Here is a 71589-nt window from a genome sequence, read left to right as displayed (position 1 = left end):
CTTTATCAAGTACATGGTTTTTAAAATTAGCACTTATTTAATTGTATGGCATTTTCATAATGCCATAACAAATTAACGCTGAAACAGACTGTTCGAGGGTCCTTTACGTCCCCTTTATATCTTTCAATGTAAGTGACCATAGTTGAATTTCATCAGAAACTTTATAGCTTTTTGATGAGAGGAACTAATACTCTTTATTTTAGGAAATGGAGAATTAACAGAAATAAGGAACTTGTGGCTACCTTTCTCTTTACCCGGAACATTAGAAATAGCTTAGTTTGCATGACTTTGTGGACTTTCATATATACGTCAAAGATTGGACTTTTCATTGGAAAAATGTGGCTTATTAATGTTTTCCTTTTATAACAATCAAAAACCAAGTCCACCTTCTCTAGTATTAGGCAGAGGCCTGTGGTAGTAAATACAAAGTCTTCTACTCAGTAGTTCTTGATTTGTGAAGGAGGTGGTCTTTGTCTTCTCCATTGAGTTCATGTTGCAGCAGAACTACATATTTGTTGAATTAATGAACCAAGCATATGTAATACTGTCGCTTCCATCTGAAAGGGCAGAAACTAAGTCTTGCTCTTTTTCCTTCTCTCAGCCCATGAGTGGTGTTTTTTTGTTGTTGTTGTTTGTTTTTTTAATTAATTTTTTTTAGTTTTGGCTGTGTTGGGTCTTTGTTCCTGTGCATGGGCTTTCTCTAGTTGCAGCAAGCCGGGGCTACTTTTCATTGCGGTGCGCAGGCTTCTCATTGCGGTGGCTCCTCTTGTTGCGGAGCATGGGCTCTAGGTGCGTGGGCTTCACTAGTTGCAGCACTCAGGCTCAGTAGTTGTGGCTTGCGGGCTCTAGAGCACAAGTTCAGTAGTTTTGGCACATGGGTTTAGTTGCTCCACGGCATGTGGGATCTTCCCGGACCAGGGCTCGAACCCGTGTCCCCTGCATTGTCAGGTGGATTCTTAATCACTGCGCCACCAGGGAAGTCCCCCAAGAGTGGTTTTGATTGTCATTCAGGAACTGAAAAATAAAAGCCCAGAGAGAAAGAGGGTCTGTAAGCTCTAGAGGTCATCAGACTCTGACTTTACTTGTAGCTACATTAAGGCTGCTAATCTCTCTACTGACACTTCTTTCCTTTTTTTTACCTGATCTTCTCTTTCTGTTACCTTCTTTCCTGAGGATGAGGTGTTTCTTTTTCTTTCTCTCCCATCTCTGGCTGAGATGGAAAGTCTATACTTATCACTCCTTGGGAAGAAAAGTGTCCTTACAGAGATTGTTCTCCTTGGTCTGACTTCAGAAGCCCAAAGAATATGATCAGACTTGTCCACAGCCTTCTCAGGGCTCTCTGGCCACAGCTTGGTTTTTCCTGATAGGCAGACACTTCACTTAAACTGTCCTGTGTACCCTGGCTCAGTCTCTCCCTTGTAAAGGCAGTAGAGAGTGTTTTACTTTTCTTAAATGAAACTGATAGCACTGTTGGATAGTCTTACTAAAATTTTAGAATTATATTGCATGGTTGTTTTTTTTTTTGAATTTTATTTAATTTATTTTTTTATATAGCAGGTTCCTATTAGTTATCTGTTTTATACATATCAGTGTATATATGTCAATCCCAATCTCCCAATTATGTTGCATGTTTTTAAGGCAAAATGTTATCTGTACAGAATATAAATGTCTATTTTATGTTGAGTAACTTTTAATCAATCTGAACTGAATCAGGTATTCTCAAAAGCCTACTAGTGGTTTAAATTAAATTTGAATCTTGGAATTAAAATATGGAGATAATTAGATCTTCAAAAATTTTGACAAATTTAGGCAGAATGAACTGTAATTTAGGTATTGATTTATTTATCCATTTCGATATTTCAGTCTGTTTTAAATTGACTTTTAAATTTACTTTTCCATCTTAAGTTCACTGAAGCTAAACACTATCATGCCAAGTTGGTGAATATAAGAAAGGAGATGCTGATGCTTCATGAAAAGACATCAAAGTTAAAAGTGAGTTGAAAATTCTTTCACAGTCTTTATAGAAGTAGAGGTTTAACTGTCTGTTTTTCTTCAGTATTCATTTTCTGACTTCTTATATATTCATATACAATAGGTTACTTAATTCATGGTACATTGTTTTCTTTTAAAACACATTCTTATTAACCCCACTCTGGGCTTTTCTACTAATAGCTGGGCTGGTGGGCTCACATTCTCTGAATATGTCACTGTATTTGTCATTTAATAATAAGAGTTTTGAGTAATAGAATTTTTTTATCAAGGAGACCTTAAATTACCCAGAACATTTAAAAACTGTGAATCACTATATTGTACACCTGTAACTTATACTATATAGCAACTATACTTCAATAAAAAAAAGTTACCCTGAACAAATTTAAAAGTTAAACATGAAATTTATTATTATGTATTGATTACCTTAAATCAAAGCATTATTACTTAAAAATTTTTTTAAATTTTTTATTTTTAATTTAATGTTTAAAGGCTACTTTTCAGTTACAGTTATTACAAAATATTGGCTATATTCCCCATGTTGTACAATACATCCTTGAGCCTGTCTTACACCCAGTAGTTTGAAACTCCCACTCCCCCACCCCTATATTGCACTCCCCCATAAATCACTAGTTTGTTCTCTAAAAGCACTACTACTTTTAAATTAGGCCATAACCTATAAGCCTTTTGCTCTCTTGGTTTTTAAATTTTTTTTGACTTAGAAAAGAGCACTTAAACTGCAGCAGAAGAGGCAAAAAGAAGAGTTGGAAAGGGAGCAGCAACGAGAGAAGGAATTTGAAAGAGAAAAGCAGTTAACTGCCAAACCAGCTAAAAGGATGTGAGAAGTTGGATGTTTGTGTCCTTCCTTCCCCTGTTGATGTTCTGGATTTAAGATGACCCAGTGTAGACTGAAGTTAAGGTAGTGCCTTATACCATTGTGTTATGCTTTGAAATCCTTTTCCCACGAGTGCTGTCTCTCTATCTTCATTTCAGCCATTCAAGAAGCTTTTTTTCCTGAATAGAAGACATAATATCACTTGGTTTGGATATTTTGTATGTAATTTTTCAACTTTGTTTTGCTTTTTAAAATTCATTATTTTGGCCTTAAGTCATTTATAAACTGGAAAATGGTTTGTTTTAATAGTCTAGACTATATGTGGTTAAAAATTAGTATGAATTATTTAGCTTCTTAATAAGTGTGGATTTAAAAGTTTCAGTTTCTTATTTTATGAAATGAATTGCCTTTCTGGCAATACAGCTCTGGGTTTTGGCAGTTGCCTTTTTATTGTTTGGTTAAGAAGAATTGCCAGCTGTTTAATCTCATATGCCACTGGAAAAGAGGTGGTATAAGCCTTTGTGAAGAACATGATAGAAAAGTGTGTACACAGGAAATAGTAGCATCTTAGACATAGGATAGGTGAGCAAGATGCCATGTAGATTCCACTAACCATATACTATACCTGCTTCCTAGCTTTGTTGTTGCTGTTTTTTCCTTATGTTGCTTCTGGGTTCAAAGTAGATTATATCTATTCCTAAAGTTTGGCGGGGGTGGTGTAGCTTTCACACACTCAAATGTGTTTAAATATTTATAATTCTTAGTAACAGTCATCACACACTGTGAGATACAGTTGTCAAGCTGATAAGATAATGAACCCAGCTTTCCAAGTGGAAAGTCTTACTGCTAGTTCTAGCTATCCTCTGATTTGCTGTGTGGTCTTAACATGTGGTTACTTTTTCTGTGCTTTTATAAAAAATTCTTAAAGTAGAATGATACATACCAACTACCCATTTTATAGATAATGACAAGAATGGTGGAAAATTAGTAAATAGCTTCTTCACAAAAGAGGCAGCATGATACCTTTAGTGTTTTCTAGATCCCCCCTCCCCCAGTATTACATGTAGAAATTTATTATGTGAGGGAAATATTATGAAGTTTCATTGTTTTAAATTGAGAGTGTATTATTCACTGTTTTAGTATTATTTAACATCCATGATGTCCAATCTCTATTACATAGAGACTGTACAGATTAGATTACAGATTATGATTAGAATGTGTATCTTTTATAATCTACGTTACATTTGGTAAGCTGGAATCACTCACTACCTCTGATCACATATCAGGCTAACCAATGATGGAGAAGGCATTAGATTTACGTCGAGTGCTAAGAACTGGTTTGTTTAAAGGTTTAAAAAATTTGTTTGAAAACCTTTCCCTTCTTTAGTGAGTGAATTATGATCTCACAGTTCTCTTGGTTTTGACCTTATGTTTAAGAGTATAAATATATTTTATTTTTAAAGGCTATGTGTTGCCCTCAAACACTGGCTAAAACTCCTAGGGCAGGATCATTAGTACTGGCAGGACAGTGTCATCTAAACTGCTGAATGTACTCACTTATAACCTGACAAAGGCTGTGCATTGTTTCTTAGAGTGATTTGTGGTGGCCAGCCGCAATGACTGTTTAAAATGCTGGTTCCTGGACACCACTCTCAATCTACTGAAGCAAATCTGTTTGTTTTTCTCTTTTTTTCCTTTTAAAAAAGTTTCCTCAAGTGATTCTGATGTACCTTATAAGTTGAGAACCGCTGGTCTAGTGATCTAGGTCAGAGGTTTCCACACTGGGCTGCATATTAGCACCTGGAAACTTAAAAAATATATACTCTTGAAGATTTTTACTCATTAGTTCTTAGGTAGGGCCCATCCACATTTTAAAGAGCCCCCCAGATAAGTCCAATGCAAGGAACCACTGGTCTAGACTTTCTAGTGATTTCTATTTATAAGGAGCGAAATAGTTTGAAAGCTACCCAGTAACTCTTGGGATTAATCTTATGAAATAAATTCTTAAACTGCTGCTTTTGATATAAAGTCAGATTTAAGACTGAAATAAATAGCAGGCCAGAAATAGGTATAGAATTCTGGTTAATTGAACTTTTGTGACCTATATTTAAATAAATCATGTTTATTGAATGAATGGCAAGGCACATGTACTTTTAGAAATGTATTACTTACATTTTGAAGATTTTTTAAAGTGTCAAGAATATATATTAGGATCCACTATTTTTAGGTCAATTGTAAATCAGAAGTACTGTTACTTTGGTAATTAAAATCTAAAACTTTAGCTGTATCTCAGTAGCGTACAAACATATCGTACTGACTAAAACTGAACAGAACCCTTATAATTAGTCTTGCTGTATTTTTGCACAAAATTATGAATTGGTACTTGAGTTGAAAAAAATTGCCTATGGTGTTTTGGTTGAAAAAAATTGCCTTTGTCTTGAAACTATATCATATATATACTGAACTAAAGTGATGGGAGTTAATTTTGTATTTACTTTGTAGGAGGTATCATGTAAATATGCAGACGTTGAATGTAGTATGGATTGTGTCCACAGTGAATTTTTGGGTGGATACAGTTTATAAATATGCCAATTATATACCCTCATATACTTGTCTGATTTTGAGCTTGTAAAATGAGGACTCCTTTTTACACATTTAATAAAGAAAAGAAAGGTCTATGAATTATCCAGTATCATTTATCAAGCACTGGTGTGCACACAGCACTGTACACTTCCCTTTATGTACTTTATTTCAGACATTCCTTTCCTTTGCTTTCCTCTCCTGTCATCTTCCTCTTAATGTTCTCTGTAGGTTGTGTCACAAAATGACTGGTCGGCTCATTAAATCCTTTTCGGAAAGGTGATAGAAAGTGTTATGAAAAGATTCTACCTGAAATAACCCAACTTCATAAAGTTCTTCACTATTTGAGAATAAGAATAATAGCTACTACTTTTGTTTTTTTAAATTTATTTTTATTTTATTTATTTTATTTTTGGCTGTGTTAGGTCTTTGTTACTATGCACGGGCTTTTCTCTAGTTGTGGCAAGCAGGGGCTACTCTTTGTTGCGGTGCTTGGGCTTCTCATGTTGCGGAGCACGGGCTCTAGGCACGCGGGCTTCAGTAGTTGTGGTTCCTGGACTCTAGAGTGCAGGCTCAGTAGCTGTGGCGCATGGGCCCAGATGCTCTGCAGCATGTGGGATCTTCCTGGACCAGGGCTCGAACTCGTGTCCCCTGCATAGGCAGGCGGATTCTTAACCACTGCGCCACCAGGGAAGTCCCTAAAACAATGATTCTTAATCATTAAACCTTCAGACCTCACTGTGCACATATTTTTAAAAGTTACTTAGTTTCTAGGCTTTCCTTTTGGATCAAGATAGTTCCTATTTTACCTATTTGTTCAGATATTATGCTTGTACAGATGAATCAGATATTTAAGATTTGTTCCATTGATAGCTTATTCACATTGTTTCAGCTCTGCTTGCATGTATGAGGCCAGGTGCCATCTAGTCTTCAGGTTAACATTTGGGTGAAGCTAGGTGTATTTTCAAAACCATTAAGAGTGAAGGGGAGTAGTCAAGGGAGATGGTTCTAATGACTTAAAGCAGAAATTCCAAAGAAATACAGTGTGAAGGAAGGGCAGTCAAAGAGAAGATCGGTGAAATTTGGGGTGGGTTGGGGATGGTAATAGAGGAAGAGAAAAGGAAAGGCCAAGTCTGAGGTAGAAGGGAAAGGTGATGTGTCTTTTACGTACCTTTAATAAAGGAGGCTTATAGGCTTGTGAAGAATAATAAATTAATAATATCCACCTGTTTTAAGATGAGGTCGCCCCCTACTGTCACTTCATCGTAAACTGAAGAAAAGGTTGTAGCCTGCTGTTCATTCTGGTTTAGATAATGTATATTCCTAAAGTGCTTCAGGAGGCCTGCAGTGCTCAAATTTGGGTAATTGTGTATGGGTGCTGCTCACTCCTATTCCAGGTTTGACTTTTATTAGGACTTTGGAAAAGAGAGTCAAAAAGTATATTGAACACTTAGTACAAGAGAATAAATACTAAGAAATAAAAACATGTATATAGACCTGAAGTTTCCTGGCCTCTGCTTTGATCATAAACCTTTAAATTTTAAAGTATATAGAACCTTTGTAATATAGTGGTTAGGATTGTGGACCTGAAGTCAGACTGCTGTGGTTTATATTCCTGCTTGATTTTTAGGGCCTTGGACTTGCTTAAACCCTGTGTACCTTTCAGTTTTTAAACTGTAAAGTTGGGATAAGTGTTTCTGGCTTCATGAGGTTATGAGGTTTTATGATATCCATATAAAAGCCCGTAACAAAATAGGAAGAGCTCAAGAAATGTTGGGTGTTATATCATGGTATCTTGAAGTTACATATTCACATGTGGGGATGGTGCCTATTTTGCCCCTTTGTGCATGCCTGTTTTTGTTCACAGGATTTCCACTAGGATCCTTGGTTCTTTAATGTCTTCCTGTTAGACACCTATTTGTTCTTTGCAACTCAAATGTCTCTTCTTTATGGTTTTTCAAACCACTTCACAAAGAATTTTTTTCTTGTGTTCTATAGTACTTAATACATTTGCCTTAGCATTTACAGTATTGTTATGTGTTGACATGTCTCTCAAGATCGAGGATATTTCTTAGTCATTTCTGTTCCATGGTGCAGTAGTGCCTGGCCTATAGTTATTAATCAGGGTTCTCCAGAGAAACAGAATGAATCTCTGTGTGTGTGTCTGTGTGGGGAGAGAGAGAGAGAGAGAGAGAGAGAGAGAGAGAGGGAGGTAGAGAGAGAGGTAGAGACAGAGATATTTATTTTAAGGAATTGGCTTATATGATCGTGGGAGCTGGCAATTGCAAAATCTGCAGGGCAGGCCAGCAGGCTGGGGATGCAGGGAAGAGTTGATGTTGCAGCTTGAGTTCAAAGGCAGTATGGAGGCAGAATTCCCTCTTTCTCAGGGGGAATTTTCTTAGTCTTTTTCTTAAGACTTTCAATTCATTGGTTGAGGTCCACTCACATTATGGAGGGTAATCTTAAAGTCTGCTGATTTAAATGTTAGTCTCATCTAAAAAATGCCTTCACAGCAACATCTAGACTGATATTTGCCTGATATTTGCCCAAAAATCTAGGTACCATGGTCTAGCCAAGTTGTCACATAAAATTAGCCATCATGATTGAGACTGAATTGAATCTAGTAAGAGAAATAAACAGATATTAAAAATAGCTATAATAAAAACCTGGATTACGTAAATGCCAAATAGGGACTATTAAAATAAAAAGATTAAGTTCCTGAAATTGAAACATGGCTTGGGAGTCTGTAATCCTTGGATAAACAGAGCCACTGCTTCCATCCCGGATTACATACTCAATTAGACTAAAAAACAAAAAAAAAATGATAGCAAGTCCCAAGATCTTGGGAATAAAATGAGCTCAGAGATAATATGTGTACGGGACTGTAGAAAAATAGATGCTACATCAATTGTAGCTTTATACCTTCTATATTAATTAGGGGCTGTTCAGTTTTCTTAAAAATGACTTTTAGGAAGAGGTGGGCAGTTTTAGAGCAGGCTCAACAGATGAGCACATCTTAAAATTAAAACCTGATGAAGCACAGAAGGGACAATGCTGCCATCTTGTGGTACTCTGCTCTCCTAGTCAACAAATTCTGTATTGTCTCACTAGTTTGATGAAATTTGGCCTAAGCGTTTTCAACTATAGTGTTTTTGGTAAGTTAGGGTTTTCTGTATGGTCTGAACTTTTGTTTAAACAATGAGATGTTTGAAAGTGATCTGTGAAGCATCAGGTTTAAAACTATATTTTTCTAACTTTTTGAATCTTTTAGTTTGATGTTAGGCTTGAGGGTCGTTCCCCCCCCCCCCGCCCCGCCCTTCTCCAATCATCTATCATCATCCACCATGCTCAGAATACTGTTCTAAGAAAAACATTCCAGGCCAAATATCTTGCTGTGGGCAAAGGTCTCAGGAGTTCTGTGCTTTTATTCACCTGACTGTCCCCATTGGACCTTTGCTGATAGGATCTGGGGTTAACACCTGGCCCAAGGGCAGCCAACCCATGGGCTCAGTGGTGGAATAATTAGCCTGGCAGGAAAAACTCTGCCTAGATGGGGACATAGAGTATCTCATTGGCCTAGTCGGTTACTGTCTTGGGAGTATGTATTAGAATACTCGGAGAGAGTCAGCCCTTTAGTAATTGAAGGAGAAACCAGAAGACACACGGAAGCAGACAGAACAGCTGAGTGTTATGTGGGGAGGAGTAGGGATCCATGAACTTCTACTTCTGAAGGGGGACAAGGTCATAGACCCCTCAAAATATCTTGGATCCCGAGCTATTTTCCTGTATAAGGCTCTGTGTGACCTGGGTGCTGGGCTTTTCTTAGGTCCCTATGGGATTTAATTACTGGGCTAAGATTCCTGTTTTCCACAGTACCACCCTCCCTTCCCCTACTTCCCTTATTTATGAGATAACCTTAGCAATTCTTTATTTATTGCAACTTTAAGCATCTAGCGTTGTCATTGTCTTTTAGATTCCTTAGCATGTTATATCTTTCAAAGTGTTTCAGTGTGCACTATCTAATTTAATAATAAGGATGCTATTTAGGAGATTATGTGTTTCCATGCCTGCTAATCCAGGAGTTCAAGGAAGAAGATAACACTGACCAGCACACTGACCAGCACCCAGGTAGGAGCAGTGCTGCTGCCAGCCACACACTTACTCTCATTGCTTGCTGGGGGTTTTCTCTTGTATTATCCAGTTTCTTAGAGTGTTCTCATCTCTGGCTGGATTTCTAATCCCACATCTACTTCCAGCTCATTCCCAAGCCTAAAGTTCAGAGCCCTAGCTCTGTTGAGCATCTGTTATATGCCAGGTGCTTTATACACATCATCTCATAACAACAACTTTAGGAGTTACCACCCTAACACCATATATCCTTATCAGCATTTTATAGATGAGGACATTTTACACATGAGGACAGCTGAGACACATTGAGTCTGAGTAGCTGCCCAGATCACACAGCTGCAAGTGGTGGAGCTGAATTTGATTCTGGGAGAAACCCAAAACTACCACGTTGCTGGGGAATTTTCTTGGGCTAGAGACCCTAGGACCAGAGATAGAAATAGGCTTGGGAGTTTTACTTTAAATTTTTCTCTAAAGCTATACCAATGATAGGGAATTATGTGGACGAACCATCTGCTAATTTGTTTAATCCAGTCTGATAATATTGGAAGAAGTGGAGGAAGCATGGGTTTCCCTGTTAGGAGAGAGCCTGGTAGGAAGAATGCACAGAACTCTTCTTTGATTTTCCTGCAAGACTGTTTTAATTTTAGACTGACTCTGAAGCTCCACATTTCTGCAATAGAAACAAGCAACAGTGAGACTGCACCTGGGTGAGATGCGGCTCAGGAGCCTTCCCTTGAGATGCTGCTACTGCTGAAGTAGACGGAAGAAGGGCAGAGCTGCTGGGAGAAGTGAGCGACTCCAGAAGGGCCAGGACATTCCCATTACAGCTGTTTTGAGACATTCACCACCACCACTGCCTCAAGAAAGCTATCATGGATGTTGCCTTGCTCGGCCTGCATTTCTGGGTCTTCAGCTGACCACTCAGCTCCATCTCTTTTTGCACTTTTATGGCTTTGGGGGAAGAACACAGGAGGAGAAGCCAGATTTCCTCACTGGAGGCCCCCGAGCAGTTCAGTTTCCCTTAGGGGTAAACATGCAGACAGGAGGTGATCCCTAAGACTCTTCCGGCATTAACATTATGAGACCCTTGTATCCCATGGCTCTCAAGGAATGTTGGCTTATGGGCTGCTGCTTCACCAGTCCATCTGCTTGGTGCAGTGGCAGCATCCAGGCAAAAGCACTCATCTCAGATGAGATTTTTGTAGCCTTTAACTACCTCACAGCCTGGGCCTCAGAAGAATCCCAAGGTCCGTGAATTTACCCTCCCACAATGAGGGAGCTGGGAAGAGATCGCTTCTGAATGAGGGCAGATGTACCTTTCCTGTCTGGATTGAAAGAATAATGGCGAGGAGAGAGGAGGAGAGGCACACATGAGACACCTTGCCTCTCTGCAGTCCATCCCGGAGCCTCTTACTCTACTGATTCACCCTCCTTTCCCAAGAGAGGTGTCGTTCTGAGCAGCAGCTTGTGCCCCCTTAGAAGTTAGACCTGTTATTAAGGATGCAGACTGGCATGTAAATCAGGCTTTGACACACCCACCCTAATCTTCATTCTGTGCTCCTGTCGTCACCGTGAGACTATTTCTCACACACCTCTAACTAGAGGGACCATAGCTGACCAAGGGCTCTGGCCACCGTGCTCTGAGGCCCCCCTTGCATTTGTACTGAGGCACGCTTTCTCCAGGCTGCCTCCAGCCAATGGTCTGCTCCCTGGGAGACATGGGACTTCTGTGATGTCAGCTTTGGCTCAGGGACTGCCCATTGGCTTTGATGAAATTCTGCTTAGCAGTTTAGGATGCTTCTCCCCAACCTCTGCTTCTCTCCTTCACTCCAGCACACAGTCCAGGAAGGAATAAAGAGGCTGAGGAAAGTGGACATGCTGGAAGGGCTCTATTATGTAAGCCAAAAGACCCACCAGAGGATGCATCCCATGAGAGGACACACCAGTCACCAAGCAATCAAAGTGTACTGATGAGAGGGGCACCAACATCACTAAGAAGTTCTGGAGGCTGGGGATGATGGAAGGACAGGCGGTTACGAACTGAGCTTGTTAGCATCTACGGGGTTCATAGAGGCCAAGAGGTGGCACTTAGCTGCCAGAAGCCAGGAGGCCATAATTACCTCCCTCACCAAAAGGCAAGGCTGGAGGGCAGTCAGTGGGCTTTGCCAGTAGGGGGTTGTGGAGATGGCTAATGGGACACGGTGTCGATTTTGCACCTAGGGGCAAAATAGGCAGACAGTTGACAAGGCTGCTGCTTAGCATCTGTAACGGGGTCAGCAAACTTTTTAGGTAAAGGGCCAGAGAGTAAATATTTTAGGCTTTGAAGGTCACATGGTCTGTGTCACAGCTGCTCCACTCAGCTGTTATAGCACAAAAGCAGTCATAAATAATATGTAAACAAATGTATGTAGCTGTCTTTCCATAAAACTTTGTTTACAAGAACAGGTGGTTGTCTGGATTTGGCCCATGGGGCCATGTTTGCTGATTTTTTTGCGGTACGCGGGCCTCTCACTGTTGTGGCCTCTCCCATTGTGGAGCACAGGCTCCGGACACGCAGGCCCAGCGGCCATGGCTCACGGGCCCAGCCACTCCGCGGCATGTGGGATCCTCCCAGACCAGGGCACGAATCTGCGTCCCCTGCACCGGCAGGCAGACTCCCAACCACTGCGCCACCAGGGAAGCCCTATGTTTACTGATCTTTTATCTATTAAAAGAAAAACCCCGGGGCTTCCCTGGTGGCGCAGTGGTTGAGAGTCTGCCTGCTAATGCAGGGGACACGGGTTCGAGCCCTGGTCTGGGAGGATCCCGCATGCCGCGGAGCAACTAGGCCCGTGAGCCACAACTACTGAGCCTGTGCGTCTGGAGCCTGTGCTCCACAACAAGAGGCCGCGATAGTGAGAGGCCCGCACACTGCGATGAAGAGTGGCCCCCGCTTGCCACAATTAGAGAAAGTCCTTGCACAGAAATGAAGACCCAACACAGCCAAAAATAAATAAATAAACAAATGTGGGGTTTAAAGAAAAAAATATAAAAAAAAAAAAAAAAAAAAAAGAAAAACCCCAAAACACGGGAGTTCCCTGGTGTTCTACTGGTTAGGATTTGGTGCTTTCACTGCTGTGGCCTAGGTTCAGTCCCTGGTTGGGGAACTGAGATTCCACAAGCCGTGTGGTGTGCCCCCCGCAAACAAAAACAAAAACAAAACAAAATTGGAGGAAGAGGCTGAGAGCAGTCACTGTAAGAAAAAGTCATGATCTCTTGCTCAGTTCTCAGACTTTAGTCAGTTTTCAGATCTGGAACCCATTGACTGAAGAAGTGGCTGGAGGACGGACCCTGCAACACTGTGGCAAGTATATACTGTGGCGATTCCTCCAGTCTTTCCTCAGAAGAATCTACCTATGGCCATTTACTTGGGTGACTATACATTAGGACTATTGGGCAAAGGTTCTGAGCTGACACTGATACCTAGAGACCCAAAGGAGCATCCTGGCCCCTCTGTTGGATTGGGGGCCTATGAGGACCAGGTGAAAAGTGAGGTCCTGGATAAAGTCCAGCTTACAGTGGGCCCACTGGATCCACAGATCCATGTAGTGGTCACACTGTATCTTTTCCCACCACTGACCCCTCCAACACCGTGGGGGTCAGCTGGCAGGGCTGCCTGCACTGCGCTTGGACCTGTTGCAACACCCTTTCCTGCTCTGGCCCCACTCAACGCTGTGTCGCTCAGTATGTGGGCCAGAGAAATATCCCTGGGGAACACAAAGAGGTCTGTAAGACAGTGTGCTTCCTCCTTTGTGACATGGTTGTAAGGTGCAGCAATTTGTCTTCTGCTTTAGAAAGGGCTATCCCAGAATACCCTTGACCAGTAGACTTCTAAAAACGTCATTGAAATGGCCTGTTTCTGACTCTCCATAGGGTTTATTTCCCATCCTCTGAAGCACAAGCATCTTACTGACTGTAGCATTCTAGCCTCTTCTTGCTTGTCCTGTCCAATCAGGGAAGTCATCAGTGTAATGGATCAGTGTGATGTTCTCTTGGATATTTAAGAGGTCCAGAGTTCTCAGACTATAATATGATAGGAGGTGGGAGAATTAACATAACCCCGAGGCAAACTGTAAATGAATATTGTCTGTTTTTGCTGCCTACAGAGCCTCAACCAGCATTTCTGTCAGGAGGCTTAAGGAATGTCTGATCCACAGGTATGGAATCTCATATAGCAGAGTATCCATTCAGGGGATATACTTTCAAATGGAGGGGGTGTGGGAGAGGGTCATGACCAGGGGTCCTCTGGTTGTGTTGTGTACTGCTCCACTCAGAGGTAACTGGCCCAATGGATTGGGAGGGCCTTCCCGACTCACAACTGAAGCGCCAGCTCTGAGGAAGCACTCTGAAAGGATGGAGTGCCGTCATTCAGAACAAGGTGTCTTTATAAATCAGAGACCTCTATATGGTGCTGTGTCCTCAGTAGGAAGGATATAAGGATCTGGAAACCAAGCGGTGGAAGCAGGGATGGCCTTGTTTGCTGTCATTCCTAATGACCCACTATGGGATTTTGTGCTTCCTTTCCCTGCAACTCTGGGCTCTGCATGATTGGAGTTTCTGGCCCCCAAAGAGAACACACTATTGACAGGGGCACAATAAAAGTCCCATTGAACTATATGGTAAAGCTGCTGCTACGGGGTAAAAAGTTTAAAGGGCACTTTGAACTTTTTGTGTCCAGGGACCAGCAGGCAAGAGAGGAGTTGCCGTGGTAGCAGGCGTAACTGACCCTGGTCATCGGGAGGAGGAAGGCTGCTTTTACACAAGGGAGGCGAGGAGGAATATGGGTGAGACTCAGGTGCTTCAGGTGGGCATCTCCTGGACTCCTTTGCTCCGTTATAACTGTGAATAGACACATGCAGCAACCCAGCCTGCGGAGGGTTTGATTAGCAAGTGTTCAGACCCCTCAGGAATAAAGGTTTGGGTCACACCACCAGGTAAGCCACCAGGACCTGCCTGCGTGAGAGCTGAGGGTAAAGGGGATGTAGAATGGATAGGGGAGGGGGGAAAGGGGAGACGGTGAGTAAAAATGTGGCCTTGGGATCAACTCTAGTGATCTCAGGGGATGGTAATTTACCCAGTTTCTCCCTCTTCTGAGTTGCCCCTCAGGAGGGAAGGCCCACAGGCCCATGAGGAGCTGCTCCCTGCACCTGCATGGAGAAGTAGATCTATAGGACACAAGGGGTGACTGCGGGGACAGGAGACATGGTTCCCAGCCCCTCCAGGGAAATGCTTGCTGCCCAGAGCCTCAGCTGCACAACTTCAGATCCTCCCAGTGCTCCCTTATAGGTGGACTTTTCCTGTGTTGTTCAAACGTGCATAGAAAAGAGATAGATGAACTAGTAGATTTGCTACCTGCTCCAGGGGTCGGGAAGGCCTTAGGTCCTCATACTCTCTGCCAACTCCTGAGTTTTTCATTGACTACTATTCTCCAGGTGCTTATCAAATGCGAGTCACAAGCTTACTGGGCCTTTAACAGCCCTTAGAGGCAGCCTGTTTTAGCTTCTTTTGACACTTCTACCTGGGAACCATTCCATGGAACCCAGCACACTTTTATTGGGAAAAAGACATTGCTAAGTCCTGGGGACGAGAAGATGTAGAAGACACAGTTCCTGCCCTCAGTGGCTTTATGTTTTTCATGGAGAGATGCAGTTTGTCACATTATGCATAAATTTATTAAAGCGGGTAATAAGTAACCATGACACGAAGTACCAAAGGAACAGAAACTGGTAATGACGGGACTCACTGCTGGCACGAAGGCAGGTTTGGGAAGAAGCATCTTGAAGGAACTGATGCTGACAGGGAGCCAGCCCTCAGCTACAATGGAGCCCCTCCTACACACCAGCTCTTGATCTTGAGGCAAAAGGAACACCCACAAGCATTTATTTGCCCTGGAGGATACATTGAGACTTCCCCCACTTTTTGCTTCATCTCTTGGGAATATCAGTTCCACTCTCAGATTCGATTTTATGTCTAAGGGGCACTTTGCAGTGCAGTATATCTGTACTGTAAATAGTTAGCTTTTGTACATTTCCGATTACTCCCATCTTTGAGAAATGAGGTCTAATATTCTTATGTTAGACTCAATACTATACCGTTTCATTTGCCTTAGGGCACACCTGTAGAACTTTCTCTTCAGTACCTTGTATAACGCCTGCCTGAACACTGGATAGCAATAATTCCTATAATACTATAGTTACTTTAGTAACTACAATTTACTGAATACTTATTCTATGCCAGGTATGGTACCAATCACTTTATATATATTAACTCATTTAATTTTCATAAGGATACTATGAGGTAGGTACTCATAAAAATACCCATTTTATCGATACAGTTAACCGAGGCACGTCAGTTCATTCTTTCTGAGAGTGGTGGTGTATGAACACAAGGGTAACCTTTGGTCTTCATAGTCCCACATACTCTGAGGTATTTGTGGCCCAAAAGTCATAGTGTTTATTCCTCCAGCATATCCTTGAGGTAGGAGGACATATTTATTCCTATCATGTAGATGAGGAAATTTAGGCAAAAGGAATTTCCCAAAACTGAGTTTATGAAGCTAAGTTTCTGAGAAAGACTTGATTCCAGTCTTAGGTCCTCAGAGACCCCTTTGGATGGAGAGTCTGAGTCTGCTTGAGCCACACCGTCATTCTCCAGCACTCTAATGTACATGGTTTTTTTTTTTCCTTAAATTTTTGACTGCATTAGGTCTTAGTTGCGGCACGCAGGCTCTTCCTTTAGGCAGACGGGCTTCTCTCTAGTTGTGGTGCATGGGCTCCAGAGCGTGTGGGCTCTGTAGTTGTGGCATACGGGCTCTCTAGTTGTGGCTCGAGTGCTCAGTAGTTGCGGCGCACGGGCTTAGTTGCCCTGCAGCATGTGTGATCTTAGTTCCCTGACCAGGGATCGAACCTGCATCCCCTGAATTGGAAGGCAGATTCTTAACCACTGGACCACCAGGAAAGTCCCTCTACTGCACTTGTATTCAGCAGAAGTCTTTGTTGTTCTAGGGCTGAGGGTTTTCACTATCATACCACCTTGCTTATATAAGTAGAAAACAATATATAATAAGATCTAATATGTAAGGAGCCTATAGTTGCCATTTTCCTTTTTTCTTTTTTTTCTCTTGGCCGCCTAGTATTCAGTCCCTTTCCCAATTTGGGGGAAATACTCATCATAAGAATCCTGGTGGAAGTCAGAGGGGCCATGTACACTCTCTCCTTCCTCTGACAGCTGTGGCGCTGGCCTTTGACATCAATTTGGTCAGTGGACACTTCTGTGAGGACTTGAATTCTCGTTCCCTTTATATTTGTGTCACTTACTCTGGAGTCATTTGCCAAGGCAGGGGGAGTATTCTGAGGGCTGCCAGGCTGTTCGTGCTGAAAGGTGGTGTTGCGTTTTCTGCTTTTTGATTTTGCAGAGCTGCTGATTCCTGTGCACTTTTCCTGCCATCATTACTTTGTCATTTTGAGGGTACTGTGAACCCCTGAAAGCCTTAATACATTCCTTTTCTGTATAAGTTATCCAGAGCTGCTTTTTTGCCTTCAACCAAGAGTGCTGATTGAGTTAGAGCTCTTTGTAGTTTGTGAAGCACCTCCATATGCATTAGTGCTTCTGGTCTGAAAAACAGCTTCATCTTCTATGTAACAGATGAGAAAACTCCAGCCACCCTGTAGCCTGATAGCAATTCTAGTTTTTATTTGACATGCAGAATGACTGTGATGAAAACAGTACATTCAGGAGGTGCTGGGGCTGCCTTTAAAAAACACCTGGCATAATACACACAATCGTTATGCTCTGTCTGCCCACCCCCTTCCGCTTCTGAGAGCGCCTGGTGGTCTGGCAGGATGAACACTGTGTGCTGGCGGGTCCCTGCACTAGGAACTCACCCCAGCTCACACACATCTTGCTGCAGCTCCTCAGAAGATTTTTGTCAGCTGCACTGCTCTCTCAGCCAGGGAGGGTTTGCTGGGGCCAGGGGCTGAGGCTGCTTCTCTAGCTACTCAGGGAGGGGAGAATTTGCTACGGGGAAGGGACGAGGGTGGAGCGTGCTGATCCGGCTAAAGCAGGGGGTACTATTTAAAGCTTCATGCCTGTAGGAACAGCCTCTTCACAATGCTTCCTCCTGCACCTTCCTTTTCCTGTTCTCCAGAGAGCACTTTCCTCTGTTCCGTTCCCCATGCCCACCCATTCCTGTTGCCAGCCCTTCCTGCTCACTAGCCTGTGTGTCTTCCCAGAGCCCGGTCAGTTTACTACTCTGTCTCCTGGATGTTCTTGAATTGGGGTGTGTTCCTCTTCGTGTCCGCCCCGCCTATCACTTCCTCTTCCCACTCTTTAACAGTGCGTCTCCTAGTTTCCCTTCTCCCCAGGTGCACTTGCTCTACTTGGCAGACCCCACATGGGTAGGAACCGAGTCTGAGTTTTTCAGGGCTTGCTTGATGCATAGCAGGCGGGGACCCAGGGATCATCCATCATATGGAAGAATGACTGTGTGAGTGAGCGAGCGTGTGAGTGAACTCTCAGCCCCCCTTCCTGGCTGTCTCATGTTACAGTCCCAGCTCTTCTTCAAAGGCTAAAGAGAGGGCTTAGGTGAGATAATAGGATGAATACAGGTAGAAGCCCCCAGCATGTGGGATCTGCTCAGGACACCTTTCTTAACTCTGAATCTGATTCCACACCACCAACCTCAAACCACCCAGCAAGCAGCACATCTCTTGTGATTCTTTCCTGCCTGCTTCCCATCTAAACCAGGGCTGCTGCTGCTGCTTTTTTTGTTGTTGTTAAAACCAGGACTGCTGATGCTTTTTTTAAAAAAATTTTTTATATTGGAGTACAGTTGATTTACAATGTTGTGTTAGTTTCAGGTGTACAGCTAAGTGATTCAGTCTTACATATACATATATCCATTTTTTTTTCAGATTCCCTTCCCATATAGCTCATTACAGAGTATTGAGTAGAGTTCCCTGTGCTATACAGTAGGTCCTTGTTGACTATCTATCTTATATATAGTAGTGTATATACCAATCCCAAACTCCTAATTTATCCCTCCTCCCCGTTTCCCCTTTGGTAGCCATAAGTTTGTTTTCAAAGTCTGTGAGTCTGTTTCTGTTTTATAAATAAGTTCATCTGTATAATTTTTTTTTAGATTCTACATATAAGTGATATCATATGATATTTGTCTTTCTCTGACTTACTTCACTTAGTATAATATCTAGGTCCATCCACGTTGCTGCAAACAACATAAGCCATTCTTTCTTATGGCTGACTAATATTCCACTGTATGTATGTACCACATCTTCTTTATCCATTCCTCTGTCAGTGGACATTTAGGTTACTTCCATGCCTTGGCTATTGTAAATAGTGCTGCAATGAACATTGGGGTGCATGTATCTTTTTGAATTAGGATTTTCTCTGGATATATGTCCAGGAGTGGGATTGCTGGATCATTTGGTAGTTCTATTTTTAGTTTTTTAAGGAACCTCCATACTCTTATGCATAGTGGTTGTACCAATTTACATTCCCACCAACAGTGTAGGAGGGTTCTGTTTTCTCCACACCCTCTCCAGCATTTATTGTTTGTAGACTTTTTTGATGATGGCCATTCTGACCAGTGTGAGGTGATACCTCATTGTAGTGTTGATTTGCATTTGTCTAATAATTAGTGATGTTGAGCATCTTTTCATGTGCTTTTTGGCCATCTGTATGTCTTCTTTGGAGAAATGCCTATTTAGCTCTTCTGCCCATTTTTTTTATTGGGTTGTTTGTTTTTTTGATATCGAGATCCAGGAGCTGTTTGTATATTTTGGAGATTAATCCCTTGGTCACTTGGTTTGCAAATATTTTCTCCCATTTTGTGGGTTGTCTTTTTGTTTTGTTTATGGTTTCCTTTGCTGTGCAAAAGCTTTTAAGTTTAGTTAGGTCCCATTTGTTTGTTTTTATCTTCATGACTCTAGGAGGTGATCCAAAAAGATATTGCTGCGATTTTTGTCAGAGAGTGTTCTGCTTATGTTTTCCTCTAAGAGTTTTATAGTATCTGGCCTTACATTTAGGTCTTTAATACATTTTATTTTTGTGTATGGTGTTAGAAAATGTTCTAATTTCATTCAGGCGGTGGAACTGGGAGGTGAGGTGGGGCATTTTGGAAATACACAGGGGCATTTTTATTTGTCAAGGTGATTAGGACACGATCTCTTGGCACTTAGAGGGTGGGAGCCGGGAATACCAACATCCTGTACTCTGTGGATAGTGCCATATACAATTAATTGTCCCGAGTCCTGCGTGATTTCTGGTGCCCCCTCTTGCCGCAACATTTAAGTATGAAAAAAAAAAAGAAAGAAAGAAAAACAGGTGGGTTGATTGGAACATAGAGAAGAGGCAGAACCAAGGGAACAGTGGAGGTGGTGCCTGTAATCCCGGCCTTCCCCACCATGGCAGCTGAGCCTGCAGCCCCAGAGAACCCCGGAGTAGCAGGGGAGGCAGTACACATGACTCTGGCTTCCTGGCCACGGCAGTGCCTGCAGCCACAGGTAGCTGGGCAGCAGTGGCAGTGGTACCTAGGATACCGGCCCACCAGCTGCTGAGGTGCCTGTGACTCTAGCCCCGTGGTCTACCACCTGCAGTGGTGGACCCTGCAAACCTGACAACACTGGACACGGCAGAGGCAACTGCATGACCCCAGCCGGCCTCCCCCCTCCCTCCCAGTGGTAATGGAGCCTGTGACTCAGGGGATCTTTGACGCAACAGAAGAGCCCACCATCCTGGTGCACAAAGCAGCCACATCAGCAACACTGACCCCAGAGGAGCAGAAATGATAAGGAGGGCCACACCTGTGACAGAGGTGGTAGAGGGTGGAAAGTACTGATTCTCAAACATAATTTATCAAAGGCAGTGCAGGGAAGAGAAACTCAAAACTTGTGCTATAGTGCCACCTACTGGAAAAACAAAAGAAAAGCCTCTAATTTCTAAGCTGTTGAATTGTTAGAATCATGCAGAAAGTTGTTGGCTACTTCAAATGCATGGCAGAGGAACAATTCATCAAACACCATGAAGAACCACAGTAACACCATACCACAAAAAGAAAATGACAATTCTCCAGGAACCAAACTTAAAGTCACAGAATATTGCGATCTCACTGGTAAGAGAATTCAAAATAGCTCTCATGAAGAAACTCAATGAGCTACAAGAAGACTCAGAAAGGCAGTTCAGTGAGCTCAGGAATAAAATCAGTGAACAGAAGGAATACTTTACCAAATATGTTGAAACTCTAAAAAAGAACCAAACAAATTCTCGAGCTGAATAAGTCAATAAATGAGATGAAGAATGCATTAGAAAGCACTGAAAATAAAGCAGACCATATGGAAGAGAGAATTAGTGAGCTTGAAGATAGAAATCTAGAAACGATACAACTAGAAGAGGAAAGAGAAATGAGATATTAAAAAAAGTGAGGAAATTCTATGAGAGTTATCTCTTTTAGGAAGGGTGATATTAGGGTAATGGGTATCCCAGAAGGAAGAAAGTGAGAAGGGAGCAGAGAATTTATTTAAATAATATCTGAGAATTTCCCAAACCTGGGGAAGGAACTGGTTATAGAAGTCCATGAAGCTAAGAGAACATCTCATTACCTAAATACAAAAAGACCTTCTTCAAGACACATTATATTAAGATTGTCAGAAGTCAATGACAAAAAAATGAATTTTAAAGGCAACTGGGCAAAAAAGGATGGTAACCTACAAAGGAACCCCCATTAGGCTTTCAGCAGATTTCTTAGCAGAAACCCTACAGGCCAGGAGGAAGTGGAACGGCATTCTTAAAATACTGAGAGATAAAAACTGTTGCCCAAGAATACTCTATCCAGCAAAATTATAGTTCATATTATAAAGGAGAAATAAACACTTTCCCAGACAAACAAAAGCTGAGAGAGTTCATCATCACTAGACCTTTCTTATAAGAAGTGTTGAAAGGAGCTCTTTACCAGAAACAAAAAGGCAAAAGTACATAAAACTTTGAGCAAGGTGATAAACAGAACCAGAAAATTGCAACTCTCAATCAGAATAGGTTTTAAATACTTTATTATAGCATAAAGGTTAAAGGGGGGAGCAGAAAAAAATAACTAACTACAAATTATAAAAATAATTAAAATATAAAACTAAATTAAACTAAAAATATAAAACTATTTTTATAGTTATATAAAAATAACTATAACTATAACTTTGTAACAAGCTCACAACATAAAGAGATAATTTGAGACAAGAAAAACAAAAAGGGGGAAAAGGAAGAAACCCATATAGGTAAATGAAGATAAGATGCTATCAGCAGAAAAAGGATTATTTTACCTACGAGACATTGTGTACAAATCTCATGGTGACCACAAAACAAAAATCTAGAGCAGAGACACGAAACAAAAAAAGAGGAAACTGAGAAAAATATCATAGAAAACCCCCAAACTAAAATAGCAGACAGAAACACAAGGAAAAAGAAACAATGGAGATATAGAGCAACCAGAAAACAAAAGGTAAAATGGCAGTACTAAGTCCTCATCTATTAATAATCACCCTAAATGTAAATGGATTGAATTCACAAATCAAAAGACACAGAGTGCCTGGATGGATTAAAAAACAAGACCCAACTATATGCTGCCTCTAGGAGACAAACCTCAGCTCCAAGGACAAGCATAAGCTAAAAATGAAGGGATGGCAGATGATACTCCAAGCAAATGGCAGACAAAAGTGGATGTAGCCATACTCATATCAGACAAAATAGACTTCAAGCCAAAAAAGATAACAAGTGACAAAAATAGACAATACATAGGGACTTCCCTGGCAGTCCAGCAGTTAAGACTCTGTGCGCCCAATGCAGGGGGACAACTTTATTAGGTTGCTTTTCCGAGCTCTTACCTCTGTGATTGCCTCAATTTGAAGTTTGCTAGGGTTCCTCTTTAAAAAGAAAAAAAGTTGACTGAAACAAAAAATTCAAAAAGAATTATTCAAAATTCACAGAACGAAATAAATGTAAAAGAAACGTAATTATACTTTCAAGGCACTTTAAAGTCTAACACATCTGAAGTTATAAAAGCTTAAAATTGCAGTAAGACTTCTGGACACCCTATATATGTTATAAAAAGGTGCTCTAGATCTGATGTGGTCGAGGACCACTCACCTACACTTCGCACCTACTTAGAGCAGCCAACTGAAAACATCCAGTCATCAAAGTAGGACGCAACGTGGTGTGGAGACCAGTGTCTGAAAGCCAGCTGACCCTGACCTCCACCCTGAGAGAAGAGCGCTGCTCCGGCGCTTACCAAGGCAAGTTTTGGGGCTTCTCTGAGCCCCGGTTACTTTATCTGTGAAATGAACGCGGGAACAGCTGTCTCTCTGGACAGTTTTGGGAACCAGATGAGAAGCCCAGCAGGGCTCACTGGACGACCCGAAGCAAACCGCCAGGGCCTCTATCCACAGCCCAGCCTTCACATTTGTTCCTCCCAGTTACGCAACAGTGTAGGCACCCGGGAATGGGGGGAGCGACAGGTGGCCTCCGTGCCCTCCTATGTCGCGCCAAGGGCGCCCGGCCGCGCTCCAGTGTGCGCTGCGGGTAGGGGCGTCTGCCCTGCCAGCAGCGCCCCGGGCCCTGTGGATTCGCGTCCCTGGCTGTATCCTGTGCGCGCTCGAAGCCCGGGTGCAGCTTGCACTTGGCCTTGGTTCCCCGGCCCGTGGCGCCGGGCGGGGCAGCGTCGGGACCTATCCGGAACTTTCCTGGGGTGGGGGTGGGCTCGCTTTCCCCGCCTCCAGCTTCCGCCCAGGGCCGGGCGGGCCCCAGCAGAGGCGAGAGCCCTCGCAGTGAGCGGCTGCTTTTGCTGCGCCAACGCTGTGGCCGGAGGCTCTGCGCACCCCGGGGTAAGAGGCATCCCGCGGCCTCTATCGGGCACTTGGCTGGGGGAGGGGGACCGGGCGGGGACAGAGATCACCCCTAAAGCCGATTGTTAACCCAACTCTGTCCCAGCAGCTGGGACTGCGCGGCCCCTGTGTGTCGGGTTACATCCCTCTTCACACTTTTCTTCCCCACCCCCCCGGCATCTACAGCTAGTGCTGCCCTTCCTGGAACCCGGGTCTTGGGACTCCTTCCGGCAGTGTCGGGCCTCGGGGTCGCGGAGAGGCTGACCTGCGAGGGGTGGTTAAAAACCCGAAGTATCCGTCGTCTTGTGTATGGGAATTTCCTGGTATCTTAGTGTGTGGGAATTTCTGGCACCTTCCGCCTGTTGACACTCAGCATGGTTCCCAGGGCGCGAGGGGTGCTCAGCCCCCGGGGGTAGGAAGTGACGTCTGCTTGCCCACAGTGGGGCACATTTACCTACACAGCTCGTGGCACGGAGGGGCGCTCAAGGAGTCAGCTTCAGCTGCGGCTGGAACCAGCAGAGGAGAGCATTTAGGGCACGTGCTGAGCAGGAACTGGTGGAAAGGGTAGAAAGGGTCCTCTCGTGGAATTGGGGTCCTTTCCTTTCCTTTTCGCTTCTCTCTTTTAGTTATAAAAGAATCCCAACCTAGCTTCTTACTCAAAGACACAGTGAGCAGAGCCTCTGGATTTGCCTGGGCTGCCCATTGCTGTAATGTAGGGTTCTGACCCATTTTTCTGCCAATGGCACTTTGGCATTTCTGGGAAGACTAAGGACCACTTCTTGGTGCAGTACTTTTGAAGGTGTAAAATAAAAGGCCTAGTATTATAAAGGAAACCTATTCCAAAACACTTGTCAACATATTAAAAGAATTTATGCAGTAGTATATGTGCCTTTAGAAAAAAACGAATGCATTAAGTAACGTGATCTAGCAGTGGATCTAATAGCTTTCATAATTTTGAAATAGTAATGAACATAAATAATATTTCAAGATTTGGGCAATGCTTGTAATATAAGAAAATATCTGTGATTTCTCTTGGTGACAAAGTCATAGGTACTGCTAGTACTGCTGGGGTTTCTTGCATAAATATATGAAGAAAGTGCTAAAGTTCAGTTAGAGGTTAGCGAAAATAAAGATATAAATTTTTATCTTCCACCCAAGTTCAGGAAGTCAGGTCACGTGGCTTCTGGTCTTGACACTTCCACTGACTAGCAACACGAGCTTGTCTTTTGGACTTCTTTTCACCTTGGCTTCTTCATTGTATGGTGGAGGCCATCACCATTATGTCCCCAATCCTGGTACATGGAATGTAGTCAATAAATATTGTTTGAATGAATAAGTGCATTGGAGAGGGTTGCTTATAACCACATCTAAAAAACCCAGAATTTATCCAGGAGACAGCTGGTGGTTTGCGAAATGACTCTGCTTAAAATTCGAGCTGCTTTTTCCTACTGGCTGAACAATGGTAGAAACACATCTGGAGCTGGAGGGCTTGAAATGTCAGTCGGGGCCTATGGGTCTGTGCGTGTGGGTCTGTGTGGCTGGTGTTTTGCCAGAGAAAATGAAATTGAGTGTTGATAGGAAACTAGAACTCCTTTGCACAGCAGTTTCTTCTCCATCTTGCGTGTGTCTAGGCCTGTTAATCTGATGTGATGTAACGCAGGAAATTGTCTTATAGGGAGTGGAGACCCATGATGAGGCATTTCTGGGCACATAAGGACATTTCTCTTTCCTCTTTTTTCTTCACATTTCCCTGCTCCGTCACCCATTACATAACTCCCCTATGACCCTTGAAGATTTGGTAAATAGGAGCAGAATGTGAAAGTTGCTATAAGCTGCCTAGACTAGACTTAAAGCCAACTAGTTGCTTCTTAATTCCAGCCTTAAAAGTCCATGTAATCCAATAAATGTGGAATGTAATAGGAAGAAGAAAAGTAGATCCAGCCAGTGAACCCTGTGGTTTACTTTGTAAAATTGCTAAGTTGGGGCAGAGAGATGGGGAGAGAACTTTGTAAAGAACAGTAAATTCAGAGCACGCTGGGTCTGTCTATGCCTGTAACTTTGAAGAGGGCAAATGCTGGTGTTATGGACTGAATTGTGTCCCCTCAAAAATTCATATGTTGAAGCCCTAATCCTCGTACCTTAGGATCTTACTGTTTGGAGAGGGCCTTTAAAAAGGTAATTAACATTAAATGAAATCATAAGCGTGGGGCCCTAATCCATTATGACTAGTGTCCTTATAGGAGAGGAAAAGACACCAGGGGTGTGCAGAGACAAGACCATTTGAGGGCATAAGAAGGTCCAAGCCTAGGAGAGAGGCCTCATGAGAAACCAAACATGCTGACACCTTGATTTTGGACTTCTAGCCTCTAGAACTGTGAGAAATCAATTTCTGTTGTTTGAGCCACCCAGTCTGTGGTATTTTGTTATGGCAGCCTGAGCAGAATAATATATAGGCTGAGCAATTTTACATTGAACGTGAGCTCTTTATTCTCTTTCTTCCTTTGTTGCACTGACCTTCAAGGCCATGTGTTCCAAATGATGTTGCTAAAAGATGGAGGAGGAAGGCTCAACCCAGATAAGTTTTCTTGTGTCAAGCCGCTGATATTTCTGGTTCAGTTTTTGCTGTAGGATAGCCTGATGTTAATCAGGCAGACTAATTCAACCTGGACCTTGCCTTTTGAAAACAAAAGCTAAGCATCTGTCCTTTTGGTTCTGCAGTTCCATGGGATGAACCCTCCTTGAGGCAGTGGATGCCTCACATCTGGATGTATGAGTGGGGTTGACTCCCAGGGTAACTGGGAAACTCAAGGTGAAAAGAGTTGGTTAATATATCAAAATATTATACTGCTGCAATTACATAGGGCCCCAAGAGACCTTGCTCTTGAACTTCCAGCCTCTAGAACTGTGAGAAAATAAATTTCTGTTGTTTAGCTGTGGGTTTTCTCTCTCTCTCTCTCTCTCTCTCTCTCTCTCTCTCTCTCTCTCTCTTTTTAATGGCAGCTCTAACAAGTTAATATAACTTGGCACTCTATTAAGTCGTGATCCCAGCAGGTCCATCACTTTCTTTTAGGACCCCTCTCCTTTACCTACCCAAGAATATCTTATGCTCTCTTTATACAGACACTCTGTATTGTCCCTTGGATCCTGTCTGAGGTCGTTAAGGCCTTCTTCACCTTCATGGTCCTGACTGTTAGGAAAAACAGTCTTAAGCAAATGACCAGCCTAGCTGCTGAGCCATGTACAGAGCAGATGCTTTTATAAATGCATGGTGGGTAATGGGATGATGGTGTTGGTGATCATCCTTAAGTACCATGGGGTAATTCCTTTCCGGTCATAATGAATTTACAAATTTGACCCTAGCCCAGCCCTCAGGGAGCTTTCATTCTGTGTAGCTGGGAACCAGCAGCTCTAGCCCAATCTATAGTAATGGAGAGGAAATATCTGTGTCTTTATCCTGGGACCAATCCCTGACTTCTGGAAGGGGGAGGCCTCAATATTGGGGCCTATGGTGATTTCAATCTATGATACTTTCTTTTTCCCTTGGCAGTTTGCTGTAAGGCAGCCCATGGTGTCTTCATAGGAAAATAATGTGTTTTAACAATCACCTTGTTTACAGTATAGATTGTGAGAACATCCCAAGGAGGTGCTGCAGTTAGTAAATGTGGTTTTGTGTTTCTGTGAGCATGTGCATGGTGCTTTAAGTGGGTGACGGGCCATCCTATTCTCTGGCCAACTGGGTTTGCACGATAATCGTGAGCCTTTCAAGGTCTAGGTAATCAAATCCAAGCTTGTTTTGAGTCATAGAGTAGGAGGGACCTTTGAAGTCAACTGGACACATCCACTTATTTTACGCTCGTGGAAGAGGACTCAAAGCGGTTGCGACTCTCCCATGGCTCCACAATGTCTGTTTCCTCACTTATAAACAGGGATAATAATACCAACCTCTTGGGTTGTTGTGAGAAATTATGTGAAGTTCACAGTGTAATGCCTGTCACATAGAAAACCTTCAATAATTTTTTCTGATGTTTTTGTTGTGTCTGGGATAGTGCACAGCAACTGCCCAGTGAATCATGGTCAGCAATGGTGCTGGTGTCAGACTTGGGGGAATAGAAAGGGAGATATGGTTTCCATTCTGATTATGTTCAAGGCTTGGTTACAAACCATTGTCATTCCTTGCTGCAGTAGTTCAGAGCTCCAGTCAATTTATGGAGTTAGTAGGACAAGTATTCCCATTTGAGTATCTGCTTGTGAACCTCTATCTCCCTTTCCCCCTCGTTTAGAGGATCACAGAGTTTAAAAAAGGAAGGGACCTTTGAAACTACCCAGTCCAATCCTTTATTCCACTGATGAAGAAAACATGACCCAGAATAGTTAAGGACAAGCCCTACCTGGCACTACCTGGAATGTGGACCTGGGTCTCCTAACTCCTGACATGTCCTCAGATAAGGCTTTTGCAGGAATGGGGAACTGTGTCATTTATTTAGACATAGGAAAGACACTAGCTTAGGGAACCTGGCACACCTGTTACTGTGTCTACCCCCTCATTCTATCGTAACCATTAAAGTATTGAACTTGGCATCTCTTCAATCACGTTCAAACAACACATGTGTAACGTGTAATTAAAGAGTCTCTTCTCATTGTGTTAAGATCTCACACGCTGGATTCCATGGAACAATATGCCTGACAAATTGGCCAGTTCCTGTTTATAATAAAACTCCACTCCTCAGAGGCTTCTTGTATGTGAAACTCTGAGTGGGAATTCCAGCACTCCAGAGGCTGATGAGTAATTTTATTGTGATCATTGAATGGGTTCAGGAGATCAAGGCAAAGCTGGGTCCCTGCTGTGTGACTGGAAGCAAATTAATTCCACATTAGGCCTCCCTCTCCTGTGTGTCTTGTTGTACAGTCTCGGGATGGACGCACACAGGCATATGCAAACACTGAAACCTTCAGTATACTTGACTAGAGGCCAACTGTGAATGGTGGGGTTGAAGGGGAGCTAAATTGTGATGATTTATACACTAGAACATGAGTGGTCAAGCTCCCACTGGCTAAAACAAGCAGAGAAACAAGGCACTTCCCCCCATATAAGTCAGACAAAACCTTTAACTTTCAGTTGAAATAATCCAGTTGACTGTCTTATTTTTTCTTTTTCTGGAGCCATAATGTGAGAGAATTCTCTTTCTGTAAATAGGATTTTTATTTTCTGCTTAGCAAATGCATGGTTTGGTGAAATTGTCAGTCCCCCCCATCTCAAAGCTCTCTGAATGTAAAATGAATATAGGCTAAGGAAACTTGTAGGAAATTTCTCAGTAGCAAAGGGAGCCACTGTTTCATTGCCACGTCCTCATTAGTAACTCTTAATCAGCAATTCTTTACAGAAAATTCCTACAGTTTCCCCCTAAAGAGTTAGGGAACTAAAAAACCCAATGTGACTCTAAACCCTGAATCATCAGGGAGCTGTACGGGATTGCTTCTGTTGCCTGGACGATTTGCTCTTGGTCCACTACTAGAGCACTACCTTCACAGCTTAGTGTTTAAACAAGTATTTGGCATTGTAACAGCTCTAGAGGTAGAGTTCCAACATGGCCCTGCAGGCCTAAATGAAGATTGCCCCATTTTCTTTATTTGTTAACAAAATAGTAATCCAGTTCCTGAATTCAAGGGGAGGTGAGCTGAGAGGAAGGGCGCCACCTGCCTAATCCCTTCTCAGGCTCAGCTCCTTCGGCTCCTTCGTTCTCAGGGCCCTCAAGGGGCGTGGTTTCCTTCTCTCTCACCCTGCTTTGGATCTTCACTGCACTCTGAGTAGTCCAATACTGTTACTTACACCGTCTCTTCAGTATAGCCACCTGAACAAGGTCCCAGTTCGCATCCTTCCTTCTTTATCCCCTATGGCTAATTTGTCACAAAACTTCCTTCAACATCTGTTTTGCATTCACACCTTCATCTCTGTTCTCATGTCTATTTGAAGCCCTTGCTGGTGCCTGAATTTCTGAATCAGCCATTTAATGGACCTTCATATTCCTGGTCTTCCCTGTGACAATAGACTCTTCTTATTCATCCCAGGTTCCGCAGTGCTTAGCACAGTGCCTGGGACATAGTAAACACTCAAAAATGCCGAACTCAACTGAATTGCTCTAAGTCATCCTCTCGACTTCCCCCCCCCAGGGGGTCTTCTTCAGTTTCCTTAAGAACTTCCAAGGGCTCTCACTGCCTTCAGTAGGGACCACAGCTCATGTGCAGCTAGGGCTGAGCAGTAACAAAGGAGTATTGTAGGCCACATGGGGCTGGGTGAGAGCTGGAACCTCGTGCAGGGTCTAGATGGGCAGTGACGGCTCAGCTCCAGCCGAGAGTTGACATGTGAGAATGTGGGTTCAGTGTTGTCAGAGAGGCCAATAATCTGGAATCTCAAGGGTAAGGTATCCAAAATTTTTAATGTTGGCACTAATTCAAAATTTAAGCAGAATTTGTGAGTCAAACAAAACACAGCTCTGGTCTGCATTGGGCCTACAGGTTGCTACTTTGTGACCCCTAGATGAGATTACAATTGTCTAGTATTAAGCTTCCAACCCCAAATTTTACTTAATATGCCTATACAGTCTTTTTTCTCTGTCTTCCCAGTTGGCACCAGCTTAGGCTTCCTTCTCCTTGTCCACAGTTATGCCATGCTCATTCTAGCATTTGGGATTCTATCTCCCAAATCCCTAACTTGTCCCAAACTAGCCCAGACCAGCCCTTGCCTAGACTTCCCTGTTTCTGCCCACACAATTCCTCTCTCTTCAGCTGCCTAGATTCAACTTTGGCTCCGTCCCCGCAGGGGCCCTTCTTACCTCTCATCCAGTCATTCTCTTTCCCTTACCTCTGTCTTATCTGAATCTTTATTTGTATTTCTAGTGCTAGCACTGAATCAGGCTCTCATCATTATACCTGGACCTCTGTACTAGTCTCCTAACTGATGTCCAGAACTGGTTTTGTCTCTCTTTTGATTTAATTTTCTCCCGGACACTAGATTGATTTTCTCAAAGCTTCCCCCTCTGTTTTGAAAACTTTGATATATAAAGCCTCAGTTACCTAGCATGGCCCTTTATAATCAGGCTATGATGTTTCTTTATTATCTACTCCTCTCAATATCAGTCATATCTGGTTGGCCTTCCCAGCTTATTAGTCAGGGTCTTGTGAAACACTTGGCACACTCAAACAGTGCTGTTAAGAAGGATTTAATGAAACAACTATTTACAAAGATGTGGGCAGGGTTAAAGGGAACCAACAAGAGCGGTGAAGCAATGGTATTGATTTGGGGCCTGAAGAAGCAAGTAGAGGGAGTGATTACTAGAACCCTGAGTCAGGGCAGTAGCTGAGGGGAAGGCCACCCCACAGGAACCAAGGCCTTCAGCTGGAGGAATCCAGCAGTGCTCAGCTGAGGCTTGGCTGTGAGGGGTCTGGGGAATAAATATCCTAATTTCATTCTTTTCCCATCCTCTGATTACCTGGTGCCTCCCACTGGCTGAATCCAACTGGAAGCCAGAGGACCAGGGAGGCCAGCTGATGTGCACCTCGCAGGTCAGCTCCCAAGGTTTGGAGAGGGCAGAGAAGGCTGGAGAGAGGTCTGGAGGGCAGTAGCCTACTCTTTGATTCATTTACCTATGCTGTTCCCTCCCATAGCATCTCCACTTGTCCAAATGCTGCCAATCTTTTACCTGCTGCTCAGATTCTGTTTCACCAAGTTTTCATTGATCATTTCTTCTCTCCTCAAAACACCTAAGGTGTTTAGCTCATACTGATTACTTTGCTTCTGCTAGTTAAATCCTAGATATGGGATATAAACCCAGATTTTTGGAAGCCAACGCCAACTTTCCTTCCCCTAATCCAGAGATGATGTAGGTGGTGGAAAATACAGGTGCCTCATTTTTTGGCAACTGTCCCTGAGGAGATGGCTAGAGAGTACTGCACTCCTGGTAGGCTGCAGAGGTTTTCTGCCTGTTGCCACCAGCTATTTGGACCCCAGGGTTGACAAGAAGGGCCCAAATACTCGATAAGTGTTGTGGGGATAGATGGGACCAGAGTTAGAACCAGAGTCTCCAACTATCAAGAGGTTTCAATCTCTCTGAGAAAACAGGTGCATCAAAATGCCAACAAATAACAGTGACCACAAGAAAGTTCCAAGAAGGGCAAGACAGGTACCATGACTTGTAGAACCAACCTGGGCTGGAGGGACTAGAGAAGCTGGGACTTGGACTGCACTTTGGGCCACGGCTAAGATGAGGAGACAGGAAGGGGCATTTCAGAAGGGAATAATAGCCGGGGGTGAGGGGCTAATGTGTACTCCATTCCACTAGAATGTAAGTTCCTTCAGCACAAGGACCTGATGTGACACATTCACTGTTTTTTTTTCCCAGCACAGCTCCTAGCGTAATGAAGGTTAGGATCTCAGTAATTGTCTTAGTCTGTTTGGGCCGCTATAACAAATACAGTAGCCCCCTGTTATTGGTGTGGGAATATGTCCCAAGACCCGCCCCCTCCCCCCGCCCCAGTGGATGCCTGAAACCAGGCATAGTACTGAATCCTGTATATACTATGTTTTTTCCTCTATGTGCATACCTGTGAGAATGTTTAATTTATAAATTAGGTACGGTAAGAGACTAACAAGAACAATAATAAAATAGGACAATTATAACAATGTACTATAATGACAGTTACGTGAATGTGGTCTTCAAACTATCTTGCTGTATGAATTTAATGCCTTTTCCATCCTAACTGTGCACCTATCGCACTGGGGCTGTAACTTTGGCAGTATGAGATGCAACATCAATACCAACACGAATTTCCTTTTCCTTCTTCATAATTTCATGGATAGAAGATTCATTCCTACTGTAGATCTTAGCAACCTCAGTATATGATTTCTTTTATTTTCTTAAGTCAAGAACTTTCACCTTTTCAATTAAAGGGAACATTTTACAGCTTCTCTTTGGCAAATCCAAATTGCCAGCATCGCTACTCTTGTGCTTTGGGGCCTTCATTAAGTGAAACAGGGGTGACTTGAACACAAGCACTGAAATACAGTTGATCTGATAACTGAGGTGGCCACTAAGTGACTAAGGGGCAGCATATGCTGGACAAAGTGATGATTGATGTCCCAGGTGGGGCGGAGTGGGATGGTGTGAGATTTCATCACACCACTCAGAATGGCATGCAGTTTAGAACTTACGAATTTTTTATTTCTGAAATTAAAAATTGAATTTCATTTAATATTTTTGGACTGCAGTTCACTGTGGATAATTGAAACCACAGAAAGCAAAACTGTGAGTAAGGAGGGACTACTGTACCACAGACTGGGTGGCTTATAAACAACAGAAATTTATTTCTCACAGTTCTAGAGTCTGGAAAGTCCAAGATCAAGGTGCCAGCATAGTTGAGTCAGGGCCAATGTCTTTTCCCTGTGTTCTCACATAGTAGAAGGGATGAGGGATCTCCCTGGACCTTCTTTTATAAGGCACTAATCCCACTCATGAGGGTTCCACCCTCGTAACCTCATCACCCCCAAAGGCCCCACCTACTAATACCATAACCTTTGGGAGTTAGGATTTCGACATATGAATTTTGGGAGGGCACAAACATTTAGAGCATAGAATGAATTAGCAGATGGCTGGATTTATTCAGTACCTTTATATGTCAGATGTGTACACAGTGAATGAAGGTAGAACTTAATTCATTCAGAAACACTCTATTGAGTGTAGAGGAAAACACAAAGCACTAGGACACATCCCTACTCAAGCTAGAAAGGGAAAGATGTACACACATCTCACTACCTTTAACCTTCCAATATTTAAATTAGACCTTCTAACGTTAAAATAACTTTCCCCTGGGGAATCCCGTGGTGGTCCAGTGGTTAGGACACCACGCTTCCACCACAGGGGGCCTGGGTTTGATCCCTGGTTGGGGAACTAAGATCCTGCAGCCCACACAGTGCGGCCAAAACCAACCAAACAAACACCTTTCCCCTGAAATTTGGCTCACCTTATTATTGGCCTACCTTGTCAGTAACTGGCAAGCTCTGCTGTTCTTCCATTAGCATCTAAAGCTAATAGACTGGGAACGGGACCAGGGCTGGGTGGGGAAATTTCTGTCCATCTGCACAGGTCCTTGTATGTAGTAGGTACTCAACGAATACTTGTAGAAACATTCTTAGATACAGCAGAATTGTGGCCATGCAGATTTCATGTAACTCTTTCTTTCCATAAAGATACGATTGCACATTTAGCATAGCTAAATGTAATTTAATCTGCATACGTTTTGTATAGGAAATAAATCTGTAAATAAAAATATAGCTTAGGTGATGCTTTTTGAGCACTTCTGGCTGATGACACCTCTCTTTTATCAAGGTTAAATGGCTAAAATATATGTGAAAACTTTCCTTGTTGGAGAAGATATCTCGTTTCAGTACATTGATAGAGTGGGACAAAAGAGAGGACGCCCGGTGCTGTATTCTTCAGGAGTAATTACTGCATTAAAAAATCATACCGTAGCTATGTTATTTAGTTGCAAAATTTGGCTCACTCACTCACATAATTATAGCATTCGGCAGTAATATGTAATTAAATTGCTTTTTAAATGCCACCTGACAGTTCAGCGAGTTTGTAAGGAGAAGGAGTATAGCAAAATTTGTTAAACATGTAAAATCTTCCATCTGACTGGACAGTAGTGAATGCACTTTAATGTACTGTATTAAAATGTACCTGGGATTTGTTTTCAATCAGGCATGGTGAAACCAGCACATCAGGAGATGACTGCCATGAAGGACAGAGTTTTGACTCCCGAGTTCCCTAGGAATGGGAGGCCTGGTACACCATGTACCAGGGCCACATGGGGAAGCATGCAGGTTGGTCAGGAGGCAGAAAATTAAGGAAAACCTGTAATGTGGTTTTCATGAGGCAGGGGGAACAGACGGACCAGGTTTGGCATTGGCTAATTTGAATAATTTGAGTGGGTTCTGGCGTATAGGGACTGCCCTAGTTGTCTGATGTCTGGTCCTGGGATGATTAGGGCAGAAGAATGTTGCCTTCTGGAGTGTAAAAGCCAGACAGAGGAAGTGGTTCGGGTATGGACTCTGGGTTTGTTGGCTTTACTTATCAAAGATGTGCTCCTAGACTGAGTTGTGTACTGTCTTTAGGAGTTGGTTAGCCCTGAGAGGGGCAGTCTCTTTAGCATTAACAAAGCCCCCAAATGTCAATTATAAAATACAGAAATTAAAAACATGATTAATACAGTAGGATTCAAAATATCTCCGGGAAGGTTCCATGAAGTATCTTATTCAGTGCCATTGATAAGTGCCACAAATATGCCTACATACTTGCATGTACTTCAGATTGAGATGAGATCACATTAAGGTACCATAGCATTTGGGGGGCAATGTTTGGTATTTTCCTGGCAGTCCAGTCACAGTGACAATGTCCTTCCTGAGATTTTTCCATATTTGGACCTGCCCTTTTATAGTTTAAGCCAGAGAGTGTGATGGCCAATATCATGTGTCAATTTGACTGGGCCACAGGGTGCCCAGATATTTGGTTAAACATTATTCTGGGTGTGTCTATAAGGGTGTTTCTGGAGGAGTCAGTAGACAGGGTAAAGAAGATTGTCCTCGTCAGTGTGGGTAGTGTCATCCAATCAGTTGAAGGTCTGAATAGAACAAAAAGGCTGACCCTCCCACGAAGAAGAGAGAACCCTTCCTGTCTGCCTGCCTTGACCTGGGACATTGGTTTCCTCCTGCCTTGGTACTTGAACTGAAACATCAGCTTTACCTGGGTCTTGAGCCCGCTGTTCCTTTGGACTGAAACTACACCATTGGCTCTCCTGGATCTCCAGCTTGCTGACTGCAGATCTTGGGGCTTAGCCTCCATAATCGTGTGAGCCAATTTCCAGGAGTGCCCTTTGTATAATAGAGAAAGTGATGATGTTTGCTTTGGTTCTCTCCCTCTCTCCTTTCCATCCCCTCCGGTTTAATCCTGGTTTTGTCCTTTTTTGGCTGTGTGGCCTTGATGTAACCAGTCTTCTGGAGCCTCACTTTTTTCAACTGGTAAAATGGGGATGATATGTCTACCTCTAGTGTCTAGCACAGTGCCTGGCACATAGGAGTCTGAGATGGTACAGTGATGAGCCAGTTTTACAATAGGAGTCAGGATCTAGCTTCAGATTGTCCGAAGTAGCCATAGTATGCTGGCAAGGGGTGGGAGGGGCTTTGGCAGAGCTCAGAACTGGTAGAGGGAGGGACCAGGCCAGTTCAGTGAGTCCCAGAAGGGTGGGTGGGCAGAGTGCCCTAGAGGAGTGCAGTAGGCACTAGAGGTGGATTTCCCCAGAAGCAAATGAAGTTTAAGCTTCAGGGCCTCTCTCTTGCACAGGTCTCTGTGGGTGCTGGGAGTTCCAGGAGCAGAGGGGTAGCCAGGTTATAACCAGAAAGCATTATGCTTATGTTTCTGATAGACTGCCTAAAAGAGATCTCAGAAGAGTCTTGACTCACCAAGGATCCAGACATTTATTTGGACTTGTTTTCTCATTCAAAATTAATATTAACTATCTAATTTTGTATTTGTAATTTTGGGTCTCCAACGTGTATAGGCTTCACTGCCCATAAAACCTGGATCTGCCCCTGCCTGGAGGGCTGCCCTTCTGGGGGATGGTATGTGGGACCCCAGCAAAGAGGTCATTTTGAGATCCGGAGCTGGAAGAAGGTCCAGACTGGGAGCTCGCCACCTCTGAGTTGCAGGCTCCCGCTAATGCCTGCGTTGCTGCTCCAAAGGGCACTCAGAAAAAGTTGCTGTTCACGGAAAGGACTCACTGTAGCTCTGACCCTGCTGCAGATTCAAGTGACCTTTGGAAGATCACCTTGGCCCGCTGAGCCTCAGTTTTCCCATTTGTAAAGTGGTATCGATACCTCCAGTGTAGACTCAGGTATGGGTCCTGTGAATTGTAAAGCTCTAGGCACTTGGGAGGGAAGTATTATAATTGTGTTGCTACTACTTGTATTTCTGTTATCTTGCTATTACTTGAAATATGCTTAGACCTTAACATTTCAGTGACTGAAGAGCAAAGGTACTGTCCACCCTGACACACTGTTTTTTGATTTCTGTTTTTTGCTGTTTCATTCATTCGTTCATTTTAATTTTTTATTGAGGAACCTTTCCAGCATGTACAAAAATTCACAGATTGCCACAAGGAATGCCCATATATATATTCCATAACTTGGCTTCAGATTATTATCAACTCTGAAATAATGCCATTTGCAGCAATGTGGATGGACCTAGAGATTATCATACTAAGTGAAGTAAGTCAGAGAAAGACAAATAACATATGATATCACTTATATATGGAATCTAAAAAAATGATACAAATGAACTTATTTACAATTACAAAACAGAAGTAGACTCACAGACATAGAAAACAAACTTATGGTTACCAAAGGGGAAAGGGGGGGCAGGGATAAATTTGGAATTTGGGATTAATAGATACAGACTACTATATATAAAATAAACAATCAGGACCTACTGTATAGCACAGGGAACTATATTCAATATCTTGTAATAACCTATAATGGAAAAGAATCTGAAAAAGAATATATATATATATATATATATATATATATATATAATGGAATCACTTTGCTGTACACTTGAAACATTGTAAATCAACTATACTTCAATTTAAAAAAATTATTATCAACTCATGGCCAATCTGATGTCATCTACACTCCTACCTACTCACCTCCTGTAATATTTTTGAGCAAATTCCAAATCATTTAAACTGCAAGAATCCCAGTATTTTAAAAATTTAAGGGCCCATAAAAACTTACATCAATACTATTATTCTACCTCACTCATCCCCCAAAAAACTTAAATTTTTTTCTTCCTATTTGTTTAGTAAGCTAAAATTTAATATCATATTCCCTCCCAACTCACTCCCTGGGGCATAAGCTACTTTACATTTGAATTAAATAAAATTCAGCTGGTAGGCATTTTCCCTGAATTATCTCTTAGGTCTAACACTGAGAACTCAATTGAGGAGTAAGTTTGAATTAAACTCTGCTCTTCAATCAGTGAGGTGACCTTAGGCAGGTGCTCTAACTTTACACTAAACCTCAATTTTCTCGGCTGTAAAATAGGGATACTAACACCCTCTTTACAAAGTTACTGTCTCTGAGACAACATAAGTACAACTAGTAAACAATAAATTTAGCTATTATTATTATGATAGTTTCTCCCTACTTTTTCTTATCGAACCCTGTCTTCTGGAAGTAATTTTGTTGAGAGATGTAAATAACTGATGATAGCCTTGGCTGATTTAAGTTAAAAGGCCCAGCAAGCCCAAGGGGGAGGAGCTAATGGAGGAGGAAGAGCCTTCCAGGAGTCTTACCACCTGGGCACTAGGTGTAAGCCCAACCCATGCTGTGTAGACAAGGTTCACTTGTGTCTCAGAGACTGGGACACACTGGGATCCAGACCCTCAGGACATCACAGCTCAGCATAAGCTTGGCTGGGAAGCTGGAGGTCCAGAGGTCAGGTAGGAGGAACGGGGTGGGTGGTGAGAGGTGGAGGCTGTTCATTGTCTGTTTTCCTCTTTGATTTTTGAAGTTTTCTACAAAGACGATATAATAAAGGTTGGCCTTGTAGTTATTGAAACCGAAAGCAATGAGGGCCCAGCCTGGCATGGGCTTGAGATAAGACAATCGTGACCCATACAAAGACCCTCTGTTTCCTCAAGAGCAAAAATAGCTGAAAGATTGACTAAGTCTTGCTGGCCTGTTGGGTCTTTCATTAAGATGCTCTGAATAATCCTTGTTTAGAGGCCAGCTCTTTTTGAACTGAGCCAAGTGTCCTAGCTGACACCCAGTGAGTGGCATGCATGTGGCATAGGATTAGGGAGCTCTTGACACTGGCAGTCTGTGGCTTGTCCCAGAAAGGCTGGCTGTGAGAGGTGGGGAGTCCCAAAGACTTGTCTAGACCAGGGGGTCTGGAGTCAGCAGCCAGCGATGTAAGTAGGAGATGCCTAGCAGGCTGTATTATTTTTCAATCAGCAGGGATTTTACTTCAGTCAGACTACAGCTATAATAAAGCATTTATTTTGATTCTTTGAAGGAAGCACTCAATTGATTCAGCATTAATTGAATTTTTATCTAACTTAAAAGCATGGCGTTATTTAACTAAGACATGTATTTGTTATATGAAATACATTTATTTCAATTAAATAAATGTGCCACTTGTTAAATGAAAGTTAACTTTGCCCTATTTATTGATTCTTTTAAAAAGTGTGTGTTTCGCCTTGTAAGAGGGTAGAGAGAAAGCAGCTGCATTCTTCTGCATCGTTAGACCTAAGAGATAATTCAGGGAAAATGCCTACCAGCTGAATTCTTATTTCTTAACCTAACAGGTAGATGTGTTTCAGGCTACCTTCTAGGGAGACTCAGAGACTTAAACTTATGCTCCTTAGTTCTTTTGTTGACAGAGGTTTTTTATTTCTTTTCTGTTGACTTCAGGGTCAAGTTTGGCCTTTCCTTTTTTTTACATCTTTATTGGAGTATAATTGCTTTACAATGGTGTGTTAGTTTCTGCTTTATAACAAAGTGAATCAGTTATACATATACATATGTTCCCATATCTCTTCCCTCTTGCGTCTCCCTCCCTCCCACCCTCCCTATCCCACCCCTCCAGGCGGTCACAAAGCACTGAGCTGATCTCCCTGTGCTATGCGGCTGCTTCCCACTAGCTATCTGCCTTACGTTTGGTAGTGTATATATGTCCATGCCTCTCTCTTGCTTTGTCACAGCTTACCCTTCCCGCTCCCCATATCCTCAAGTCCATTCTCACGTAGGTCTGTGTCTTTATTCCTGTCTTACCCCTAAGTTCTTCATGACATTTTTTTCCCTTAAATTCCATATATATGTGTTAGCATACAGTATTTGTCTTTCTCTTTCTGACTTACTTCACTCTGTATGACAGACTCTAGGTCTTTCCACCTCATTACAAATAGCTCAATTTCGTTTCTTTTTATTGGCCTTTCCTTTTTTTTTTTTTTTTTTTCATTCTGGTTAAGATTGTGTGACCTGCTTCCTTCAATTGTCTGGTTTTTTGATTGTTGCTCCAGACTTGGTTTAGGTCAATGTCAGAAATTTCTCTTGGTTCCTGTCGATATTTTCTGACGCTACTTCTAACACCAGGTGTATGTCTTTTCCAACACCAGCCAGTTCTCTGACACCAACTGGGTGTTCAACAGTTCATTTCTGATGTTAGCTCCCAGAGCTGCAAATGGCATCCCAGGCGACCCACACTTCTGGCTGCCTGACTACAAATTTTGGGGCTCCCAGGATGCCCTCTTAGGTTTGATAATTTGCTAGAATGACACACAGAACTCAGGAAAACACTTCACTTATGCTTACCAGTTTCTTATAAAGCTTATTTCAACTCAGGAATGGCCAAATGGAAGAGATGCGTGGGGCAAGGTATGGGTTGGGGTGGGAGGAGAGGGTGGGGGGGTGCCACAGAGCTTCCATGACCTCTCTGGGTGTGTCACCACCCTCCCAGCACTTCAGCACGTTCACCAACCCCGAAGCTCTCAGAATCTCATTGTTCAAGAGGTTTTTCTTTTGTTTTTAATTTTATTTATTTATTTATTTACGGCTGCGTTGGGTCTTTGTTGCTGCGCACGGGCTTTCTCTAGTTGCAGCGAGCGGGGGCTGCTCTTCCTTGTGGGGTGTGGGCTTCTCATTGCGGGGGCTTCTCTTGTTGCAGAGCACGGGCTCTAGGCGCGCAGGCTTCAGTAGTTGAGGCACCCGGGCTCAGTAGTTGTGGCTTGCGGGCTCTAGAGTGCAGGCTCAGTAGTTGTGGCGCCCGAGCTTAGTTGCTCCACGGCATGTGGGATCTTCCTGGACCAGGGCTTGAACCCGTGTCCCCTGCACTGGCAGGCGGATTCTTAACCACTGTGCCACCAGAGGAGCCCCTGTTCAAGAGTTTTTATAGAATTCAATCTTCAGCCCCATTTCCTCCCAGAGACTGGGGGCGGGGCTGAAAATTCCGACCGTCTAATGACATGTTTGGTCTTTCTGGTGAACGGTCTCCATCGTGAAACTATCTAGGGGTCCCATCCTGAGTCGCTTCATTAACATAAACAGTTATGGTTGAAAGGGGCTCCTTATTATTATTTGCTATTGAATAACAACTCCTGTCACCCAGGAAATTCCAAGGGTTTTAGGACCTTTGTACCATGAACAGGGAATAAAGTGCAAATATATATATTTTATTATACCACAGTTCCAAAGTGGGATACTAAAAAATTATGATTATGCATTATTGTCCTGGGTTTTTTCTGGTCTTTGACTTTGTATCATGCCCTACCTTCTCCACAAATAGCATTAGATAGTGGTTCTGGTTTTTCTGATCTGAAAGTGAGGATGACATTACATTGTTAGAATGAGAGTGTTCCTGAGATTTTCAAGTGTTTTCAAGCTTGGAACATTTCCTCTAACACGTTCTTTTATGTTTGTGAAATTTTTGTTTATGGTTCACAAGTGAAATTTGACTGCAAAGGCCAGGATATTCTGCTTGATGACTGTTTTTAATGAAGTTGATAGAACTGGTTCAGAGGACTTTGTGTTTATTTACACTGAATCCAGAAATAGGCTATGGGTAACTGCTGAAATAAAACAGAACTAGCCTTCTTGGCTGAATGAGGGAAATATTTGCATAAACTCTTCCTCTTTCAAGGGGAGAACCATGGGGTATTAGGCTAGAAGGGAATTAGGAGGTTGAAGAGCCTCAGATGGCGTGGCTGGAAAGCAGAAACTTAGCCAGGCCTCCTTTTATATCATTATTTTGTAACTCTTTCCATGGAGTTAAGATGTTGTGTCAGGACCATGAAAAAGTGGTTTCCCTAAAAGGCAAGTGAGGAGTTTTGCTGTGATTCCGTTGTTCTGTGGACATATAGAAAGGCAGGATGTGATGACTGTCTATTCACCATAAAATATCTTCTTCCCTAGCAAACAGCAATATCTTACTTGGTGATTTCCTCCACTCCTCAATGATTAAGAAACGAAGAACGAACAAACAAAAAACCCAACCAAACAAATAAAACCAAATTGGGTGATTTTTAAAATTTAAAGCTTATTAAAGAAAACGTGAGAAAAGCACATGCAAAGAAGAGGAAAAAAAATCAATTATAGTGTTATCAAAACATTGCTAATATTTAGGTGTCAGTACTGTGCAAAAAATGGTTTCCTTTTTGTGGGAAGTGTGGAAAAGATATCTGGATTTTTTTCATTTAAGATTATCATGTAAGCACTGTTTTGTTGTTGTTGATAGAGGTAATAGATATAGTGGTTTAAAGCAAAGGTTCTGGCACTGAATTGCCCAGGTTCAAATCACAGCCCACCATTTGTGAGCTCCCTGCCTCAGTTTTATCATCTGTAAAATGGGGATTATGACAGCCACCTCACAAGTTAAATGTTTATGTAGAGGGCTTAGTACATGTTTGTTATTGTCATCAAAATTGATTTCATTATTATAACATTAATATATGTGTACAGTAGAGATTTTATAAGATACAGAAAAGCAGAAGAAATCAAAATCACCCATTATCCTAAAACCCAGAGAAAAACCACTTACCCAGTGTTAACATTTTGCTATTTTTTAAAATACACTTTCTCTTACATAGTAGAGCTCATATTGTAATTCCAGTTTATATCCTGATCGTAACGTAATTATTCTGGAAAAGACTAATTATGTAAACATAATTTGAAAAGACTACATAGGTCATCTTGTGTAACCATATTTTACTTAACCCTTCCCCAAAGTTTTAACATGCAGATGGCTATTCCTGCCCATCTCCCCGCACCCCCCGCCCCATATTTAAAAGAGAAGTAATCATAAATTAGCCTTGGTTAGAATAGTCTGGAGCCTGAGCCTTCCTTGGCCAGTGTGGAGCCTGCAGTTATTTTTTCTGTAACCAGGACGTAATCAGATCCAATCCACAAACCAGTTAACTCAGGGTTGAATGTATTATGGATGAATATGTGAGATATATCTTTGTAAAGGTTTGTCTTCTTAAGTATTAGAGGTTACTTCCTTAGAACAGAGTCCCAGAAATGGAAATGCAGGGTCAAAGGATGAGAAATGTTTTCTATAAGGGTCATACTGATTTAAACTTGTGGCAACAGTGTATGAGCCTGCCCCACTTTTTGTAGCCCCCATGTCCCTTCTCCCAGCTCTGGGTTGCTTTTCAGATCTGAAATTTTGAGGAAATTGTCAGGGGTTCCAAAACACTGGAGTAGAGTTAATCTTAATTAAAATCATCACTCCGGCCCCTCCTTCTCACTCCTCCAGGGCCCTGCTTTCTTCCTTTCCTTTTCCCTCCCAGCTTTCTCTAATTCCCTCATGTAGCCTTCCTCTTCTCCACGGCGGGGTGGGTGGGTGGGGAGTCATATAATTAAGTTGTTCCCATTAAGAAGTTGGTGAACTGGGGCTTCCCTGGTGGCACAGTGGTTGAGAGTCCGCCTGCCGATGCAGGGCACACGGGTTCGTGCCCCGGTCTGGGAAGATCCCACATGCCGCGGAGCGGCTAGGCCCGTGAGCCATGGCCGCTGAGCCTGCGCGTCCAGAGCCTGTGCTCTGCAACGAGAGAGTCCACAACAGTGAGAGGTCCGCCTACCACAAAAAAAAAAAAAAAAAAAAGAAGTTGGTGAACTTAGCAGCTAGAAGTGTTATCCCCCCGCTGGGTACTTGCATTTTATTTTATTTTATTTTATTTATTTATTTTAATGTTGGGGGTAGGAGTTTAATTAATTAATTTATTTTTGCCGTGTTGGGTCTTCGTTTCTGTGCGAGGGCTTTCTCCAGTTGCGGCAAGCGGGGGCCCCTCTTCATCGCGGTGCACGGGCCTCTCACTATCGCGGCCTCTCCCGCTGCGGAGCACAGGCTCCAAACGCGCAGGTTCAGTAACTGTGGCTTACGGGCCCATTTGCTCTGCGGCATGTGGGATCCTCCCAGACCAGGGCTCGAACCCGTGTCCCCTGCATTAGCAGGCAGACTCTCAACCACTGCGCCACCAGGGAAGCCCGGTACTTGCATTTTAATAAAGGGTTCCTGGAGCATTGTTGAACCCACAGGACTGAGCTTGATGGTGGAATTTGGGGTGCTGTAATACGCAGGGAGGGAGATATTTTGGTCTGGACCCCTCAAGTTATACAATAGACTGTATCCAAGATGTAAGGCCGGATCTATGGATGGGATGATGCAAAGGCCAGCTTCTGAGATGCCTTCATTTCCTCACTGCCAAAGCACCAGCTGCTCAGAGCAGAAACACCTTTTCCTAAAGGTAAAGTGTGTCTCTTGGAAAAACTATTCGGGGAGATTATTTACCGAATTGGATGGATATAATAAAAGACTGGCCAGCAGCATATGCAGATTCTTTTGATAAAATATAACTTTATGATACCAGGCAGGGCTCCTTTTATGGCTTTTGCATCATCTGGTTGAAACTGCCAAAGATATGGAGGGCCTTTGCTTATGTGTCTGTAGCCAGTGATTTAAATAGTGTGTCGCTGGGCAGGCAGATCCGGGTACTTCTTAGTGGGGCTGAGGCTCTGATTACCTTGGCCTGAACTCTGAGCTACAGAGAAGGTGGGTTTCTTGCTGGACCATTTCTGTTTCAGCAAGGTCTCAGGTGCCCTTTGTGGCAAGGGATTGTTCAGGTGTCTATCTGTAGACTCATACATATTTGGTGGACTGAAAAGCCAAAGAAAGAATTGAGGAATGTGCCTGAGAGGAGAAGGATGACAGCGGGATCTGTAGATGATGCCCTAGCTTTAGGGAGGGACAAGGAGAGGTACAGGCACATTATGAGGAGAACTTAAAAGATGAGACTTACTTGGTTCAAAGTCTGAGATGTCCTGAAAGGAGGAGGAGAGGGAGAAAAGGAAAGCTTAGCCAATTGTTAGCCATCTGTGGAGCATTCCCAAGAAGCTGTTGACCACAGCCAGGTGGGAAGGTGGTGTTAAAACGGCGGCAACCAGCTAGAGCCGGCCAGATGCCAGCCTCCCGTCCCTCCCTGAATGAAAATGCTTTGGTCCCATAGTGGCTCCTTCCTTACACAGAGCCTTATCTGTTCCTTTCTAGCCTGATCCAGCCTGAAGATGACCCCACTGGCTGCTGTGGTGTCTGGCCCCCGTGTCCGACTCTTTGCCTGCTTCCTCAGGCTGGGCTGTCAGCAGGCCAAACCACTTCAGCTTCACACAGGGGCCAGCCTCGCAGCCAAGAACCACTATGAGGTGCTGGTGCTGGGTGGGGGCAGTGGTGGGATCACCATGGCTGCCCGCATGAAGAGGAAAGTGGGTGCAGAGAATGTGGCCATTGTTGAACCCAGCGAGGTAAGTCTCCCCCTTTTGAGTGCGTGTGTGTGTGTGTGTGTGTGTGTGTGTGTGTGTGTGTGTGGTGCACATGCATGCGTAGGTTAGGGGCTGGGTTGGGGATGACATGCCTAGGCCACCATGTTCCCAGGTTAGTGCTTCTCTTTCTGGGCATAAAAAGCAGGTTGTCCAAAAGAATTGGGAGAGGTGGGGGGAGGGAGAGAGCGAGGACAGATCTCTTGGCTTATGTTCTTCTCTCTGTTAGTTTCTTAGGGCTGCCATAACAAATTACCATAAAAGGCATGTCTTAAAACAACAGATAATTTATTCTTTCGCAGTTCTGGAGGCTAGAAGTCCAAAACCAAGGTGTTAGCAAGGCCATGCTCCCCTTGAAGGCTGAGGGAGAAGGGGAAGCTGTCTCATGCCTCTCTCCTAGGTTCTGTGGTTTTGGACAGTCCTTGGTATTCCTTGGCTTGTTGTAGATCACTCCAATCTCTGCCTCTGTTTTCACATGGCCTTCTCTCTGTGTGGCTCTAGTGTCTTCACATGACCTACTTATAAGGACACCAATCATTGGATTAGACGTTAGACAGTCTGATGGATAGACATTAGAGAGTCAAGGACATTCTAATCCAGTGTGACCCCATCTTAACTTGATTACATCTGCAAAGACCCTATTTCCAAATAAGTCATGATCGCAGGTCCTGGGGTTAGGACGTCAGCATATTTTTTGCAGAGAAACAATTCAACTCGTGTCATCCTCCACCTTCAGTCTCGTGTCCAGAGAAAAATCAGTGGCCGTTGCGCTTTCCTTTCCCTGTTCCAGTCTGGAGAAAGGGTGATGAGTTGAGGGGCCGGGGGGAAGAGGTGAAAACCCACCGAAAAGGTGTCAGTGGGTTTGAGAAATTTAAGTGTAAGAGATTATAAACAGATTATAAAGCAGAAAAAGGTAGCAGACACGAGGCGGGAAGTTGGGAAGTGTTTGTAAAGCACTGTTTCATGAAAAATATTTTAAGATTGTTCAAAGCTTCAAAAAATAGTCAAGATTTTTGGTGGTTGGCTTAATGTTTCCTAAGGAACTGGGTGTGTACCAGTGGGAAGCTGTATCTTTGGGAGGAAAAAGCAAAATGGATCTGGTGCTGGTTTGGTGGAGAGGGTAGGGCAAGAAAGGCACAGTCCTTTTCAGGAAGTCTTCCCAGTACCAAACGAGGCTGCCCAGGGCTTTTCTGCAATCTCCAATTGGTACGTTGTGATTTGTGGGGAGACTGGAGGGCACTCTCCGTCTATTTCCTTTTAAAAGTGACTTTAATTCAGGGACAACGTTTTAAATGACAGTGGTCTGAGAGCTGTATCAGGTGGCCTGTGGTGGATTGTAGCTAACCCATGGAAGGCCTCCTAGTGGGGATACTCTTTGTGATGAGACAGGCCCCTCCAAGGCACTGGACATAATTCAGGAGGCCAGAATGGAGTCTGTCCTGCTCTGTGAGGAAGTGCATGACAGGAGCTGTCACAGGAGCTGCCAGCGCGGCTCAGGCCTTTGGCACTTTCCCTCCTGTGTCTGGTTTAGTGATTGCTAGATCGCGTGCTTGTTTGCAGTCTAAAAAGTAATCTGAGTTTGTATTTTCTTTCATCCCCTTTTCTGTTCAAGATGAACTTGAAATCGTTGAGCTCTCACAGCTGGAGACCTCTAACCCCCTTATCTTATCTTTTTTTTTTTTTTTTTTTTTGCCGTACGGGGGCCTCTCACTGTTGTGGCCTCTCCCGTCGCAGAGCACAGGCTCCGGACACGCAGGCTCAGTGGCCACGGCTCACAGGCCCAGCCACTCCGCGGCATGTGGGATCCTCCCGGACCAGGGCACGAACCCGTGTCCCCTGCATCGGCAGGCGGACTCTCAACCACTGCGCCACCAGGGAAGCCCTAGCTATGACCCTTTTGATCGGCCTCACATTGAAATGAATCTCCAAATACTTTGTTTCTTAGAGACATTTCTACCAGCCAATCTGGACCCTGGTGGGAGCTGGTGCCAAACCATTAGCCTCATCTGGCCGTCCCACAGCGAGTGTGATTCCATCTGGTGTAGAGTGGATCAAAGCTAGAGTGGTTGATCTGAACCCAGACAAGAACTGCATCCACACAGACAACGACAAGGAGGTAACCGTCCGGGTCCTTTGGCTTTTGTTAACCTGAGGGCTTGTATTGAATGCACAGCCATTATCAAACTGGACAGCTTCATGGTAAGAGGGCGGTATACATGTGCGTGTGTGCATGTGTGTGTGTGCTGAATACTGCATGAGATGGGAGGGGGTGTGGGGAATGGAGGATGGGATAGATGGAAGGACTGAGTGACGCTGCATTAATAAATGAACAACGAAGACAAGTATTTATTGAACACCACTGTTTGTCCTATTGCTTGGTACAGTATCATATGCCTGAATTTTTATTGCACAAATACTGCTGCTCTGTGTGAAAATACCAGATACCTCCCTCCTTTTTCCTTTGAAGCAGCCAGCTCTCTATCTGACCCCTGGTCCTGCAGAGGAAGCGGGTGTTGGGAAGTATCCATCCCAGTCACACTCGGGGGAGCTCTGCCAGAGCCGTTAGGGAACTGTGTGACTGTGGTGGTGCCAGGGCTGAGAATTGCTGCTGCTGCAGCTTGAGGCTCATGGTTGCTCTGCACCATTTAGAAGTCTCCTCCCACCCCCACCACACAGGGATCACAGCTTTTCAGCAACTGCAGCCCCTGTGTCTGACTGAGGGGATGAGGGCAGGATGGTGAGAAGACAGGCTTAGGAGCCGTTGGGGCATCATGTCCCCTCGTCTGCTGCTGAGCCCAGGACAGCCATCATGCCGCACAGGCCTGTTCCGGGCTCCCATGGTTCTTGGGCCCCCAGGGTGTTATTGGCCTTTATATCCTGACCCGGCTCCCTCCAGACTGGGCACTTGAGCATTTTCACAGAACTGTGGAATCTGAGAGTTGGTGGGAATCTTTCATATCCAACCCCTTGCTCTAAGCAGGGACCATTGGCCCCAGGCATTCTCAACCTTTCCTTAGGTTATGGATCTTTCTGAGTGTGGATCTTAATTAGCCCAGTCTAGAAAATGCATATACGTACCTAATTTTGCATTTAATTTCAAGGAGTTCAGAGATTGTTTGCAGCCTTTCCCTGAACCCTGACCAACCCTGAACCAACCCTCCTTCCCCTCTTCCTCCCTCCCTCCCTCCCCACCCTCTCTCCCTCCCTTCCTTCCTTCCTTCCTCAATATTTATTAAGCATTATTATAACCTAGGTACAGTTTTAGGGATATACAAGTGAAGGAAAATAGACAAAAATCCTTATTGTCCTGGATTTTATATTCTAGTGGAGGAGGACATACAATAAACAGTAGACATAATAAGTTATATAATGTGTTAGAAGGTGATGAATATTAATTTAAAAAATAGAGCCGAATTACTGGGATTGGGGCATGTGGCGTAGGGGGTTGAATTTAAAATGGGTTAGTATTTACACTCTCCAGGGCCAGGGACTTCTCTGACAAGTTATCCCTCTTCATTTTTTATAGACAGACAGGTTATATGAAAGTTCTGCCTTTAATGAGTCAGAATCTACCTTCCTGTAACCTCTTTTTTGTTCTTTCTTGGGCCAAGGTGTCAGTGGCCATAATACTGCTCTTGTCCCTTATTCTTCCTATAGTGTGGGAGAGAAGGCCTTCTCTCTTTTCTGTGGAGAAACCCTCCAACTATTTGAAGGTGGCTCTTAGAGTCTGTGTCTGTCTTCTCCTCAGGTAGACTTGTCCTCCTGTCTCCACTTTCCTCAGATTTCATGAGCTCCAGGCCTCTCACTACCCTCTTTACCCTGCTTGAGACATCATTTGGCTTGTTTTGCCCCCATGATCCATGGCCCCTAGAGGTGCCTGGAAGAGTAGCCAACACTACAGAACAGCCCAGAATAGAGTGGGGCATTCTCTCCCACAACTAGATAGAATCCAAGCTAGCATTTGGCAAGTTATCACAGTGCTGATTCATGCTGGGCTAGAGGTCAGTTCAAACCACTGGGTCTTTTTTTCACATGATCTACTGTCAAGTCAAGCATCCCCCATCCTAAAATATATACATACATATTTATTTATTTACATTAAAATAAAATTTTATATATTATATATGTATTATTTTCTCCCTGTTGAAACACTTCCATATTTTCCCCAGCATGTCCAGGAGAGCAGACTGGATTAAACACAAGATTGTTCTCAATTCACAAGGTTGAGTTTTGGGGCTCATTTCCCTTGCCAGTCTGCTGCCAGCTCATGGGACCAGCTGACTTGTATCTTCTAATACACATCCCCCTTTGGTACAGCAGTGCCTGCCTCCTAGTCAGACCCCTTTGCATTATAGGAATAGCTCAGAGTCCTCTGTGATTGGGTTTGTGTGTATCTTAAGGAACATAAACTTGTCTTATCTCTTGAGAATGAGAGGCACTGGAAGGTGCTTTCACTTCTGAGTCCTGCTTCAACATCTAAGGCCTAGACCCTTGGGAGAGTTGTAGAGTCTTGTTTTAGGGCTGCGAAAGAAGTTGGTGTTAGTTGGTGAGACTCTTCTCTGAGATTTTTTAAGCAAAAGTATTCCATAGCCAGATATCAGAAATCTACATATAATGTCTCTTCTTCTTGGTTTTGGTTCACCCTCCCAGCCTGCCTGGATCTTTTAGATTTTTTTTTTTTTTTTTTTTGCGGTACACGGGCCTCTCACTGCTGTGGCCTCTCCCGTTGCGGAGCACAGACTCCGGACGTGCAGGCCCAGCGGCCATGGCTCACGGGCCCAGCCGCTCCGCGGCATGTGGGATCCTCCTGGACCGGGGCACGAACTCGTGTCCCCTGCATCGGCAGGTGGACTCTCAACCACTGCGCCACCAGGGAAGCCCTCTTTTAGATTTTTGATTCAGACATCCAGTTAGCAATTTTTCCTTCCCATTATCCATGATGGTTTCATTTAAGTTCAAGGTTTTAATTCTTTAACATGCCCCTAGAGAACTTTTTTCTAGCTTACATCAATCAATCAATATTCTTTTGAAAATATTAAAAAATTTACCAAATCATTTCCATTCTTTGTTTACACTTTCCTATCCTATTTACAATGCGAGGGTACTGCTGAAATCTAGCCTCAGTGTGTCTGTGTCTCTGACTTTTCCCTGATTCAGAGTTCTGTTTGTTTGGAATGTGTCCCCCAGGCCCTAGGTAGACTGGTCCTTGCTCCTTCTCCAGATTTAACCTGATTCTGTTCTCTTCCTTGTTACTACTCCAGCACACTGGCCTCTCATTTCCTCAAATACCTTGGCCTCCTTCTTCCCCAGGACATTTGCACATGCTGCTTCTACCTCTTCCCCTAGCTAACTCCTGCTTATTGTTAGCTTAGAGATGACATCTTCAGGCAAGCCTTCCCTGATCTATAAGACTAGTCAGATTCCCCCTTGACATGCCATCACAGCATTCTGTGGTTTAGTAATTATGTGTGTGATTATCTGATAATGTCTGTCTTGCCCACTAGACTGAGTTCCTGGAGGGGTAGGAACTGGGTCTTTCTTGTTCAGCATTGTATGTCCAGGACTTAGCACAATATCTTTCACATAGAAGGTTTTCAGTAAATCTTTGTGATCAAGTTGTGCCTCAGTTTCTTCATCTGTAAAATGGTACTACTAATAATACCTACTTCATTAGGTTGCTGTGAGGATTAAATTAATTAAAACATGTAAAACATTCAGAACAGTGCCTTGTACAGAGTGAATGCTCAAGAAATGTTGCTGTTATTGTTTTTTAAACAATACATGAAATAAACAAATGGGACTTAATTAAACTTAAAAGTTTTTGCGCAGCAAAGGAGACCATAAATAAGACAAAAAGACAACCCTCAGAATGGGAGAAAATATTTGCAAATGAAACAACAAACAAAAGATTAATCTCCAAAATATACAAACAGCTCATGGAGCTCAGTATCAAAAAACCAAACAATCCAGTTAAAAAATGGGCAGAAGACCTAAATAGACATTTCACCAAGGAAGACATACAGGTGGCCAGAAGACACCTGAAAAGATGCTCAACATCACTAATTATTAGAGAAATGCAAATCAGAACTACAATGAGGTATCACCTCATGCCGGTCAGAATGGCTATTATCAAAAAATCTAGAAACAATAAATGCTGGAAAGGGTATGGTAAAAAGGGAACCCCCCTGCACTGGTTGGTGGGAATGTAAATTGATAGAACCACTTTGGAAAACAGTATGGAGGTTCCTTAAAAAACTAAAAGTAGAACTACCATCTGACCCAGCTATCCCACTACTGGGCATATACTCTGAGAAAACCGTAATTCATAAAGACACGGCACCCCAGTGTTCATTGCAGCACTATTTACAACAGCCAGGACATGGAACCAACCTAAATATCCATGAACAGATGAATGGATAAAGAAGATGTGACACATATATACAATGGAATATTACTTAGTCATAAAAAGAAACGAAACTGAGTTATTTATAGTGAGATGGATGGACCTAGAGTCTGTCACACAGAGTGAAGTAAGTCAGAAAGAGAAAAACAAATACCATATGCTAACACATATATGTGGACTCTAAAAAAAAAATGGTACTGATGAACCTAGTTGCAGGGCAGGAATAAAGATGTAGACATAGAGAATGGACTTGAGGACATGGGGTGGGAGGGGAAAGCTGGGGTGAAGTGAGAGTAGCATCGACATATATACACTACCGAATGTAAAATAGTTAGTGGGAAGCAGCCGCATAGCACAGGGAGATCAGCTCATCAGTGCTTTGTGATGACCTAGAGGGGTGGGATAGGGAGGGTGGGAGGGAGGCTCAAGAGGGAGGGGATATGGGGATATATGTATGCATATGGCTGATTCACTTTGGTGTACAACAGAAACTAACACAGTATTGTGAAGCAATTATACTCCAATAAAGATCTATTAAAAAAAAGAATACATGGAATAAAGGAAAAGGAAAGGTTTATTGAGTATCCGCCCTGCGCCCGCAGAGTATTTGACTGCTGACTGATGGAAAGCAGGTTTACAATCTGTGAACACATGCTGATGCTTTTCTTTTTCTAAATTATTACGAGACATCTGTTTAGTAGATGAGCCTGGAATTTTGAAATGTTTAAACATCCTATTTACTAAATTGTTAGTGTCAGAATTTACCTCCCCCATCCCCTGTATAAAATTAGAACACTTGCCCATATTTAGCCTTCCAGCGGGGTCTGCACCATTCTCTGAAATTGCTCAAAAGTTTTGTCTACAAGGTTTTGCAGTTCCTTAGAGTTAGGTCATCTGGCCTGGAAGCTTGAACTCATTCAAAAGACTTGAGGCTTTCTTGTGTTGTTTGCTACTTTAGGGTTTATTCTCCCTTATTTATTTATTTTTTTCATAATCTTAAGCATGTCTGTTACTAGTCCTTAAAATAATCAATATTATGCTCTAATAGAACCATCAAGGCATGCACAAACCAATGGCTTTTCTTGCTGACAGTGTGCATATGTCTTACCTGTAGGGCACCACCCCCAGACCCCATGCCATCTCTGACCTCACACCCTGAAGACTCAACACAGTTCACTCAGCCATTTAATGGGCCTGGTACACCTTCCTACAGACCAAGGAATTTAAGGGCACCCAGTCTCTATGGGTAGGCAAATCATACAGGTGAAGATGTATATATTATCTGTCCACTTTGATAAGCTGTATTTTTCACAAGCAACTGAAATCAACCATCCACCTATCCTTTCATCCAGCAAACATTACCAACTTCCTCACTTTAATTTAGTGACTGTGCTAGATTCTAGGACTATAGGGAACAAGACATAACCTTTATCCTCTAGGAGCGTTCGATGTAGTGAGGAGAACATCGTTGCTGTATAACACAAGTGCTTCTCTATTTGGTACAAGACTGTGGCAGTCACCACCTGTGGCTCCATTCTGGGCTCCTGTCACGGCAGTCGTTCTCCAGTTTTCTAGGCAAGTCCTTTCACTTTACATCCTTCTTGCTTACACTCTTGTGCTTCAACTTGTCCAACTTCTGATCCTAAACCCCAATTTCCATCACAATAAATATGGATACTTTTGCCTTCAGCATGGATAAGCACAATGCCCATATTTAAAGAGAGGAGTTTTAAATTCCAAGCAGATCATTAAACAAGATCAGGTAGGTTATATCACACACATCCTTTTTAGTGACCCTCAAAAGAGCAGTTTCTCAGTTACGATATTGCTCCAATTCATACGACAGGTCAGATTTGCTTGGGATTCACAAGCTACCAGATAGCTTTTAAAGAAAGCTGATTGTTTTTGGAATATTACTCAGCCATAAAAAGAAACGAAATTGTGTTATCTGCAGTGAGGTGGACGGACCTACATACAGAGTGAAGTAAGTCAGAAAGAGAAAAACAAGTACCGTATGCTAACACATATATATGGAATCTAAAAAAAAAATATGGTCATGAAGAACCTAGGGGCAGGACAGGAATAAAGACGCAGACGTAGTAGAGAATGGACTTGAGGACACGGGGAGGGGGAAGGGTAAGTTGGTACGAAGTGAGAGAGTGGCATGGACATATATACACTACCAAACGTAAAATAGATAGCTAGTGGGAAGCAGCCGCATAGCACAGGGAGATCAGCTCGGTGCTTTGTGACCACCTAGAGGGGTGGGATAGGGAGGGTGGGAGGGAGATGCAAGAGGGAGGAGATATGGGGATATATGTTTATGTATAGCTGATTCACTTTATTATAAAGCAGAAACTAACACACCATTGTAAAGCAATTATATTCCAATAAAGATGTTAAAAAAAAAAGAAAGTTGGTTGTTTTAAGATTTGAAAGTCATCCTCCCACTCTTCAACCTGAAAAATGTTGTGTTAACACAAGCACTAGGGAAGCACTGTAGCATCTTTGCTGTCGTTCTCCACTGTGTAAAAATACAGGCGTCTCGAGCTCCCAGAGGCCAGGCAGGTTATACAATATTTGTGAAGCAGTGAGGTGTGAGGCAGCAGAGAACGGTGGGCATGATGGCAAACTGGAACGTGCGTCCCTGCCTGCTGTCCTGCGCACGACCCACAGCCCCAAGTCAGTCACGGTAAAAAATGGAAACGCAGTGTTGGCCACACACATTTGGGACCTGAGTCAGCCTTTGGGCTGCCACCTTTTGGGTCCTGGTCTAAAATGTCATTTTTTTGTGTTGCAGATTTCCTACAAATATCTTATCATTGCTCTCGGAATTCAGCTGGACTATGAGAAGGTACTGTTTTAAGCTACTTTTATGTTACACTGGCGTACTTATGCTACGATCAAAACAGCGTTTAGTTGCTTTACATTCATTTTGACAAGAAAGTATTAAGAAATCCCCTTCTAGTTTTATTTCTCAGCAGTCTTTTTATGGTTTTAAAAAAGTCTTCTCTAAGATTCTGTCAATGATCATGATATGTTCTAGCTTTAAACTTTAATCAGAGTTCAGCGTGTCCATGGCCTGATGGTAATTCTTGCAAAATAGCAGCCTTTTCCACACTTACAAGAAAACTACCTTTCTCTGTAGGACTTAGTTGGTTATATTACAGATTAAATTTTCCTTTGAAAGTAAGATTTAGATTGTGAATTCCTAAGCAGACTTTAAGGGTAGAATACCAGCAGTTAGCTTATCAGGAGCTGGAAGGATGTCTGAGTTTTGTTGCATAGAGCTGGGTTTTTTGGTATGAAGTGACTGACACAATATAAATGCTGCCCTAGAAGTTCCTTAGACCTCCCTTTTCAGTGAGCTAGAGAGCCCGATGCCTTCTGACAATTGTGAGTTTCAAATTTATTTTCCTAAAACATAACGGGGTGAGTTAGTAATTAAGATTTCCAGAAGCTTATTGGGGACTGTGGATAAGTAGCTGAAGCACATAAAGCATTGTGATGACCAGGTCACAAGTTTCAGGAATGCGGTCCAGGTGAGGGCCACATCTGAGTTGGCTCAGCAGGGTCTTTGAAGTATGTTTCTGTGTAAAAAACCAGAATCATGACATGTCCAGGGTAGGATGTAGTGAAAATGACCTGGGACTTGTTCTGTGAAGGTTTAAACAAGCCGTGACTCGGTGTGAAGGTGTGGTGAATTTGGTGCCATGGGTCATGAGCCTCATATAACGACGAACTGTGGAGGAGACTCTATGGAGAAAGGTGCCAGTTACGATTTCTGGGACATCCTTGCCTCTTAAAAAGCCCATCAGAGTTGACTTAGCAAAGAGCCCATCTTCACCATCCTGTCATCCCGACAGCCCAGTGCCGTGAGAGGAGGACTGTTTGAAGAGACCAGTGCTGAGAGTTCTTAGCACCCTCTTGCAGTAAACCAAGAAACAATAATATTTAAAAGTAACTGTTACTATGGAGTCTCTACTATGTACAGGGACCACGCTAGGAATCTAATACTGACTCCTCACAACTGCTTGTGAAGTAGACTTTTTTTTTTTTTTTTTTTTGCTGTACACGGGACTCTCACTGTTGTGGCCTCTCCCGTTGTGGAGCACAGGCTCCGGATGCGCAGGCTCAGCGGCCATGGCTTATGGGTCCAGCCGCTCCGTGGCATGTGGGATCTTCCCAGACTGGGGCACGAACCCGTGTCCCCTGCATCGGCAGGCGGACTCTCAACCACTGCGCCACCAGGGAAGCCCGAGGTAGATATTCTTATCTCCTCTTGATAGGTGAGGAAACTGAGGCTAAGAGAACATGAATAACATTACCAGGGCTACTGTGTTACTTAGCAGTCTTTGCAGATACTAGAAAACTACCCAGGTTAGTGTAAACAAAAAGGGATTTCTTTGATGAGGATACCAAGGTGTTTGGATCTTGGGGGGCAGGAATGTAGTTGGGCCTCCAGAAGGGCTGGATCTCTGATCTGGGCTCTGTTGAACTGCAGCAGCTTCTCTCTGCCCAGCTGCCTCCGCCTCTTTCCCCCACCAGCTCCCAAGAGCGTCTCTGCAGCGCCGTGTCCTGCTTGCTGGTCTGCTAAGTGCAGTAGGACGGTCCACAGCTCCCAGTGCACAGCCTGTTATCTCATCTCAGACTTTCCCGGCTCCTTCTGCTTCAGGGTTCCCAGAAGCAACTTGGATTCAGTGGCGTCATAAACTGCCCTTTATGACCAAGTCTCCTTAAAAGGAACTTGGTTACCACTTTATGGCACCCTTTTCCTTAACAACAACCTCTTCAGACTAGAGAAAAACGATGAAGGCAGATTTGCTGTTTGTTTATCTCTTGGATACTGAGTTTTTCTCTGGGAGCTAGGAAGTATGGAGGTCCTGTGGGAAGAGCCACAGGCAGTGGTCAGGGGCCTCGGGATCTGGTTCTGTAAGAGTCTAGGTGGGTCTCTCAACCTTGCTCTTCGGTTTCCTCGTCTGTGCCTGTGGGTCAATAATATTCCACCCCCTCTCTCACAGGGGTATAGTGAATAGAGTGAATATTAACATAGATGGGAAACTGCAGAAACATTAAAATGCAAGGTGATTTTATGGTAATAAATGGTTACTGTTGTTGAGACTGAGAATATTACAACTACTTAAACTGCAGCAGAAGATATGGTCAGTAATCAGAGGAATAGTTGCTCTTAATGTTGGATGCAGTGGAGGAGACCATAGGACTCTGTTTCCTCGAGACCTGAGGAATAGGTGTTGGGTGACTCCGCAGGTGGGTGCCCTACAGCCGGGAGAACAGGCTGGAGAACAGCCTGGGGAGGTTCTAAAGGACCAGGCCATCTTGATGACTGTTTTTGATGGTTCCCTGCTTGTGCCTGAGTCTCTTAACTCACTCCTTTCCATCTTCATTGCATTGTATGAACCTTCTAACATTTAAGACAGGGACCCAGTTAATCTTCCTGGCAGGAATACACTAATACTTACAAAACACTACCACGTTAAGTGTCATTTTTCTAATCACCTTACATGCTTGGTTTCCTTTATTCCTGCTAACAACCCCATGAAGCAGTTACTTTTATCCCCATTTCACAGATGCTGAACATAAGCTTCTCAGTGTGCATCAGAATCACCTGGAGGGCCTGTTAAAATAGATTTCTGGTCTGGTCTCTGAGTTTCTGATCCAGTAGGTTTGGGGTGGGGCCTGATAATTTGCATTTCTAACAAGTTCCCAGGTGGTCCTGTTCTGGGGACCACACTTGAGACCCACCAACTGATTTATTGGGTAATTTACACAGGATCACAATGCTTGTAAGTGGAAAAGCTAGGACTCAGGCTGAGTCTGTAGGGTTCCCAAGTCCATGCTTTTAATTTCCTGCCTTTGCGGCCTTTACCAAGAGCTGGGCCTGGTCCAGCCTGATACAGAGTGATTTAATTTTGTTAATCACTGACAGTATGGCTCTTGGTTCTGCCTGTTGTTCTTTTTCTTCCCAGTAAGGCAACTGGTTCTCCAAAAAGGAAGTAAGCCTGGCTTCTTGTCCTCACTCTGATGGTGGGAAGAGATAGGTTCAAATCCTGGTCTCCAGGCCAGGGAGGCCAAGGGTTTCCGCCGGGCCAAGCCTGTTCTGTGCTTTGACAGGTGACTGCAGGCACCACAGCTCTGGGCTTAGCAGATCCCTCAGCCACCTGCTTGCTCCACTGTGTGTGAGTCCTGGGGCTAATGATTGTGCTGAAATACTTGAGAGGTTGTAGAAATGGCAGAGAACAAGGACTCTAAACACAGACTCCATTTGCACTTTTGTTAAATAATAATTTCTTTGTGTGCTTTGTTGCAGATCAAAGGCCTCCCTGAAGGTTTTGCCCATCCCCAAATAGGGTCCAACTACTCAGTTAGGACGGTAGAGAAGACATGGAAAGCTCTGCAGGACTTTAAGGAGGGCAATGCCATCTTTACCTTCCCTAATACTCCAGTGAAGTGCGCTGGAGCCCCGCAGAAGATCATGTATTTATCAGAGGCCTATTTCAGGAAGGTATGCTTCTTTTCCAGGGATAGAGACAAGGAGGGCAGAAGGGATTTCATTTTTATCCATGTCAAAATACCTTTTTTGTTTTTAACTTTTTATTACATATGTACAAAATTATGTAATTGGAAGTTTACAAAATAGAAAAAAAGGAAGAAGTCATTCATAATCCAATTGCTTTGGTATAGCTGCTGTCATCAATTTGGCATGTACTTCCATTTTTTTCCCTATACATGTTTTTTTTAACATGGTTATAATTATACTGTACATACAAATTTATATGTATTATATGTTATTAAATAGTCTTTGTAATATACTTTTAAATGTGTGTATAAAAGTCTACTGGTGAGATATGTTAGAGATTGTTTAAATATATCCGTGCATTTGCACAATTGGTTGCACGTTGTTCATGTTTGTACATAATACTATCCTCAGCTGCTCCCACTCAACTTCAGTGTTATGAATATTTTTTGGCTCTTATTATATATTCTTGGATGTATAATAGACAAACTGCCAACTCTAAAGACAAAAAATTGTTCACTTAGAACTTTGGACCTTAGTGGAAAGAGATGTTTGGGTGGGGATGCTTTCTCAGCGTTCCTCAAACACCTTCAGGTATCCACAGCTCAGGTACGCCTGGTGAGAAGCTGTGGAGAAGCTGCTGTCGCCCTCCTGCCCATGTGTGGGATGTCACAGTTGGTTTACCAAAGCACGGCTTGACTTGAGACAGTGACAGGCTTCAAAGCAGCCTCTGGTTCTGTAAAGGGACAGGTGGGCAGAAGAGGAGGGGAAGGTGGGACTGAAGAGGTGTTGAATGTGTGCTTGGAGCCCGGCACTGGGAAGGCCTTCCCCTGAGTTATGTAAACCTGCCCCAACCCTGTGGGGTGGGCAGTTAAGGAACAGGTCCACCATCACTGCTGTTTCTAAGAAAAGGTCACTCCTGGGTCATGAGAATTCTGGGTTGGCACAGCCTTTTGAGGTTCTTACCCACCCATCTTCTTTCAAATAGTGTGATCCAGGTGAGCAAATCCTAAAAGGAGCTGAACAGAAGAAAAGAGTCAGAGGTTAGCTTTCTTCCCTCCTGGAATTCTCTTTGCATAACATCTCCCAAGTCTTAGATGGCCTGAGAGGAAGGTTCTCTTTCAGGTTCCTTAAGATCTCAGGCACTTGGGAGGATACCAGCCTCTCTGAACCATATGAACAATACTACAGCATATGAGCCAAGTAGACGGGAACTTTGTTTTGTTCACTTCTGTCTTCTCAGCACCTAGAATAGTACCGGGCCAACTCTAAGACCTCATTAAATGTTTACTGAGTGAATCAACAAATGAATATATGAATAAACAATTCAGTTCTATCTTCCCTTGGACTTGACTTTCATCTCTGGCCCTCTTTGAACAGCGTCCACCTCAACACCTGAATCCAGTTGCTCTTAGTTGCTGTGTCACTGACAGAAAATGAGGAGGCAGTGGATTGGTCCACAGCTCACCCACCAGTGCATAGTGATGGAGAAAGCAGGCGAGGTCTCTTCTGAGGGTTTTAAGTCTTGTCTAGGCTAAAAAAAAAAGGGTGGCCGGAGTAATACTTTGATGTTGGTTGTTTCTATTCTTTTCTTTTTCTCAGACAGGGAAGCGATCCAAGGCCAATATCATTTTCAACACTTCTCTTGGAGCAATTTTTGGGGTCAAGAAGTACGCAGATGCCCTGCAGGAGATTATCCGGGAGAGGAACCTCACTGTTAACTACAAGCAAAACCTCATTGAAGTCCGAGCTGATAAACAAGAGGCTGTTTTTGAAAATCTGGACAAACCTGGAGAGACCCAAGTGATTTCAGTGAGTGTGGAGGTGAAGCTGTCAGCTGAGCAGTGCCATAGATGCAGGCGACGCTGAGGCCCCCACTTCCTTGTCCATCATGATCATGTGCTTGGGGGGCTGGTTACAGTGAGCATCTTAGGGTTGCAACAGGGGAGACTGTGGACCAAAATGGGTGGGGAAGAGAAAGAGATAAGAGGCTGTGTCTATGGGAGGTGAGGAGGGCTCATCTACCGGTACCAAGTGAGTTTTCATGCTATTTTGTGTGCACGTCCTTGGCATTGAGTCACTTGAAGCTGCCAAAAATATTTTACATCTTCAGTTATTGCCTAGAGTTTAAGAAAGGCTCCTTAAATGCAGGATTTGGGGATTGTCTCAATTTATGGTTTGTGAGAGTCAGCCCTGCTTGTGGGTAGTTCAAGAATGATGGGTGGGCTTCCCTGGTGGCGCAGTGGTTGAGAGTCCGCCTGCCGATGCAGGGGACACAGGTTCGTGCCCCGGTCCGGGAGGATCCCACGTGCCGCAGAGCGGCTGGGCCCGTGAGCCATGGCCGCTGAGCCTGCGCGTCTTTAGCCTGTGCTCCGCAACGGGAGAGGCCACAACAGTGAGAGGCCCGTGTACCGCAAAAAAAAAAAGAGTGAATGATGGGTATCTTTCATCTGTGGAAGGGGCTGTCTTTAAACATCTTTCACCTGTGCCTGAAAGGAAATGCTTAAAAATCCTTGAAAGATCTGGTGGAGCCACATCCTGCTTGGAAAGATCTAGCCTTTGTATATGGACTTGGCTTCTATGTGTCTGTTTCTTCTTCTGTGAAGTGTGGGACTAGTACATTAAGAACAAGATGTAAAGGCATCTGGAGAAGATGCATGAAGCATCATTTGTTTATGTCATTCTGGCAAGAGCTGTTACTAATGAGGAAACAGTACATAGAGTCACAGTTTATTCATTCAGCATTTTTAGAGGAATGAAGGAGTCCATAAAAGGAAATTTTGAAGTGAACAAAAGATTAATTTTGTAAAGATCAAAACTTCACATTTTAAGCTTCCTAGTACAAGCTCTTTTTAAAATGTATTTCACACATCTTTCCTTTCTTAAATGACATGTAATGACTGTCATTTAAAATGTTGCTAATGACTCAAGGTCATATTTTTAAAAACTTTTAGTTAGAAATAATCTCAAACTTAGAGAAGTTGCAAAAATAAAAATTGTGCAAAGAAGACTGTATACAGACTTTACCTAGATTCACTTATTATAGTTTTACTCATTGATTTCACTTTGTTTCTCTCTCTTTCTCTCTATATGTAAGTATAATGTAATGTAATGTAATATAATATATTTTCCCAAAGCATTTAAAGGTGAGTTATGTACATCGTACAACATGGTCCTTTACCCCTAAATATTTCACTCTAAATTTCCTAAGAGATAAGAGTATTCTCTCTTTTTTTTTTTTTGCGGTACGCGGGCCTCTCACTGTTGTGGCCTCTCCCGTTGCGGAACACAGGCTCCGGAAGCGCAGGCTCAGCAGCCATGGCTCACGGGCCCAGCCGCTCCGTGGCACGCAGGATCCTCCAGGACCGGGGCATGAACCCGTGTCCCCTGCATTGGCAGGCGGACTCTCAACCACTGCGCCACCAGGGAAGCCCAGGAGTATTCTCTTACATAACCACAGTACAGTTATCAATTCAGTAAATTTAGCATGGATACAATATTTTAATCTATGAGTTACAGTCCAGTTTTGTTGATTGACAAGTAGCATTTGTAATGTATCCCCTCCAGGACAGAAGCCGGTATAATTGTCATGTCTCTTTAGCCTCCTTTAATCTGGAATGTTTCCACAGCCTTTCCTTGTCTTCCGTGACACTGACATTTTGGAATAATACAGTGCCCTCCCACCCCACTTTTATTTTTTAGTAGAATGTTCCTCATTTTGGGTTTGTTTATGTTTTCTTCTGATGAGTTTCAGGCTCTGCTTTTTGGACTGAAATACCACGTAAGTGGTGTGTCTTTCTAGGGCATCACATTGGAAAGCACACAGTGCTCATCTGCCCCTTGCTGAGGATGTTCCTTTTGATCGCCAGTCAAGATATGGTCCAATTTCTCCACTGTATAATTATTATTCTTTTTCTTCCTTGCTAATAATAAGGAGTTTGGCGGGGCTGGGGGGGTGCAATTTCAGACCATGCAAACACCCTACTCAGTAAATTTTCCCACTAGATTTAACATCCATTGATGTTTTTGCCTAATCCAGTCTTTACTCTGATGGTTGCAAAATGATGTTCCAGTCCAGCATTCCCTCCACCTTTACTGGTAGACTCTTGGCATCCTGTCAGCAAAAGCCCTCTCTTCTCAATTAATTAATTAATTATTAGTATGAACTTATTAATTTCTGTTTTTCCCCCCAATGGTTTATAATTCATCCCTGTCCTTAATTATTTTGGTGTTCAAGTTGTCCCAGATTTGGTCAGTAGGAGCCCTTTCAGGATGGCTCCTATGTCCTTGTGACATGTCCCCATCATATTTTGAAGCACTTCCTTGCTTTCTGGTGTCACAGTATGTCTCAGGCTCATCTACTGGCCCCAGCTCAGGGTCATAATTTTGCATAGCTCTTGCATAGTTATGCTCTTAGGGCCTACTGGGTTGTTTAGGGCTAGTTATCACCTTACAAAAGAGTCTCAGACTACTCTGTTACTTGATTTTGTGTGTGTCCCCTTTGTGGTTTTCCAGTTTTCTTTTTTTGTGGCTGTCAGGCAGTTGTGACTTTGGAAGGTCCCTCCAGCTTCAGCTCTTTTAAATCCCTATTTCTGATTTTTTATTGTCTGGAAAATGAGATAGCCAAACTCATTAAATGTTATGTAAAGTGAAAGCAGATGGGCTATGTGTGAGGGCCCACAGCATACTTTTGTGAGCAAAGTGTATGAGCTTGAGTGCCTGGACTTAATTTTGTTATTTGGGCCTTTTTACTTTGGTTCTCAGCTGTGCTGTGGATAGTTGAGGCTGCAGATAGGGACTTGCATAAATAAATGGTTATGGTTCTTCTAAAGGGTTTATAAGGAAAGAAGATTATTTGTGCCCTTTGGAAGTATAGGATTTTAGGTAAGATTTTCCCTCCAGACCCAATTCCACTGTTTAAAATATGAATTTCAAAAAATCGACCAAAAGGCTTTAGAGCAGTGGCTCTCAGCCCTGGCTGCACATTGCAATAACCTGGAGAGCTTTTAAAATGTGCTGATGCCTGGGTCTAACCTCCAGGGATTCTGGTTAATTGGTCTAGGGTGTGGACTGAGGATTGGGAATTTCAGAATTTCCCCTAATAATTCTCTTGTGTAACCAGGATTGGGCACTACTGCTGTAAAGAATTAAATGTACCCAAAAGCCTATAGTGTCTGATCCTTCATAGAGAGCTTGTGAACTGGTCCAAGTCTCCTGTGTTTATAAATATCTAAATTTTTTTTTATATCATGGAGTCCTAGAACTAGATGAGATCTTGGAGATTGTCTAATGTAGTGCATTTCCTTATAGATGAGGAAAGGAAAGGTGAAATCACTTTCTAAGTAATAGCATTTCATTTTTCATTGTAAATGAACCTGTTCCTTCAAGCCAGAGCTTCTGAGACTATCATCTACAGGTTTCATATGTCAGAATCACTAGGGGATTTTGTTAAAGTGCAGATTCCTGTTCTTCTCCCACACATACTGGATTGGGATCTGGGGGTGGTGGGGCCCAGGAACCTGCATTTTCCACAAGTCTCCCAAATGCTGCTTATGAACATTAAAGTTTATATTCTGAATAGATGATTTATGTTAATGAAGGAGAACCAAGTTATTTATCAGCTTCAGTTTATGGAAATAATGGATAAAGAACAAGCTACAACTGAATGCTAATGTTAATTTTCAGCAAATCTATAAAGCAGACCCCAGTAGTTCTTTTCTCAAGTAAAACTTCATACCTTTATGATGATTATGTGGAAATATTTAACCTTCCTTCTAGAAAAGATGTATGACATTCATGTGTATTTGTGAAATTCAACCACATTAACTTTAGTAAGGTTTAGCCCTCAGCTAAAAAAAGTGGTCTGGTTAACTGCAGAAATATAGACATGGCCTTAATAATTTGGTGGATGACGGTTCTTGACCGTTCCATCTGCTCTCCTGCAGACATGTGCTCAGTCTCCATGTAAATGAACAGACCCAGCTTCAGGGACCCAGGCCCCTAAAGAGCCACCCAGAGTACTTCGCAGAACACTGCCCATTTGTCCCACTCCTTCTACCTTAAGGTTGATTAAGCGTATAATTGTCTGAGAGTGGGAATAAATACAAGCCACCTTCCTAACTCCCTCTGCCACCAATGACTGCCAGGCCCTGGTGCGGGGACAGAGCTCCTTATGGAAACCAGGGGTTGTTGACTATCACAAGGTTAGGATTGTCCTAAGATGCTAAAGTTTTCACCGTAATGAAATGCTTTGTGAACATTTAGATCAATTTGATATTGCTAGATGGAGCTTAATAAATGAAAGGAATAAAAAGGATAAACTGCAAAATATTATGTAAACAAAAAAGAACAAAATGTCATGTAAACAAAAAAGAACAAAAAAAGAACAAAAAAGAACATTACATAAACAAAAGAGTTAAATGAGCCATTAGAATTGACCAGGTTTGGTTAGTGCCCTATTGCCAAGGGTAACCCTGATACAGGTTTTTGGAAAAAAAATCCACCCTGCCTCCCACATGGTTCAGTAAACCCAACACTGAATCAGACCCCACCTTCTTCAGAGTGCTAGCCAATATTCTTGCCACCTTTATTTCACCTTAAATTGGTGTTTTGATGATTTCCTTTATGTATTTTGAGTGTTGGCCCACATTTGGGAATGGTGCCCACTTATGAGCTCCTAACATGGCCTTTACAAGTTTCAGGTGCTCTGAGAACCTCTTTGCAGAATAAAACTGAAGTTACCAGACTTTACAAGTCAACAGCTGAGGGTCAGGGAGAGAGCAACTGAGATACACCCCCTGCTTTGTTTTAGTAATAAATAGAAACATCAATGAGTTCTTTCAAAATGTTAGTGAGGTTCACTCCAGTATTTCGGATTCCCCCATGCCTACTGCCCAAGGGATCACGTGCCCTCTGTATAGGGAGACCGTGTCAGTTATTTTATCACCACATTGCACAGGAGCATGTAAAATCTTGGAGTGGGTGTGGATCAGTATGAGCACTAACTTACACTGCTCCGTGCAGCCATAGTACAGTGTGTGGGTTAGGGAGTTAGGACAGGAGCTTGTGGGGCTGTAGAAATCACAGAAGAAACACACATTTGGATGCTGTCCTTTTTTGCAGTATGAAATGCTTCATGTTACACCACCAATGAGCCCACCAGATGTCCTCAAGACAAGTCCTGTGGCTGATGCTGCCGGCTGGGTGGACGTGAATAAAGACACGCTGCAGCACAAGCGGTACCCAAATGTGTTTGGGATTGGGGACTGCACCAACCTGCCAACGTCAAAGACCGCTGCTGCTGTAGGTAAGACCACGAGCTGTGTTTCTTCCCCACTCAACATGATGTCATCCTAAGGCACCGTCATAACAAAAACAAAAGTTGGGCACAAGTGGCATTTCATTATGTGCTAATTATATTAATGAAGATACATTTCATTATCTTCATTAATAATGAAGAAACTTTTGTGGCCTAAAAATGACTTTGGCCTCCCCAGCACAGAAGCAAGTTGTCAGTGAACCTAGTGTCGTGTAAAGAAGAAAGTATCTGTTGAGTGCTTTGCACCTCATCTGCCTTTTCTCTGTCAGAGGGGTGGTTTTCAGGGGAGGGGGCATTAGAGAGAGAGAGGTACCGCTTTTCCAGCTCTCTAGAATTCTGTTACTTCTCATACTGCCGTGCTCGCATCCCTGGCCTTCTTTGCCCCCAGTGCCAGGCAGGTTGGCTATTTTTCTTCTGCCTGAAACACCATAAAACTAGGGAAGCATTTGTTTCCCCAGAAAACACATGTAAGTCAATGAAAGCTTGCAGAGCAGAAAATTGCACTGTTAAGACAGATACAGTGGAGAGTGCCCTGATTGGTACACGATTAAGGCCTCAGCCTGGGAAACTAAATTCTTCATGTCGATGTTCTGCTCTAGCAGTGATGGAGGGAATTGCCTTTTAGATTCTGTTTTCTGTAGACAGGGACTGTCTTCTTTAGATGCTATGAAACACGGACCTCCCTGCTGACGGGTATGGGAGCATTTTGTGTGAATTACACACCTGCCAAACATGTGTTACTTCTGCTTGACTACGTCAACCTAAGAAAGACTTTCTAGGAAATCCACTGAATGTCTTTTTCATTATTATTATTACTATTTTAAAATTTATTTTTGGCTGCGTTGGGTCTTCATTGCTGCTCATGGGCTTTCTCTAGTTGCGGCGAGCGGGGGCTACTCTTTGTTGCGGTGCGTTGTGGTGCGCGGGCTTCTCATTGCTGTGGCTTCTCTTGTTGCAGAGCGTGGGCTCTAGGTGCGCGGGCTTCAGTAGTTGTGGGACGTGGGCTCAGTAGTTGTGGCTCACAGGCTCTAGAGCACAGGCTCAGTAGTTGTGGTGCATGGGCTTAGTTTCTCCGCGGCATGTGGGGTCTTCCTGGACCAGGGCTTGAACCCGTGTTCCTTGCATTGGCAGGCAGATTCTTAACCACTGCGCCACCAGGGAAACCCGTCTTTTTCATTATTAACAGTAATTTCCCCCCAATTTTTCATTTCAAAAATCTCAAATCTATGAAAAATTTGAAAGTACAGTAAATACCCATATACCCTTCAGGTATTAACCAGTTATTAAGATTTTGTGACTAACATAATAATTAACCAATAAATTAATATTTTGCTTGATCACTATGTACATTTTTTGGTTGAGTCATTAGAAAGTAAGTTTTGACATCCTGATACTTCACCCTCAAACACTTCAACCTCTATCTCCTAAGAAAAAGCACTTTCTCCTCTATACCCACAAGACCATTATCATGTCCAAGAAACTGAACATTGCATTATAAAATCATCAATACCATCTAGTTTGAATTTCTCCATTTTCCCTAAAAATGTCCTTTATAGCTTTCCCCGTCCCCCGGCCCCAATTCCCCTTAAATTCATGAGCCAGTCAAGGGCCACACTCAGTATTGGTTGTCATGTCTCTTTGGTTTTCTTTTATCTACAAGCCTCTGACATTTGTTTTTGTTTTTTTTTTACTTTCATGACATTGGCATTTTTGAAGAGTCCAGGCCGGTTATCTTGTAGAATATCCCACAATTTAGAACCATTTAGTAGTTTTTGATGATCAGATTCAGATCATACGTTTCGGCAAGACTTCCACAGTGAGGCTGTGTACCTCCCACTGTGTCACCTCAGGAGCCCCTCATGTTAGTTTGTCTTGTCCCTGATGAAGCTAGATTTCATCACTGGGTTAAGAGTTGTGCTCTAGTTACAGTCTAGAGGGATGGGGTCTTCTTAACTTGTTCACATTAAAGTTATTTGCAAATTAGTTTTCAGGGAAAATCTAGATGCTTATGCTTTTCTGACTTCTCCATTTCTCATGTAGCTGCCCAGTCAGGAATACTTGACAGAACAATTTCTCTGATTATGAAGAATCAAACACCAGTGAAGAAGGTTTGTATGCCTTGTAAGAATCACTGTCTCAATTTACCATCTTCCATTCTGCATGAAAACAGTGTTTTCCCACAATTTTGCCTCTTTCTTAATTAGTTTCTCTAATATGGGCACTTCAGTTTTTGCCTTTAGTGTATTTGTGTTATATAATTTCTATTTTTTAACTGTACAAAAAATTAGAATATACAAAAAAAGAAAAAAATTACAACTGCTCAGAGTAAATAATAAGTTCTAAAGTATCTACATAGCACCATAAAAGAAGCCACTTTCCAACTCTGTCTTATGGCCAATTTTAGTATGATGGCTACACGTCGTGTCCGCTGGTGACTGGCTACAACCGTGTTATTCTTGCGGAATTTGACTACAACGCTCAGCCCCTGGAAACCTTCCCCTTTGACCAGAGCAAAGAGAGGCTTTCCATGTACCTCATGAAGGCTGACATGATGCCGTTCCTGTACTGGAATGTGATGCTAAGGTCAGTGCATTGCCTGGGGAAGAGGCACAGCTGTTAGCAGATCGCATCGACTTGTGCAAGGCGGTTGTTTCCAAAAGGCCTTCCAGCTTCAGGAGATATGACCCCGAGCAGGGCTGGCGAAAGGGAACCACCTTCTTGTGCCAGGTCTCATAGATTAGTGATGGCCGCCTGAGAAGGGTTCTGAAGCCTCAGCCAGATGTGGTGGGAAAGAGGCTGCCCTGGGTGAGGGAAGGGAGCCCTAGCACAGCTACCACCCACAGGGGATGCAGCCTGTTGTCTTCATTATTGGCAGTGACCAAGTCTTCTGTCTTCCAGTTTCTGGTTCTCTCTTGTTGCTGGATAAATAATAGTAATCATCATAGTGAATCACTTTGACATGTCAAGTACTTTATCATCTGCTACCTTGCCTTTGTTTTTATTATGTTATAGGACAAAGAAAACATAGCGATTAAGAGCATAAGCTTTGGAGTCTGACCTTTGTTTGAATCACGTGTCTGCCATTTACTAGCTGTGTGTCCTAGGGCCAGTTGCTTAAACTCTCTGTGTTTAAGTTTCTCATCTGCAAAATGAAAGTAACATTGTCTTCCTCACAGGATGGGGAAGAATGAGACAATACATAAAGAGACAGCTACGTAGTAGGCATTCAAGTAGTAAACAGAGTACCAAACTTAATAATTCCTCTTTTTTTGTTGCAAAAAAAATGATCTCATTTGACTTTCCTAAACCCTTTAAGAAAAGTAAGTCAGAATATCGATACCAGTGTTTTTCAGCCAGGGGTGGTTTTGCTCCCCAGGGGACGTTTGACAACATCTGGGGATACATTCTGTTGTCACAACTGGAGGGGATGCTACTGGCATCTAGTGAGCAGAGGCCAAGGATGCTGCTAAACTAGACAGCCTCCACCACAAAGAAGTATCTGGTCCAAAATGTCAATAGGGCTGAGGTTGAGAAACCCTGACCTACACTTAATTCATGAGCAAGTGAAAGTAGAAAGGATTGCACTCTGCACGTAGTAGGGGCTTTGTTTGGCTGAATTGAGTCAGCATGTTCAGGCTCACATAGCAAGTCAGTGTCAAAGCCAGGACTTGTCCCCTCCTAGTCCTGGGATCTTTCTACTTCGCTGTCAGTCTTGCTGTATGGTCTGGTACGTGTTTCGTGTGAGCAGCCACCAGGCTGGCCGAAGTCACCCCCATCTTTTCCGACGCAAAGAACTTTTCTGTGTCATTTCTTACAGGGGTTACTGGGGAGGACCAGCCTTTCTGCGGAAGTTGTTCCATCTGGGTAGGAGCTGAGGATGGCTCAGCTTCTGGATGGCTTGGAGGGATGGCCATCCATCCTTGGATGGCTCCTGGACCAAAATCACAGCCACTGATTGACCGCGAGCAGCATGAAGAACTCAAAATCTAACCCCGTAAAGAATTTACTGCTGGATGATGGTGATCAGACGCCTCCCTTTTCAGTCCCTCTGGACAGCCACCATGCAGGCTGCCCAGGATGAGCTTGATTCTTTGGAAATACGCAAATAAAAGAACAGACTTCTATTTTTTAAATAAAAGCTTGCCCTTGATTGACATTCTGTGAGAAAATTCTATCTTGACTAGTGGAATGAAAAGTTACGGCCCTGGGGAGGAAAAGATGGTGGTGGTGGGATAGCTTACCTGTTATCTACTTCGAGTATTCAACTGATAGCAGGCATAATTTCACCAGAGCCTGTTTGGATTTACAGAAAACAAGAGTCATTCCAGGGAGAACAGTATTTCAAACAGTGTCTGTGAAAGCCCCAAAGACGTGTGGCCTAGAACCGGTGCTGCGGGGGCAGTGGACCGAGAGCCCGGCTGCCGCCCCTCCGTTCTGCCACCACATTCACGCGGAGGCCACGTTCTCCTGGCCAGTGACTGATGGGGGGAGGGGGTGGGCACTCATGCTGGCCTATTCCTACAGGATGTGGAACTCTTCTTCCTGGCAACTTTGGCTCCAGGATTTCCCATTAGCCTGGCTGAAACTTTCTCGGGACTGCATCAAGCCTGAGGCGGTTCTCTCCCATCCCTCCTTCCTTCCCCTCCTCCTTTCCCAGGTGTCCCTGCCGAATCATGGTCTGAAAGCCCTCCCTTGCCTTCTCCTGTTCCTCCTTCTTTAGCCTTGACAGACATTTCCCCCAATAAATCTCTTGCAAATCTAATTCTCTCATGGCCCCTGCTTTGCAGAGAACACACACACAGCGAGGATGGCGTTGATTCAATCCCAATTTTGGCCAATAAAATTTTGAATGAGATCACATTGGAAATATTGCAGGAAGTAGTTCCAGTTTATTTGGAAGCTTGCAGTTTCAGTTCAGTCTGGTATTTGAAAGCTTTGCATGTTTCACATTTATGTATACACTCCACCAAAGGGCATTGCTTAGCAGTCTATGCAATGCCTTAGATTTTTATAACAGTTCAGAGTTCAAACCTAAACTGTTAACCTAGTTTAGGTAACAGTGTTACCTAGGGTTGCTAAGTCTCTCTGGTTTCCTGACGTTCCCTGATGACTTTAGAAACTCTGCTTAGGCATTCATTCATTAATTCAGCAAGGATTTACTGAGCTCCTGCAAGCTGCCAAGCACTGTCTTGGCCCTGGAGATGCAGTGGTGAACCGACAGATAAGGGCCCTGCCACAGTTTTGTGGTTCCTAAAGGATAGTTTCCTCTCCTTTCCCTGGGATGCTGGGGAGCTTGCCGAAAGAGGCCTTGCTCTGATGTGGAAAGTAGACTTGCCTCAGGGGCAAATGTTCTGAGGAGGAACGGGGTACCATCCTAGCAGCAGACCCCTAATCTGGCACCAGCAGTGGGAGATGTTTTCTGCACGACCACACATCTTCCTGTTTAATAACATCTGTTATTCTGGCATAGCTGTCAATGGCGCCCCCTTTCCCTCTCCGAAATGTCCTATTTGGACCCTAGATTATATTGACCACTGTAGTCATCGCACTGGGCCCTCCCACTCCCACCTCAGTTCTAGAATGGGAGAGCAGTGCTATAATAGGTGGCACTGTTCTTCCCTCTGTGCCGCTCTGAAACAGGCAGCGGTGGGGTGTTTCTGCCCTGTTCTCGGAGTCCCTGGGCCTTTACAGAGTTCCTGCCTGAGACCGCTGCAGCCTGCCTCCTGGTGGGCTGCTGAGTCAGCGACAGCTGGGGGCTCTTCACCCCAAATGATCTTTCCCTGCAAGGTCCAGGAAGTCCTGGGAATAACCAGCCAGGGCTCTCTCGCTAAACGTGGACAAAAATGTATTTTCAGAGAGTGAGGCTGTGTCTCTGGGAATGGCTGAGGCTCCGGGGTGAGTCACTGTGAAATCCCTTCCCGGGGTGAGCTGGAGCTTCTTGGGTCTGTTTATGATCATGCATTCCGAATAAACCCCCAAGCATCAGAAATTGCCTCAGTTCACACTACGCTGGGCAGAATTTACTGCCGGGGCTGGAGGGAGCAGTAACCATGATTGGTCAGTACACTGGTCTCCAGCTCTTACTCCTCTGAGTTGGGAAAGATCAGAAATGTGCTGAATTCCAGAAAAGTCTGGCCTTTGAAACCATATCTCCTTAACCACGAATGTGGGATCGGCCGAGGGCGAGGCCCTTCTCTGGGACTGCCTCCGGTTAGCTGAGTCAGCAGCAGGAAGGGGGAGGGCTAAGACCAGGATAGGTGGTGGTTTCTCCAAAGGTGGTGCCTGGGGCGGGGTGAGGTTGCTGGTCCCACCCTGTGGAGGGCTCCAGCTCAGAGGCTGATGCCTCCAGAGTGCAGAAGTGACACAGGGCTAGGACTGCTGACTTGGGAAATCCCTCCTTGCCCCCCCACCCCCACCCCCACCCTTGGTGTCAGCCTGGGGTGAGCTGTGGATATAGTGAAAAC

General features: G+C 43.5%; 2 protein-coding genes across 3 annotated transcripts in view; both read left to right on the top strand.

The window, feature by feature from the left end:
- The window catches only part of BLOC1S6 (biogenesis of lysosomal organelles complex 1 subunit 6), a 16387-nt gene extending 10881 nt beyond the window's left edge, over positions 1 to 5506 (top strand). The window contains exons 4-5 of the mRNA XM_082617581.1: positions 1906 to 1992; positions 2712 to 5506. Coding sequence (XP_082473707.1) covers positions 1906 to 1992; positions 2712 to 2831 — 207 coding nt within the window. The 3' untranslated portion in view covers positions 2832 to 5506. The remainder of the gene's footprint in view (positions 1 to 1905; positions 1993 to 2711) is intronic.
- A 17838-nt stretch (positions 5507 to 23344) lies between these two features.
- SQOR (sulfide quinone oxidoreductase) lies at positions 23345 to 69281 on the top strand. Of its 2 annotated transcripts, XM_082620118.1 has the most exons (10): positions 23345 to 23454; positions 44604 to 44854; positions 46815 to 46985; positions 54073 to 54126; positions 57601 to 57795; positions 59410 to 59619; positions 64930 to 65113; positions 67166 to 67233; positions 67530 to 67708; positions 68943 to 69281. In XM_082620118.1, exons 2-10 carry the CDS (start codon positions 44621 to 44623, stop codon positions 68998 to 69000), a joined length of 1353 nt encoding a protein of 450 aa, XP_082476244.1. In that variant the 5' UTR covers positions 23345 to 23454; positions 44604 to 44620; the 3' UTR covers positions 69001 to 69281. The 2 variants fall into 2 exon arrangements, with proteins under 2 accessions (XP_082476244.1, XP_082476245.1); XM_082620119.1 differs by lacking the exon at positions 67530 to 67708.
- Positions 69282 to 71589: the final 2308 nt, after the last annotated feature.

Source organism: Mesoplodon mirus (assembly GCF_964341445.2).
Source record: "Mesoplodon mirus genome assembly, chromosome: 4".
NCBI lineage: Eukaryota > Metazoa > Chordata > Mammalia > Artiodactyla > Ziphiidae > Mesoplodon > Mesoplodon mirus.
This window is presented reverse-complemented; position numbering and strand designations above follow the sequence as displayed.

What these genes read in the sequence shown, in the direction of transcription:
- SQOR (XM_082620118.1), top strand. Translation starts at nt 44,621, where the DNA reads ATGACCCCACTGGCTGCTGTGGTGTCTGGCCCCCGTGTCCGACTCTTT. An exon ending in ATCAAACACCAGTGAAGAAG is followed by an intron (nt 67,234 to 67,529) that starts GTTTGTATGCCT and finishes GGCCAATTTTAG; the next exon opens with TATGATGGCTACACGTCGTG. An exon ending in TACTGGAATGTGATGCTAAG is followed by an intron (nt 67,709 to 68,942) that starts GTCAGTGCATTG and finishes CATTTCTTACAG; the next exon opens with GGGTTACTGGGGAGGACCAG.